Genomic DNA, 71130 nt, shown 5'->3' with positions numbered 1-71130 from the left:
CAGAAATGACCACCGCATTGCTGTGGGGCAGAAGAACACTTGAGGAAGTCCCAAGGTGATGAAACAATCTTATGTTGATGGCAAAGGGCCAGAGATATGGACATTCATCATGGTTACAAGACTTATCATGCAGATACTACTGAATACAAAGACCTAGGGACAGCAAGCCCACCCTAAGACAGGACAGCAAAATCACAGCCAGCTACTGAGCTCAAGCAACTTATCTTTGTAAACTCCTTTTTCATGGTAGAGAGAGGCCCAGAAAAAAGACCTCAATGCTTTGAAGTGAGCACTGAAATTATTGCCAAGGACTCATGGCAAAGGATCATGGGAAAAGACTTTCTATTGATTCTTTTTTTTTTTTTTTTTTTTTTTTTTTAACAAGTTACTACAGTTTCCTCATCTTGGCCAAGGAAATGTGACCATTCACTGTTGCCTACTGTTCAGAATAGCTTCTTTATCCATTTCTCATGTACTAGGAGATGTGGGATACTTGTTCTAGGATTGTAACTCTAACAAGAAAGTTTTCAGTGAAGGCCGAGGCAGCTCTTCAGTTCTAATAAGACTACATATATTTTTTAAATCCTTTAAAGTTTCTGCATTTTGGATCTCAATCTCTTATGAATAATAGGGGAATTGCATTTGGCGCCTGGGATGAGATGCTGAGAAGCAGAGATGAGATCACCTGCTGAAAGAGCTGTGGGACAAATGTTCCCCAGCACTGGGTTTCATCCCAACAAGGTCTATGAGCAGTTCTGGCTTCCTGCAGAAGATCTGAACAGATCTCAAGTTCCTATACATGTACTATGGCTCTCTGATAAAGTGTGTGCTATAATTTACCTCCAAGCACCAAATATTATCCAGTAATAGAAAATACAAATCACCCAGAAGTCTTTGTAGTGATCTGCAGCCTATAAAGGGACAGCAAGTATCAGTGGTATTGACTGTTCACTGAGGAAAGTGGAAGAAATTGTGTTCTTCTGTATGGGGGGTTATGAAGAGACTATATGGATAGCATCTCAAAATGAGACACAAATCACTCCAGGGGAAGAAACTTGTGTTATTGTGCTCCCTGAGTGAGAAAGTCTGGATCCTGTGCCTGACTCAGCCAGTGACCTTGGGGAAGTGACCTTGGCCTTATCTATACAGAGACAATCTGGAAAATGAATCTGAATTAACCTTTGCAAATTGAATTACTAAACTTCATTAAACGGTCTATGTGGACATTCCTGTTCAGAATTCAAGTAGCCTTCGCTTAACCTACCTTACCTTACATCCACAGTAAATGAGAAATCAAACTGAGCTTTCTTCCATTCTGGGTATGACCATCCATACAACTGTGTTAAGTGCAGTTTAACTAAATGACTGTAAAATCACACCTCTTCCTTCAGACCTATTTTCTGTGGTGGTCTCCCATCTATTTTTCCTCCTAACATGCTATCTGTTGGGACAAGATTCTGTAGATGGAGCAACTCCAATTATATGCACACTTGCCTACTGCAGGATCAACATTACCTGCCTCTGAGTCTTGTGTATAAGTAGTAACAGTGGTGTTGATTTAGGTAGGATAATGTCCATTAGGGAGTGGTTGAGATGAAGGCAGCTGGAGGACGCCTCATGAATGCAGGTCCTGGTACACACAGAGGACTTCAACTGGAACTGCAGTGGGGCTGGGTGGGGAGAAAAAAAAAAAAAAAAAAAAAAAAAAAAGGAGATTTCTAGAGTGTCTCGAGGACAAATTCTTCAAGGAGGAAAATGAAGTGACTAGGTGGAAATGTTCTGCTGGTACCATGACTCACAAATAAGGAATAGCTAATCAGAAACTGCAGAAACTGGAAGGCCAAGGCTTCTGACTGCTGCTGCCTGGCTGCAGCAATCCTGAAATGGTGGAGTTTCAACTACCGAAATAAGGGTGCACTTAGTAGAACCCCAACCCCAGATGCAGGAGAGCAGGCTTCAGCCACTTCAAGGATACATTTAGCAGGATCCAATGTGAGAATTTGTTTGCTTATTTTGTCCCAGAGGGCAATAAGACCATGACAGTTAATATATCTTCATGGATCACCTCTTCCAGCATTCGTAGGAAGGCAAGCATGTGGAGCAGGACCCACGTGGATGAACAAGGAATGCCTGACAGAGCTCAGATGCAAGAAGGAAGCACACAAGAAGGTGGCAGTGCATACAGACAGCCTGGGAAGATTAGAGAGGCATTGCCTGTGTCATCAGGATCAGGGGTAGTATTTGCATAGCCAAGGCTCGGCTGCAGTGGGAACCAACAAGGGATGCGAAGGGTCAGGAGGAGGCTCCGAGAGGTGCATGGGCAGCAGAAGGAAGGCTGAGGGACAGGTGGCCCTGCTGTTTACAGGGGCAGGACACCTGGTGACCACAGAGCCAGAGCAGGCGAGGTGCTCAAGGCCACCTTTGACTTTTTATTGCTGAGGTTTGCCTTCACGCCTGCCAGCAGAGTCCACAGGAGGGAGGCACCACCCATGCTAGAAGAAGATTGACTCGGGCACACCTCAGCCAGCTGAACACAGACAAGTCCACAGGACCCAGCGGGATGCACTGGAGAGTGCTGAGGGAGCTGGCCCATGCCATGTCTCTTTGAACAATAGTAGCAATTGGGGAGGTTCCTGAAGAGTGGGACAAGGCGAGCATCACACCCAGCGTGGGGCAGGGTGAGAAGGAGAGGGGAGCTACAGCCTGCCCAGCCAGCCCTCTGTCCCTGGGGAGCTGAGGGAGCAAATCGTCCTGGAATCCACTTCCAAGGACGTGAAGGACAAGAAGGCATGGGGAACAGTCAGTAGGGATTTAAAAGGGCAAATCACACCTGACCGACAAGAAACATGAATAAGGTGAGGACCAGGGGAGAAAGTAGAAGTGGTTTCTCTCTGGCAAGCCAAATGGCCCAGGGGAGCCAGCCCCAGAAAAGGGGCCCTCAGCCCCACAGCCCTCCTCCTTGTCCATGTGAGGGCATCTTCCAGGCCGCTCCCAACATAGCCGCCTTTGGCCACGCGTGGGCCATCCATCACAGAGGCTTGCTGAGGTCACAGTGGCCACCACTGCCCCGCCTTTGCTGTGGGCCCTATAAAACAGGCCCCTTGCAGCTGGCCCACCATTCGCTGAGCATCTCGGCCCTCTGCCTTCCAGTTTGTGCTGCAGGAAGGAGACTTGGAGAGCAAGGCGAGCAGCAGACCGCCTTGGTGTGCGAGGACAGCAATGCAGTCTGGTGAAGCACCAAGAAGGAATGCACCTGACCAGAAGGAGATGTGTCATGGGCGGAGGGATAGCGCCAGTGGCACAAGAGACACCAGTGCCCAAGGGACCTCTGGCGCCCAGCCCACAGACAAATACAGGTGGTACCATTGGCACTGCAACAATGCGGGGAACAGGCCGGCCCCTCAAACACCCAGCAACAGGGGGCCTGGGCCTTACGATAGGAACAATGGTGACATGAGGCAAAGGTGGGAGCATCAGTCAGACAGCCACGGGGAGCAGAGACGTGCCCATAGTCCGGGACACAGTGCAGGACCCAGTAATGGCCATAAACCAGACGGCAGTGTTGAACCCATGCATGAAAATCAAGCCAACGGTGGCATGGGACCAAGGTGTGAGACTGGACGACCCCCTGGTTCAGCACCCTGGCCAGAAAACATTCCTGATGAAAGGCATCCTGTTTGGGCAGTCCCGGGTAAGGACTGGCTTAGCTTTCCGCCCAACACCGTGGAGCCCGTGGAGCCCCTTTCTCATAGTAAAGCTTTCAAGACATACTCCCTTTATAGCCAGAAAAACAGAAAATAAGTTGTATGAAATATAGGACGGACTACTGTGCTCACAGCACAGTGATCAGCAGCTAAAATGTCCAGTTCGCAACTGACTACTAGTGGGATCCTTGAGGGGCTGATACTGAGGCCAGTACTGCTTTACAGCTTTACTGATGGCTTGAATAATTAGACAAAGTGCACTGTCAGGAAGTTTTGAAGTTATACCAAAGAAAGGAGAGGGAATGGAAGCAGTTGATGCCCAGGAAACTACAGCTGCTGTTTAGAGGGATTCAACAGACTGGAGAAACAAGATGACAATGAAAGAAAATTCACAGTCCTACATCTGGGATGGAATAACCTCATGAGGGAATAGGACAGGCTAGGGCACAGCTGGCTGGAAAGCAACTTGATAGAAAACAGCTTTGCTGTAAAGGAGCTGAGAGTCCTGGCAAACAAGATGTTGAGCAGGAATCAACATTGAGTCTACAGAAAAGAAGGGTAAATACAGCGTAGACTGTGCTAGAAAGAGTGTAGCCAGGATGCCAAGGGAAGTGTTAATTCCCCTTTGCTTGGCCCTTGAGAGGTTACTTCTGAAATACTGGGTCCAGTTTTGGACTTCCTAGTGTGAGAAAGGCACTGATAGATTGGAGCAGGTCCAGCAGACCCCACTAGTATGGTTGGGAAGCTGAGATCTGCATTTGTTCAGCCTGGAGAAGAATAGACAAAAGATCTAATTGTTTGGTGAACCAGGTCCAGGGTCCATTCAAAGAATCCAGTCAGTAGCAGCAGGTTAAAGAGACAGGACTGGAAACAAGGTTACAGCATCATTCAAGGTCCATTCAGAAGACCATACTGGAAACAGGTACACCTGAGAAAGCAGAGTCTAAAGGCCTAGGGCTGGGCTTAAATTGAGGCCCAGAACCATTGGCAGAGTGGAAGCCCCAGGTCAGGGTAATTAAGCTCTATTACAGCAGTGATGTGTCAAACACTGAGATGCTGCCCAGAAGGGCTGTGGGAATCTCCATCTGTGGAGGTAATCAACCCTCAGCTAGGCACAGCTCTAAGTAATCTGATCTAGGCTGGCACTGCTCTGAGCAGGGAGAACTCCTCAGGTCCCCTCTGTCCTGAATCACTCTATGATCAAAATCTGAGCTTTGACATCCCAGACACAGTCCCAGGCTCACCCGTTGTCCTCATAGCATAGACATATTAACATCATGATGGCAATATACTTCAGGATTTGATACTTCTCTCCATCATCTTGGGCATTTTTGGTGCATTATAAAGTATTCCCTCCGTGTCTGTACAGTCTGAATAAGTGGAATTGTAAGTATATATGGAAAGTAATAATAATAGCTGTAGTTTCTTTCTAAATTGATTAATAAAATTGGTAATCAAGGAATCAGTCTGACCCCCATTCATATATAAATATGCTTGCCAAAGGTAATCCTTTGTACTTGCTCATATCTTTCCAACAGTGGCTCCATGTACGTCTTCAAAGCTCCAGTGAAGCCTGTAAGATGTCACTCAATTCATCCTTGCTCAAAAGTGAAGAGAGTGATGTTCAGAGAAGCTGAGTAATTTGTTTGGAGACATGGATACCACTGTGTTAGGTAGATCATTAAAGCATTGACTGCACTTGCCTCGTATTTCTGCTTCAAGTACATTTCACCCTGCTTTTAGAAACAGGACATAGTCCACTCTCATAGCTCATCTGATGGTTGGTAACACATGAAGCAGCAGTAACACAAGTGAGTCTCTGAGGCCTGCAAGCAGTTCCCTAAGGATACACAGACTCCTTTGTCTTTTGCAGTTCTCCCTTGTTCACACAAGGAAACCGCTTTTATTTCCCTGGCTCTCCCTGAACACCTCTTGCTGCTCCCAGTTCAAAGTCCTTTCCTGGGGCCCTTTCAATGGATTACTATGTCTGTTAAAATCAGTCTTTTTTCATCTGACTTTTTTTTGTAGGAAATAATAATTATGGAGATCATTGTGTTGATGCTCTACTAGACAATCAGAGAGGCTCAGCCACCAAACTGTTGGCAGCAGGTGGACTCTGAGTTGCTATCTGCTCCAGTCGCCTGCCAGGAGTCCCCCACCCCCCTCAAGCAGATCCGTTGATGCGTTGTTGTGTATTTTTTGTTGTTATTGTTGATTGCTGACATAAAAGAAGCTGAAGCGACACCATTTTAAGCTGAGTATCCAAGGCGACCTCATTAACATCTCTGCAGAGGAGCCTTTTAAAAAACATCAGTCACGTTTGGTAGCGCTAAGTGGAAGAGAAACATTCTGTATTTTCTTGATCAATTGCTTAAAATTCAAGGTCGGGGTGCAGAGCAGTGAGGGCTCCCCGCCAGTCACTGCAGGGTTGGGCTGAGGGTTTTTTTGGAAAATAGTGATGCTGTCGTACTGGAGAAAATCCATGTGCTCCCTCAGAGGAGCACTATTGGGAATAAATGCTGGAAGCTGTTCCACTTGAGCAGATGGCTGAAAAACTTTGGCTGAGAAATAAATTGAGTATGACGGTCTGAGGGCCAATCACAGATGGATGAAATTCTAGTGATGTCCCAAATGTCCTGAACATAGAAGGTTCTCTTCTTTCCCCTTTTGTGCTAAAAATCATAGTAGGATTTTTAATACAGACTGAAAAAATGTTGATGGAGTGAGATGCAGAGATACCAATGAGGATGGGGCTTAATGCCTTCTGGATCAGCTTCATGTTTAAAGGAACCTTGAGATTCTGCCACCTCCAGGTCAGCAGTGGAGGAAAAGCTGATCTTGCATGGACCATGCCACAGGGGTGGAGCTGATGGTCTGCCCCCACCCCACTCCTCTAGATGCAGCCTGGCATTCACGTACGACACCTGGTGTTATGAATACTCCTACTAAAGATGAGTCTTGCAGAACCCCAAAGCAATGATCTTCAGCATCTTTCAAACCTGCTTCAGGGTAGACTGGAAAACTGTGCTCTCAATATGGAGTTAAATCAAGAGGTCACTAGGAAATCCTTTCCTTGGTGTCAGGTATCTCCATAAAACCAGGGATATCCACTGAAGCTTCTAACCTCAACAACCATTCTTCCTCCAGTGTAGCACATAAAAGGAGCTTGGAGCACAGGGTATCAAAGCTTGTGCTCAAGTGCACAAGCCAACCCAGTGCAAATCCCAGATGTCCTCAATGAAAACACCCTGAGCCCAGATCTTCTTTTCCTACTTCTTCAATTGAGACGATGCCGTAAGAGCTGGTAAGAGATCAGCTGTTTTGTTAGGTTAAAAAATCTTGTCAATCAACACTACCAGTGCCTAGTATGATTCCCCAGATACCCAGCCCTGTGTAAGGTAACAGACAACAGAGCAATGATGTGCCCTTTCTAGCAGGAAGATTAGACCACACCACAGTGACTTACAGATTTATTTCCTTAAATACCCTCCTCTCTGTCATGTCTGTGTCCACTCCCTCTCCTTCCCTCCCCACCCCCCCACCTTTCTGACACCCCATTCACTACTTCTCATGATAGGAGAAGCTCATGCAGCTGAAGGCTACTATAACCCAGCCCCAAGATGCAATCTCATGGGGCAACCTCAGCAACTTCCCCCAAGAAATAACATATATGATCAAGTGGACAACCTGACTCTTTGTGGTGGATTTAATCACTGTTTTAAAAACCCAGGATACCAAAAGTCCATGGAGCAACAGGAAGAGTCTACGTTGCTTGTGGAATCTTGGTACCAATTTGCATTAATGTGTGCCATTTACTTAGATACCCTCTTGTTCTGTGCAGTCAGGTCAATAAGAGATGTGGCACATAAGACCATACTGTGAGGATTTGTCAGGACTCATTGAAACTTCTACAAGAAGTAGACAGAATTACAATAATTCCTGGCAGCAACTCCTGAGAACACTGCCTATGGAATTGAGATAAATATTAAAGGCTGGACTGAGCCTGCATCTACATTGCCTAGCAAGAAGCTTTATCAAATGAATTTATCAACATCACTACTTATTCCTATCAGGCAGGGGCTGGTATGTGCTGTATTAGCTACCTTCAACTCTTTTTGTCAGATGCCCCTTTAAAGTAAAAGTTTCAAAACATGGTCAGGGATGTGTTTGTTTTTCAACAAGTATAATTTCTCACTCATATCATTTATGTGGGCTTTAGTCATTTTAGTCATTTAGTCATTTTAGTTTTGGGTAATTCCACAACAGGGGGAACAGAGGGTCCAGTATGTAGAAGTGAGCCTACTCTAAGTCTTCTGCCTTCCTGGGGCGGGTTAAGGATGTCACCAGGAGACTTCCCAGCTTGGTTCAACCCTCAGACTATTACCTGTTGCTGGTTCTACACCTGGGAGGTGAAGAAGTGGCAATGTGTAGACTGAGAGCAATCAAAAGAGACTTCAGGGAATTGGGACAGCTGATCAGGAACTTGGGTGCACAAGTCATCTTCTCCTCCATTCTACCAAGTATTGACAGTGACAGAAAAAAAAAAAAAAAAAAAAAAAAAAAAAAAAAAAGGATAACATCCATTAAAACATGGCTCCATGGCTGGTGTCATTACCAAAATTTTGGGTTCTTTGGTGACAGGAAGCCTTACATGGCACTAGGCTTGCTAGCATCAGACGGGATTCATCTTTCCCAGAGGGGGAAGAGGGTCCTTGGTCGTGAGCTGGTGGGGGCTCATTGATCAGGCTCTAAACTACATTCGATGGAGGAGGGGGATATCATCAGGGATGCTGGCAATAAGGTACGGGATGACATACCATCCCACTCATGCCAGCTGAACACCAGAACCGACAAAGGATGCCCAGAGCCCAGAGAGAGAATAGAGCTTAACAGGAGAGCTATCGTAGGCCCACGTGGACAAGTTATAGTTGCCCCATCCAGAAAGACACTGGGAGCCCAACTCAAATGTCTCTATGTAAATGCACGCAGCATGAGGAATAAACTAGGAGAACTGGAGATGTGTGTGAGGTTTCAGTGTTATGACCTCTTCACAATTACTGTGACATGGTGGAACAGCTTCCATGACTGGAATGTGGTCATGGATGGCTTTGTGCTTTTCAGGAAGGACAGGCCAGGAAGGTGAGGTGGTGGATTTGCTCTTCATGTGAGTGAGCAACTGGAAACTATGCAGCTCTGCATAGGTGGAGACAAAGTGAGAGTCGAGAGCCTATGGGTGAGGATTAAAGGGCAGGCCAACAGGGTTTACATTGTGGCGGGTGTTTACTAGAGGCCACCGGACCAGGAAGAGGATAAGGCCTTCTACAGGCAGCTGCAAGTTGCCTCATGTTCACAGGCCCTGGTTCTTATGGGGGTCTTTAACCACCCTGATATTTGCTGGGGAGACAACACAGCTCAGAACAAATGGTCCAGGAGGTTACTGCAGAACATTGTGGATAAATTCTTGACGCAGGAGGTAGGTGAGCCAATAAGGAGAGGGGTGCTGCTGGACCTGGTACTAACAGAGATGGTCTAGTTGGAAACGTGAAGGCTGAGCGCAGTCTCGGCTGCAGTGATCAAGAGATGTTGTTCATGTCCTACCATTCTAATGGACCACCCATCAATTTTGGGGAAAAAAGAACAAACCAAAAAACATTGGTTTGGCTGTTTGTGCAGTTTAGGACTGCTCTACTATAAAAATATACCAACCATTAAAAGAAACTATATCTTTGGGAAGAACCAAGATACCTGTCTCCCCCATGCCTTGATGCTTCAGGTTACTCTCAGAAATGAAAAGGTTGATTCTTAGGGGCAGTTCTACTGGGCTCCTGTGCGTGGCACAGCATGGCCAAGACACAGCAGATGTGACCTTGTGAGAGTTTACTTAGGTGCAGATGTTAGGGGATTTAAGTGGTGGCACTGCCTTCACTCTGCAACTCACAACAGAACATGAGCCAGAAAACAGGACATTCCATACATGAGAAAATACAAGGGGATGGATAGGAAGGTGTAGGGGAAACTGAAAAGATCAGTGCAAAGACGCACGGTTTTACTCACAAACAATTCATGACTCGAAAAGAGGAAGCAAAAATTCCCAGACTGTTATTCTCTAGCTGTTACTACCCATTTCCTTTGACTGCATTCTTATGCAGATGTGAATCCTTCTCACTGCAGTAAGTGCCAGTACTACCGGCAGCAGGAAGCATCCCACGTGCCATGTCACAATGAGATAGCAACATTACAGTGATGGTGCCATGGATGCTGGAAGAACTGACCCAACTGTGGCCTAGCACATCTGAAATGCAGGAATGGCGGGGGGGACTGGGGGTGGCAGTGTCTTCCCCAGGGGCATGTGAAAACCAAATGAAGGCTCTCAGCGTAAGAGATGAATTGTTGGCTTGGGAATGAGAATCTACCTGACACACAAAGTCCTGAGTCTCTGTTCAAGCTCTCCAAGCCATAGATACCAGTACAGAGAATGCTGCCCTTGACTTCCCATCCAAGTGGTTTATGCCTCATTTAGACTTTCATTTGAGAAGAGGGAAAAATAGGTATGTGCTGTTTCTGGAAGTTCAACCAGTTCTGAAGGCAAATTTGAAGGCAGCAAAGATTGTCTTCTAGCTCAACGCAAAGCAAGGACTTACAGGAGCAAGACTGAGCAGGCCAGAACTGCCCACTGAGCTGAACTCAGCATGGTTCAAGGAAAAGGACTACTGGGATGTCTGGGTTTTAACCACTATTAGAGGAACCACCTGGGATTTCAACAACCAGTTTGACTAAATGATACAGGAACACCTGCATGGATAGCTCCAGAGTTCTTCATGGAAACAGTTCACAAAGGGTACCAGCACTGCACGGAACCGAGAGGTATTGGTGTCAGAGGGCTGATGTGTCCACAGATCTGCAAATTTGCAATGCAATCTTGGGTCTAGTGCTGTGAATTAGATGTGGCCCAGCTGGTCAGAGCAGCAGACATGTAAGGGAGAGAAAGTACCAAAGGAAACTGTTTAAAGCTCAGTGTTGCTTTCAGTGCAAACCAGCAGAGTGATGGCTAAGGGCTCAGTCCAGTTATATGGGGTACCACGTGCCATCTAGGACAAAGCCCTTAAAGGATTCTGTGAGGCCATGAGGTGTACAAGGTCCTTGTCAGAAAATATGCACTCACTCTGTCCACACCTGAAGGTCATGAAGCTATCACTGCAACTGAATGTAAACTACCGTGTAGACATTCCAGCATGCCTGGAGAGAGGCTGAAAGAGCATATGATGTCAGGAAGCCTGAAGACTTCCCCTAGCACTTCTGAGGGAGTGGTGATGTAGAGAAGAATATCATGATAGAACACTATTTTTCCAATTCCTTTGGTAATTTTTTGTTGCCTATTTGTAAAATGATGCTCTCTAAAAACAAACAAACAAACAAAACATATTAGGAGGCATTCCCACTCCCATTCAGTACATCTGTGATTTAGCAGTGGCCATCTTCTTGCTTTACCTCTCCATTGCAGCTGATGTGGCTTCTGTGGAGCCCTGCATAGTCCTTTTGCAGGGGCCAGGACCTTCTGCCTCCAATGGACATTAGAAGCACAGGGGAGGCTCAGGTCGAGCAGAGCCTCACACAGGCTGTCAGATCTTTGGTGTTGTGTGCAGGGCTAGGAAGGGTGTTTTCTCCGTGAAAGCCAAGGGAAGGTATCTGGGTGTGACTTTTTGAGTGGCCCTTTGAAACAGAAGTCAGCAGAGGTGTAGAACAGAAAGAGAAAAGAGAGGTGCTCCTAAATGGCACATGGGGCTAGTTCCTTTAGACAAAAGCACCTACACCATAAGCCAAACAGTTAATGTTGGCCGCACTGCTGGGAGCACGCAGCCTGCAGCACTGCAGCAGAGCTCTGACAGCCCCACTCCAGCAGCAGAGCAATCAATCTTCTCCCGTTGCAGGCCTCAGCACCAGTCAATGTTTCTTAGCCATTTCTCCAATACCTGCAGGCTCAGTAACCGCTGCTGTACCTGGTGTTGCTGTGACTGATGTTTAAGGGAGAGATGCTCAATACTGCACTGCACCGATCTCACCGCTTCTGCTGCTGGGGACGATAAAACATTCCCCCTACTACTGTCAACTGTGAGAATCAAGTTAAGCACATATCAGTCTTTTGCTAATCAGGCTCCACATTACATAAATTGTCAAAAAATGGGCCTAACAGAGACCCCTCCAACACAGGAGTGGAATAAAGGGGGAATGGTCCTGCAGGCTATTGTCATGCCCAAGGGACTCGCTGCCTCCACTGTGGTCTGAAGGGGGCTCTGTGGGTGAGGTCAGGATTTGCTGATGCACAAGAGTTTGAGCTTCTGGCATCACTGAACAGACCTGTAAGCTGATGGGATGGTGCTCAAAAGAGGAGATCAAGAAGGGGTAATAGAGGATTACACCAGTTCTTGCCCTGCCGACATCATCCTGCGGAAGGAGCAAGCATGGACAGCCCACAGAAAACATAAAAACCTCCAGCTACGATCAGTTCCCACACGAGCTACAGCAACTACAGCAGCACTCCTCAAACCATGGATGGATTATGTTGTTTAAATCTGCTTGCAGATCACAAATCAACAGATTTTTTTTTTTTGGGGGGGGGGGGGGAATTTTTTTTTTCTGAGCTAAGCCGTTCAGGTTGCTCAGGAGGGCTAGTTGTTTTGTAAACAGCCATTATAAATAATAAATCAACAGCATGCTAATGAAATGAGCTCTTTTTAGGGTGCTTTAGAGAAAGCCTCCAATTTAATATAAAAGAAACTCTAATCCACACTGGCAAATTACAAAGAGGAGGAAACTATCTTCAAATAATGATGAAATACTCAGTCTCTGCCCTGAAAGCACAGAATCTGAGCGGGAAACATTCAGAGGACAGTTCAGTTCCCTAATGCTGTTGCATTTGAAGGAGAGCTGGGCACCATTTTGATGGGAAGATATGCTAACATACTGATCCTATGCTCATGAAAATCAGACACCTGCCAAGGGTTTGGTGGGTATTGCCTCCAACCTTCAATGAAGGTCAAAAAAATCTGAGTCAATGCTGCTATGAATTGGTCATGGCCAAATGCTGTCTAAATGTGTATTAAGAAACTAATTGCTCCACTGTGTTTTCAAACAGAGGAAGGAACTGAGAGAGCAATAAATTAATAGACACTGAGAGAAGGTGGGCAGAGACTAGGCAATGAGCAGGAAGAACTGTATTTCTTTGCAAGAAGGTTTGGGGCTCATAGAACAGTTAAGTTAAACTAAGAGTATGCTGAAGAGAGCATAGTTCTGAGAGCCTTGTCTTCCCTTTGTTTTTGAGACTGTCCTAAGAATCAGAAGCTAGTCTGTGAAATTGTAGCAAATACACAGGCACAGGAATATCTTCCCACATAGATAAGCAAGTCGTTAGAAGGGCAAAAATAAGTATTAAATGAACATGGAGAACTAATGAAAGCTATTGAGAGAAATCTGAATGAGAGGCCTGGGAGTTTTTTGCTCAGTGGGGCTTAGTAGTGCATGGATTTGAGAAAACTGAGAAAACTGTTCTATACTCCTGCCATTGGTCCATGGGCAGCCATGTGAAATAGCTCCTCTTTTAAAACATGGATTACCGAAAATTTCTGCCAGCACAGCACCCTCAGCATTTCCCTACAAATACAGATAGGGCCAGCCAGAAAACAGTGCATACGCACAGGTTATTAATGCTTTTTGTCAATGATCCTTCACCACAGACATTTCGAACTGCCAGCCTGACTCAGGAGCTCACACTTGGTTATAAGTTGGTGGATGGTCTGCCTCAGTCCAGAATTCTAGCCTTGCCATATATACACCGTGGGGTGCCAGGCATTTACAAGCAAGCACCCTGGGTCCTCTTGAGCTAAAGCTACCCCAGCTGCCTGTGGGATACATAATCAGGAGAGGGGCTTCAAACTCCCCTCACCAACTATGGGAATTTTTGCTGCTGTGTTTCTTAGCCAATAGTCTGACCCATTCAATCTGCTCCAGGCAGCATACAGTGTACCTGGAGCTGAACTACTTGCTGTGTAACTGCAAGAAGGCAAGGTTTGAGAGATATTCCGAAGGCCTGGGGAGTAGGGATTAAGTTAGCTCTAGCCTATGAGAAAACAAGGAAGATCTGTGCAAGTATCTCTGGACATCCAGAACTAAAATGCCCTATCTGTAGTAGCTAGAAGAAGAGTTTGAAATTAGCAAGCAGCTCTGCCAACAACTGGAGTTCTAGCACATAGCTAAAGTAATCACAAGTGCATTACAGATTACGACACCCCTCTCAGGAGAATGCAAGATGCAATAGCTGATGGTGCACAGAAAAGTGAGGGGCAGTTAGACCCAGGGCTGCTCAGCCCAACGTATGCTGTTAGATCATCTGTGCCCAGTTAAACTCGGTACCCACCACTTTGCTCTGAATAAAGCAAGCCATAAACAGGTCCAGTCAAAGCAGGGTGGGAAGGAGAAACTAGCATTCAGTGACTGATTATTTTCTTTTATTTCCTACGTGCTTCCTACTATCAAGTCATCCCACAGTGACCCACAGCTGCACTGATATACGATGCTGTACATGCACTGGCATTGTACACTGGGGAGTGCAGCTGTTGGATTTTATACTCCAGCCTTCCTAGGTGCTGCATAAAACACAAAATACATCTGGCCTCTGTCTCAACAGAGCATGCAGTATTCTGCAGAGATACCAAAAACATGCTCCATCTTCATGTAAGTTTTTAATAGATAGAATGACTCTTGTCTATTTAATAAGGAACTGTCTAAATATGCACAGAATCAGTAGAGCAAAACAGTTATCTGTCTGCCTGGGAGTTTGAAATGGCTCCAGATTACACTTTATTCCTTTATTTAAATTTTTCAAAAGCAAGGTACTCCAGTGCAGCGAAGCTTTGCTGTATTGTATTTGTACAAAGGCTATATGCTAGCCTTAGTCTATGCTGGGAACTTTTCCTGAAAAGGTAGGTCTGGACTCTGCCATGGGAACAGCACCCTGATCTGAAGGGCAAGCACCAGCAATGCTGTCCTGTGCTCTCGTGCACACTGGCTCTGAGGAGAGCCTCTACTTCACTCCATTTATGAGCTCTGCTGGCATGAGATTGAGACACTTTCCCCAGCTTGCAGAAGAAAACTGAGTCCAATGGGTTGGATGTTGCCTTACAGAGATGCTGACTGTGGTGTGCTGAACTCAGTGAAGGCTGGGAGGGCTCTTGTATCTTGGAAAGTCAGGCCAAAATTGGGACTTGACTGGGGTCTGTCACAAACCCACTGCATGACTTCGGAGTAATTCAAAGCCATCTCGCCCTCTTCTTGTCTGCTTGGACTGTGAGCTACCTGATATGGGGATAGAATCATGCAAGAGACTGCTTTACCAAAGATAACAGAGGTATATTTTGCTGTCCTTGAAAATCTACAGTCATCCATGGTGACTGAGTATCATTTCCATGGGGCTCCTACCAACATGGTGATGAGAGTGAGATGTAGATTAGACACTGGCTTTTAGCTTCACAGACAAAGTGGTACTTTTCAAAAGGTGGTGCCAGGACTGCCAATGAAAGCAGCCATCCTAGTCTCAGTGCAACCTGTGATGACCAAGATTCTTTTGAAATAATACTGTTTATCACAGTAACAACAGAGACTGTCAGTTTTGAGGAAACACTGATAAGTTTTAACCAAGTGCTTTCAGCTACAGCTCAGATAGCAGCAATGGTCATGTGCAACCTTTGGGTCAGATTTGTGATCCTCCTTTTTACACTGCTTGGTTCTCAATAATATCAAAGGCTTTGGTAGTCACCTCAGAGACCGTACAACACTCTATATCTTGATAATAAGCTGCCTTTCCCTGATGAAGCATAACTCTTGTCCTAGGAGACAGCACTACCCTCCGAGACCTCAGCCATGCTCAAGCCTGCCTCTGCGCAAAGACTAATGTACCTTGTAGCAGGTCCTAAAGATAATTTCTTTGAAATTCCTGGAGAACAAAGCAGGGTGCACTGAGGAAGTGACAGGCATCTAGAGAAAATCACATTGCTACTGCTCTGCCCCATGTCAGCCAGGAACCCTCAGCCTGCACTCCGCATCTGATGCCCCTTGGCATATAGCCACTTGGCTATATATGGCATATATGCATATGGTATATATAGGCATATATATGGCATATATAGGCATATATATATGGCATATATAGGCATATATATATGGCATATGTGCCCCTTGGCAATAGCCACAGCAGACTGAGCTGGAGGAGCCAAGACCAATGGCCAGAAGTCAGCAAGGAGCCATTGGAGCACAGTGCTTCTCAAGGACAGCTGGAGCCATCTGACAGACATGGCTCAGTTTATTTCCTACAGAGGTGTCTTCTGTTGGCTCTTTCTGGGAAGAAAGCCTCCCCAAGCACGTGTGATGAAAGCTCTCTCACACTATGTAGTGTGACAGCAAAGGCCAAGCAGTCCACTCATCAAAGAAGCTGACACAAGCCTTTCCAGCCTGGCCTTTGGTGACCACAGCCCACCAGGGAGCTCTCAGACAAGTCCAGGGAGCAGCTGCAAGACTGGAGTTATGTGCCTATGGTTAGAAAGTGGTCGATCACCAGATGGAAGCTGAGCTTTCCTGTCCTCTGGGAGGCTGAGCCGCTGCCTCCTCGGCCTGGCCACAAGTCCAAGAGGAGGCCACTCTGCCATGAAGCAGCAGCTCCCATGCCTGCAGCTGCTCAGCCTGTGCACTCAAGACTGTCTTCAAAGCTTATACAGACCCTAGGGCTTCTTTGGCTGGCTAACAGCAACACACAAGTCACTGAAATTTACTTTTCAGTGCTCAAGCCTCTGAGCTTGAGGGCTGGGAAGAGTTACATTGACACACCCACCTAAAACACTGTGCTGGTGTGACTGCCTACATCTATGAACGCATGAAGAGCCCTGTGCTGTCATCAGAACTAAAAGCTCAAATATGACATTGTCTCTCACGTTTAATCCATATTCTGCCTTCCCCTCCTTTTTACAAGCAGCATAGGGGTGTGCCACCTCCAGCCCTTTGCTGTCTCCAGATTAAGCAGAAAAGTTGTTGTGCAACTGTGTTATTTCCCTGTAAAAATAATTTATAGCTGCACTAAACTGGTTGTCTGTGCTGCCCCACTGCCTGTGTGGACCCAGTACCTCTTGCAGGAGCACTTTGATGCTCACACCATCTAACTATATGTATGTTCAAAGGAAGGGAAGTTACAATGTTAGCACTGTCATGACCTTCAGAGAAAGCGCCTAATTATTCCCAAGCAGGCAGCTTAGTGCTGGGCAGCTGCTAATAAGCATTGATAGGGAATGAAATACATCCAGATGCAAATTGCAGAACTGTCTTAGGAGTTTTATGATGAAGATGAGCTTGTTCCATGTTTTTACCATGGCTGAACCTTTCCAGATTTCTGCCTCAGATGCCCCCCTTTTCCCCCCCATCTCTACCTTCTCCCAAGCTTTTTACATACCAAGCGACTGGGGCCACTGAAGGGAATGGAGCTGTGTGCTGGAGGCCTCAGCTTTAGCTTGCAAGGACCAGGTGTTGGTCTTCAGGGAGGCCTTAGCAGAGCTAAAGCAGAATCACCATCTGCAGCATCAGCAGCCACAGCAACTGGCTTTTGTTTCAGGCTGTGTGGAAAGCAAACTACAGTGTCTCTGCAGAGCAGGGCCAAGCTAGCAGCAAATTGGCACACAATTACTGCAGAGGACACGGCTTCCCTCGGCACCCAGCTTTGCTGACTTCAATCCCCAGGAGACCTTGGCAACAGGGGCAGAACCGCAGCAAAGTAAGGAGGGCATAATCTGGGGGACAGGTAATGCTGTGAGAAACAGAGGTAGGTCAGAGCAGGCAAAACTAGCCTCTGGTCTGATCGGGTTGCAACAGGGGCGGTTGCTGGTTCCCATATAGTCAAACTGCAACCCTGGAAGCAATGTGCTCTCCTCATGGAACCCATGCCAGGGGATATGATTGCAATCACACCCAGCAATAGCAAGACCCTCTCTACACAAGGGGGGATGATAGTTAGTTGTCTGTCGTGTCAGAGTTCATTGCAGGGGTCCTCAACCTTACCCAAAGGGGTAAGTATCCTACTAGCTGTGATCTCATGGCTTGCTGTTCACTTGTGGCTTTCCTATGGGGAGTGCGGTGATGTGTGGCATCACCATGGTCAGTGTCTCACCACCCTCAGAGTAAAGAATTTCTTCACAATATCTAATATAAATCTACCATCTTTTACTTTAAAGTAGTTCCCCTTGACTTATCACAACACTCCCCAATAAAGGGTCCCTCCTTATCTTTTCTGTAGGCCTTCTTTAGGCACTGGAAGGCTGCTGTAAGGTCTCCTCAGTCTTCTCTTCTCCAGGCAGAACAACCCCAACCTCCTCAGCCTTTCTTCACAGGAGAGGTGCTCCAGCCCCTTCATCATCTTTGTGGCCTCCTCTGGACTTATCTAGAGTACATCCATGTACTTCTGGTGCTGGGGGTCCCAGAGCTGAAGGCAGGGCTCCAGGTGGGGTCTCAAAAGAGCAGAGCAGAGGGGGATAATCACCTCCCTCTCTCTTCTGGCTACACTGTTTTTGGTGAAGCACAGGATATGGTTGGCTTTCTGGGCTGCAAATACACACTGCCAGCTCGTATTCAGTTCTTCATCCACCAGTTCCTCCTTCTCCTCAGGGCTGTTCTCAATCTATTCATTGCCCAACCTGTATTTATGTCAGGGACGGACCTGACCCAAGTGCAGGACTTTGCACTTGGCCTTGTTGAACCTGATGAGGTTCATGCAGGCACACCTCTCAGGCCTCTCCAAGTCCCTCTGGATGGCATCCCTTCCCTCTTATGTGCACCACACAGCCTGGTGTCATCAGCAAACTGGGTGAGGGTGCACTCAATTCCATTGTCCATGTCACCAACTAAGATGTTGAATAATGCCATTCAGAATACAGATCCCTGAGGGACACCACTCATCACTGGTGTCCAACTGGACATCAAGCCCTTGACCACAACTCTTTGAATGTGACCATCCAACCAATTCCTTACACACCAAGTCGTTCATCCCTCAAATCCATGGATGTTGTGTATGACAGTATCAAATCAATCAGTATCAAAAGAGATGAAGCTCTCTTTTTAGTTTGGGCAAGCAAATCTTCTCAGGTTCCGAAACACATCAGCTGTTCTGCAGCTTCTGGATGGATCACTTCCATGCAGTGTGACTGGGAATCCAGCACAACCATAAACACCCATGTGCATCAGTCTCTCCCGGGGAAGAAAGAGTTAGTCAGTCTACCTCACATGGTCAAGCAGGAACATAAAGCCCTCAATTAACAGCAATTAAAGGACCCCAAAAGAAATTACCATCTGCTGGAAGTCACTGGGTTAATATGCTTAAAATATAAAGTGATCTTTGGTGTTGTTAACTATGGTCCTGGGATTCCAAGTCCAATTCAAGTTTGGTCTGAATTCAGTTTTCCCATGAATAACCAAACTTAATTCTCAGTTGCAATATCCAGAAAAAAATATATTTTTTTGCAAAATGCCATGGAACCACAGGTGAAAACTGTAACTGGCATAAAATGAGCCATTTTGTACAAATGTTCTCATAATTATTAGATGACTTGAGCAAGTGGACACTCATATAGCTGTTGAAAGTTTGCAGTTCTGACATTTTGCCAAGGCAGCCTTGCGTGACAAGCTTTAACAAATCTATCCTAATCCAGGATTTACTCACCATCACAGTCTGATTGAAAATTGAGGAGCTGATTTGAAATTCAAGATCACAATTAGACTTGCAATTTTTGAGGTTCTAATCAAATACAGCAATGGTGACCTGATGCTACAGATCAATGTCACGCTTTGCTGACCACTTTTGTCTCAACTCAACTGTTCATATTAGCCTCCAGGAATTCCTGGTGGCTCAGGATCTTACCCTACATTTAGCCATACATTTACTCTTTTTTTTCATGTACCTCCCCTGCACCAAACTTTATGAATGGTTTTAAACTAAAAGAGGGGAGATTTAGATTATGGGTTAGGAGGCAATTTTTCACTCAGAAGGTGGTGAGGCACTGGAACAGGTTGCCCAGAGAAGTTGTGGATGCCCCTGGAGGTGTTCAAGACCAGGTTAGATGAGGCCCTGGGCAACCTGATCTAGTGGATGGCATCCCTGCCTATGGCTGGGGGAGTTGGAACTAGATGATCCATGAGGTTCTTTCTAACTCGAGCCATTCCATGGTTCTATGATTCCATGATCATGAAGAAGAGACCACTCTCCTTCCTGACTTACGAAAAGGCAGCATCAACCTCCCATCTTTGTTTCTCAATATATCTGCCTTAATATTTAGTGGACCACATGATATAGCCCCATGCTCGGAGATGATAGAGATAGATGGTAAAAAATGCTACTCATCAGTGCATCTACTTCACCAGCATGGGCTTTAGAGCCTGCCCTTGATCAATTGATGTTGCAGTTGTGTGACAAGGGTTGTTTTGTAACAAAGAAGCCCCATTTTAGCAGAGAGGTGGCTGTTGGCTCACCCTTCAGTGTCCTCTCCATAATACATACTTTCCCAGAGACAGACAAAAACAGGGGTGAATCTTTCTTACTTGCTTGGTGCTAAGTTGCAGGTCTGGGGCTGGGCCGCTGGCACATACCTGTGGGCAGCCACACAGCTGCAGCACAAGCAAAGTGTCCCGAGAGGAGGCACTGGAGAGGACTGCAGTGATTGCATTGTGATACAGAAGAAGTGTTAGAGCTAATCCTTTGCCATCTGTCTTTATTTTGCTAACCCGTTCAGTTGGATGCCACATAAGTGCATTCGCAGCAGATGAGCTGGGAGAGCCGTGGCATGGCAGCTCTTGGATTACTGGCATGAAAAGAATCCTTTTGTTCATGAGCCAGGAAGATTAGCTGCTGCCACGTCTGTGTCTGGTTTGTAGGACAAGAGAAGATGCAGCTCTCTTGCTGCCTTGGCCACTGCTTTGTGGCATCCCAGCTCCAGCTCTTTTCTCACCTCCCTCTTGCTTTATCCTTCCTCTGCTCCTTCCTTCCTGCTCTCTCCTCATCTCAAGCTTTCTCTGTCTTTTCCATCTGCTTCTCTCCTCTCTTGGCATCTTCTCTGCTTCAGCTTGAGTGCACACAGTATCCCTTCTCCTCCTTCCCTGAGTTCAAGCGGGCAGCAGAAAAGTTCAGAACCAAGCAGCTCTCCTGCACCGAGGTGCTTTACCTGCAGCCCCTGCTGCGAGAAAAATTGGCTCGCACCACCTGATCCTAGGCAATTTTGTTCACAGCGGGTGCTGGGGATAAAGCGTTTCAGTGCAAGGCGGCTGTGTTGTTCTTAATAGCGGGGCTGCCAGTGCCAGTTGGGTGAGCGGCTGCTCGTTGGGATGTGCTTGGGAGCTCAGAGCTGGGAGGGAGGAGGGCTGGCGCACCCTGGCCCCGTGGCCATGTGTCACTGACGTCCTCAGAGTCGCGTGACCCATTTAGCAGCTCCCCAGCTGGCTCCAGGAGTGCCGTGACCTGCAGCTTGTGAACCGCTTCTCTCAGCAGACACAAAAGCCCTCCAACTCCTTTAATTTCAACAGTGCCACGCTGGAAGAAGATGTCCTTCCTCTGCCCTCACTGTTGTATCTGCAGGCTCACTGCAGCATCGCCACGTGGAGCCCAGGGCAACCCGACAGGGCTGCCTGCAGGCACGGTGGGGACGCCTCCTGCGTGCATCCCAGCAGAGATCAGAGCTGCCTCTCCTCCAGAAGAGGATGAAGCTCAGAGGTGAGGCAGGATAAGGGAGATGGGAAGAGCTCCTGCTCCCACATCACCCTGCCCCAGCTGCAGCGCTGGGCACCCAGCTCCAGCTGCTGGAGCTTTGCCCTTCACTGGGCTTTGTGTGCCTGCAGCCAGGTCAACCTCAGGGCTGTGCTCCCAGGCAGGTGATGGGACCCCCACCCATGAGTTACTATGGCAACACAGCATGGTACCCCCCAGGATGGCCTTCAGAAATCGTTGGGGACACTCTCACCCTGCTCAGTGACGTATTCTTATAATATCCTTAACTCTGTCCTATGCACTGCAATCACTGCGCCACAGGCAGTGTTCCGAAATGCAGCACACTGTCGCACATACAGTGACTTCTGCAGAGGGGTTAGGGTAAAGAAGGGCATTCAGATACTTCAGGTGATGCTCAAGCACTCACTAACAGAGCTGAAAACTCAACCAATTTAAAAAATAAAAATAAAATAAAAAATAAATATCCTAGAAATGGGTCTCTTAGTAATGCCTGAAAGAGGTTCTGGGGGTAAGAGTAGTGGTGTATGTCCAGGAGCCAAGCTGCTCCATGTCCCTCCAGATACTCTGTCCTCCTCTAGCATCCTTCATAGCCACATCTGACTTTGAATCTACATTTGTGAAAAAACTTCATAATCTTCCTGACTAGGGAAGGTTTGGGGTTATATACAGACGGATGGAAGGAAATTAATTTTCTGCTTGGGCACTGAATCATCCTAGGAGAAGACCTTCATCTCACACTTCAGCTCACTGGACCATGCAGGCCTGTTGAATTTATTCGTGTGACACTGCAGGGGGCTGTTTGGGCCCTTCACAATCAAATAAGAGTCAGTGATACATAAAAGATGAGAACTGAGAAGCCCTGCTCCCTTACAGCATGCAAAAGACCCCGTAGACAAGAACACAGCCAGAATTTGACCCTCATGGTTTTCAGATCTGATCAGTACCTTTGGGGTCCCAGCACCTCCAAAGCTCAGCAGGGTTATCAAGGTGAAGGTATGCAGCACCTTATGCTGGTCAGGCATTTTAGGGTGCTACAGGCCAGGTACCTGCAGTCACCAATGCCTTGTGCGATGTAGACTAGAAATGCAGGAGGTGTTCACTGATGCTTTGTGTCATCTCCTGGGAGCCAACTGGCTCTCTGGCTTCCTTGCATATCACATTCCTGCATCAGCTCACTAGTTTGGGAATTGGGAATTGCTCCTCCCAATGGCAGATCCAGCACTCGGTGCATGCTGCCGGGGGCAGGGGGCAGCTGGGGTGGCCAGGGTCCCCCAGCAGCCCGGGAGCTGCCAGTGCTGGGTTCCCACGTGCAGGAGGCGAGAGCCCTGGGATCACCTCTCCCCGCACTGCCCGGGTCTGGTGAGAGCCCACCTGCGCCCCTCGGTCAGGTGGGAGCTGAAGGGGTGCCTGGCTCTCCGTGACTCAGCAATAATGCTTTGGGTAGTTAACATTTCATTATCATTTTTAAAGGCTAAGTGGCTTTTACCACCTGAGAAGTATATTAATGGCCCCAGTAAAACACTCCCCTGAGTGCCCTAATGCTTCTGCTATATCGATTCATTTCCCCCCTCCCCCTTTCCTTCTTTCTTTTTTAAAACATTTTTTTTCTCTCTCCCTGCATGTATTCCCCCATTATGAAAAATACACACTCATTTATACGGTGCAGACAGGGGGAATAATGCCGCTCTCCAACTAATAACACTGCCGAATCCTCCCCTCCTCGCTTGCTTATTGCTCCCTGCAGCAGAGAGACACGAGGCAGATGGTGACAAATTCCTTCCCAGCCCCCGCAGATGATCAGCTGGTGTCCCGAAGCACAGGGGGGTTGCTTGGGGTTTGTTGGTGGTTTCCTTTAGCCTCTGGAAACTGTCTTTTGCTTGGCTTGCATCTTGTCCCTCAAGCAGAGCCCTTTGCCTGAGACGGGGACGTTGTGTGAAGGTATCCCTTCACGTCCATCTCAAACCCCACATAGGAGATGAAGGAGGAAGCCATTTGGTGCTGGATTTCAGGCTGATGGCCCAGGACTGTGCTGAAACAACCCAGAAGAGCATCAGACTTTTTTTTTTTTTTCTCAGCAGAAGGACATAGAAGTGGTGTGCTCTTCCCGACACCCTGCTTACTGCTCAGATGGGTGTCCTTGTCCTTGTCTCTGCCTTGCAAAGGTGCAGTTGCCCCCCAGCAGGCATCATGCCATGGGGCACCTGGTCACAGTCAATCCCAGCCAGTGGCCGGGTCTCCCTCACCCTGTGCAACACATTCCTGGTGCCAGCAGCGTGCAACTCTGCACCAGCACATTGCTCCTTCACCCCTCCTTCAGCCACAGTCCTCGTGGGAAGTTAGTGCTACCAGGCACCACCCTGATCTGTCCTCTCCTGTACATGGGTGGTGGGCCCAGGAAAATCAGCCCTGGAGCTGCCATGACTTACTGATGCCATTACCCCTGGCCTCTGTTCTGCTGGTCTTCCAAGCAAAGTTGACATTTCCTTTTCTTAAATCTTGTAAAGTTCACAGACAAATTAATCATATAATGAATACTCATTAATAATCAGTATTTCAAAGCTTTTGTAGCCAAGAAGCTCCTTAGCACTCCATATCATAAAGGTGTCCTGTTGTCAATCTCTGCAAGACACCCATGTCTCCTGCCCAGCATATCACTCATTGCCCCCTAGTTAATGAGTTTATAGAATTATTACAGCTAAGGTGGGCTTCTTGCTTCTGCCTCTGGGTGAAGCATCACAACAGAGAGCCAGAGGATTCCTCCTCCCTGGGAAATGTCCCCAGCAGCCAGGTCTGTGCCTGCTGAGCTTGCTCCTGACCCCTGGTTTTTCCAGGCAGCTGGACAAGGGGCACTGAGCTCTCCTAGATCCCTGCTTCCCACACAATTCCTGCATGGATAGTTGAGGGCAACTGACCCCCAGGATCAGCCTCCACCTACCCTCTGTGGTGTCCATCACACAGCCCTCTGGCTCAGTGGGCTCCATCTATCCCTCTCCAGCCTCCCAGCCCTGCTCCTTTCCTTGCAAGCTGGCAATCTGCTCAGGCTTGAGGGCTTCCAGGGCAGGATTTGCAGTGGCTTCTGTCCCCTTTCCGATCTTGCTTCAGCTCTTTCCCTGCCTCCTTCTTCCAGCTGTAAGGAGACAGGAGACAGCCACAGAAAAGTTACTGGCAGGGCTCTGGAGGGTACTGGGAAACCAAGACTCATGTCCAGCAGAGAGGACACAGGCTTGAGTCTTCACCCCACTGTCAGCTGCAGGAGCAGCTCCAGGCTGCAGGCAGGCACACGTGCACACACGTGGAGGAAAAGGCAGGATGTGTCTCCACCCCTAAGAAGATCCTTCCCACGAACAAATACAGGCCCAAAATTCCTGGACGCTGTCTGCTGTACAGATCCAGCAGGGGCTTCCAAAGGCAGGTTTGATAGCTGCTGTTGCCGTTTCCCATGGCGCAGGACTCATCATGTCACTAGTGGCGTACACACTGCTACCCGAGCTCCTCTGAGCTAATGGACCGGGACAGCAGAGCTGCTGAGTGAGGAGCTGTTATGCCATGGGTCCTTTGCACAGCGGCATTTCGAGCTTGATGGGAAGGAGAGTCTGTGTAAAGAACTGGTGAGAAGCTTTCCCTGTGGAAGACCCTTATTAGGCTTGAAACATTCGTTATCTGATGAACTTGGGGACAGACAGGGATATTTCTTAAAAACTCTAATATTTTGGTGGGATTTATTTTATTTTATTTTATTTTTGTCCTCACAGAAATGATTCCCCTCTGCCCTACACCAATTCAAATTGTTCCATTTCACCAAAAGGCATTTTTTGATAAATAAAATGCCAATTTTAAACAATAGGAAAACAAAGAGCATCCCTCACAGTTACACATCTCAGGCTGGCCCAGACATCAACCGATCGTATTCTTCTGTTGGTGAAAGTCACAACTGACCCCAAAAGAGGACTGAGAAGCATAGCCCTCCAGGATGGAGACACCCAAGGCCGAGGAGACATCTGCACAAAGAGGTCATGGGTGAGGAGCTCGCAGCCCCTCTGCCCACATCCTCACTCACTGTGATGGATGCCAGCCCCACAATGGACAGGAAGGAAAAGGTTCACCTCAGAAAAGGGCCTCTCTAGAAAACCTCTAGAGGTTCAGCCCCAGAAGACACCACGAGATCAGGTAGAGCAGAGTTAACTCCAGGTCCCTCCCAGCCTTCAGGGAGGAAAAGCCTTTGCCCCCCATTATACTGATGCTCATCCCTCCAGCTCTGATTCTGACCAGGAGTCACAGGAAGAACATGAGGCACCCCTTGGACAACACTGTGTTGAATCTGGCACCAGTGGCACTAAAAGCCATCATGAAAAAGAAAACATCTGTCAAGTAGCTCAGTATTTCCAGTCACAAGACAGGAGTTTTCACAGGCAGAGGGGATGGACCTTGGGACACTTTAAACCTTTTTTTTTTCCCCCTTTTTTTTTTTTTTTTTTTTTTTTTTTTTCTAACTGGGGAAGCAGTCTCCAAGCCTGATTCCAGTTAATGTACCTCGACTCACCACCCCAGCACAGCTGGGGTAATGAGAGCTTTAGACATTCATTTTTCATGAGTTTCTTGAGTTTCCTGCTATTTTTCTGTTCTCAAGGTTTCTACTAAAGATTGTCAGTTCAGTCACTTCCACTTAGTTGTTAGTCACTTCCACAGTTAGTTGTTGGGCTGTGTGAATTTGTACAGCACATAAGGAAAGATGCTTTTGTCCTCAGTTTCTCCATCCCTAACACTTGGGAAGCACGCTTCTCACAGTATTTATTCTTCAATCAGCTAATGCTATGTTTTTTGCTGCCTTTCTAAATCATCTTTCTTTATCTCAGCATGATCCTCTATCTAGCCTGTGTGGGACAGACCACTTCTTTCCATTGTTTCTAGCATTTCTTTGTATAAAACTGGTTTCTTATCTCTAACAAAATACACCTCCCCTTTTCTCATCCAGGTTTTGACTACCTCGGGCAACTGCAGAAATTAACATCAGCAGCTTCTTGCCTCATCTCTCTGTTTCTCTCCGGAGGAGCTCCAGGAAAGCTTCATGCACTGCCCAGCCCTCCAGGAGGCAAGGCTGCAGACACCCTTCAGAGACCCTGAACCTTGCTCCAGCGAGAGGGACGCAGCCCTCCCCTCCTCTCTTGCAGCCCTGACATTTTTACATACTTATCCTGACCTCAGGCCTTTCCTGCGAAGCCGCATGCCAGGCACAGGCATGCTCCCCTGAGACTCCCAGGCAGCTCTGCAGGAGGAGCAGGGACAGGTAATTACAGATCCTGGGGCAGGAGGCACAGCAGCAGTGGAAAGAAAGGAAAGAAGGAGGCTTTCACCTCGCTGCCAGTGACCTTAGAAGCTGGTTCATCCGTGCCCACCGAGCTGCCCCCAAAACAGCCCCAGCTGCAGCCACCAGCTCTCATACCTGAATGCCCTGCTCAGTTCATCCCCTGAGGTTTCAGAAGCCAGTTGTAAGCTGACAAAGGGGACATCTATTTAGGAGGATGGCATAGTAGGGGATGACTCAGCCTTTCATTCCCAAGAACTGGGCCTCCAGTGGCCTGTCTCACCCTGTGTTTCAGTGCCCGCAAGGGATTCCCTGAGCACATCGCAGCCTCACCACCTCCTCTCTTCATCTCACCTGCTCCCCACCAGCTTCCCAAAGCATTACTGCCTCTCTTCCCTCTGCATGCCCCCTTTCTCCTCCAGCTCATGCTCCTCCCATCACCCCAAGCTCAATGATGTGCTGCTGGGGTGGAGGGGACATGGCTGCTAGGTGGCTCTGCAAAATACAGCGAGATGAGGAAGCTGTCTGAAACGGGTGCCCATGTCTGCAGATTGTCACATTCAGAGCTGCTCTCCTGGAAGTGAGAAAGTTTGGTCCTGATAGTAACATTTGGATCGCTGCTTTGCACAGATGTAACTCCTTTCTCCGGCTTCTGTTTTAATACGAGCATTGCTGCCTATTCCTGGAGACGTGATTCAGCGCACGCTACTGAATGGAGAGAGCAGCCCATGAGACCCAGGCAGCCTGACGGCAACCGCAGGGCTTCCTGTTGTTCTCCCCCTTCAGAAAGCACCCAGCACTCAGGCCCCGCAGCCAGGGCATTTCTTAAGAGTGGCAGGGTTTGGGAGTTAGAGTTCAACACCATGCTCTCCTTTCTCTTGGCTTTACCAGACCATTGTATGCGTGGAAGTGGGTGCTGGGGCAAGTGATGCTTCCCAGCAGCACATCGCTGCAGCCATGTGGTGCCCGGGCAGCGGGAGGAGGCTCTGTTGGAGCAGGGTGGGCAGTGTGTAGTGGGACCAGGGAGCACTGCCACTGCAGCACTGAGCTGCCAGGCTTTAGGGTTTTCAGATTCACGGCCTTAATGCAACATTAATGGGCTTCACTGGTGTTGAATATTTATAAACCAGGAGCAAGTTCTTATCCACTGAGCAAATGGGAGCTGCTCTGGAGAGAGGAGATGCCCAGGATCTGTGAGACCACTGGGGGCTGGCCACATGCACTGCAGCAAGGTCTGCCCTGGTTGTTCACTTGAGAAGGGAAAGAAGGTGCAGACAAGGAGAACCCAGAGCTGAACTGTCTCCCACAGCCCTTCCTCCCGCTTCGATCCCATGCATCTGCTGAAATTCATAGCAAACCACATGAGCTCACGCCAACCCTCTTCCCTCCCCTGTCCTCCCTCCCCCATGTGCACCCATCCCCTCCACTGCCGGCACCAGTCGGACTCAGCCACCGGGCTCTCTCCTCCAGCCACAGCCCTGCAAAGCCCCGCAGCATGGGATGAGTGGGGCCATGGGGGTCCACCACTGGTCCTGGTCACACCTCATGGAGGCTTTCTCCCAGGCCCTGCAGGTTGCATTTCATGCTGTGGTGCACAGCTGCCTGCACTGACTCCAGATAAGCCTTTTCAGAGGGAAAAGCAAACAAAAAAACGTGTTTATTTTCCCTTTTCACCCGGTTTTGAAGGAATGCTCCATTTTTTGCTTGGTTCTTGAAATCTTTTGTGTGGAGACAGGACGAAAAAATCACTCTGCTACAGCTCTCTGGAAGTCCAGAGGGATACACAAGCCACTTTTGGGGTCACTTTTAGGGTTGCAGGCACCTTCTGTCACACCCAGCCTCCTTGGACTGCTCTGTCCACCCTCCTCTAGAGGGTAAAGCCTGTGTGGGCTCAGCAAGGGCTCTGTGCCCCTACCTGGGGCAATGCTGCAGCAGGGCTGCAGGGCCAGGCTCTGCTCTGGTCACCTCACCTTTTGCCGGGGCCCCCAAAGCCAGGCATGTCCCCCCGGGGGGCCAGGCATGTCCCCCCTCACTGCTGCCCAGGCAGCGCCCGGCGGCCCGGGCCACCTCTCGCCGGTGTTGTTTGAACCATCAGCTGCAGCAATCAAATCACCTCCCCTCCCCGGCCCTACGTTAAAAGAGCTGGACCTAAAATTAATTTAGCCCTGCTCTTTGTTGTGGACAATACAGAGGGGATATTGTGTGTGGGGAGAGAAAGGCTTTTTGTTTGGGTGAGGAGACAGCGGCGGTCTGTTCTTGCGGACATCTGAAAACAAGGCTGGGAAGAGCGGCCCTTTAAGTTCGGCTGAAGCAAAAACACACAGCCCCATCTCACAATTAAACACAGTATCAAACCGAGAAAGGATCAATTGAGCCTAAAACAGAAAGCTCCCCATGTGACAGATTCCAGAAAGTACGTGATACACCATGCCCAGGGCTAGTACATGCCTGCTGTGTTTCCCAGTACATGATTAATTTGACTCAGGGCAGGAGGCTGCAGGCAAGGGATCTGCAGCACACACTGAAAAGTTTTAACACTTTGAAGACTGGAAGCGCGGCTGAGCGCGAGAGACAAAGGCAGGGCAGCGCGGATGCAGGGCGGCTGCGAGAAGGCACGAGCTGGCTGCTGGTGCTGGGAAGGCGATGCGCTCAGCCTGGTTTTCTTTCAGTCGCCAGCAAAGGGAATGTTTCCGACTTAGGGCCAGCACCCAACTCACGTCACACCCGTCCCCTGCTGAGGCTCCCCACGGCCCGCTTGCAGGGAGGATGCTGAGGGCCAGGGGCTCCGGGTCCAGGGGCCAGTCCCTGCTGGGGACCCTTCCCTTGGGCGGGTGGCAGGGACCGAAGGGGACGGCTGCTTCCCTTGCCCGGGCTTTCAGGTGACCTTGGAGATGCACACATTACAAACAATTAATATCTCAGTCCCTTAATTGCTGGAGAGTGCAGCCGAAGCCCAGGGGCACTTTCCCCGGGAGGCAAGGGGTGGCGCTGCGACACCGGCAGAGCCGCGCGGCCCGGCGGGGCGCAGCCGGGGGACACCGGGGTGGCATCCCCACGGCCACCCCCAGCCGGCACCGCCCGGCCGCGGGGACATAGCCCTGCGGGGGCAGGACGCGGTCCCGGCCGTGGAGCACACACCGGACACCGCCGGGACACCCCTGTCACCCAACACGCGACCGTGGGGAACACGGCCAAGGTCCGTGCCATCAGCCCTGCAGAACTCGCCCTGAGCGTGGTCGCTGCCACCAGCCCCCCACAGAGCCACCCCGGATCCCTGAGGCCACCATGGGGCTGGGGTCCGTGGAGGAGGGACAGCATGAAGCCGAGGGGCTGGCATCGCCGCAGCTCAGGCAGTGCAAATCACCCAGGAAGCAAAAGTAGCTTGTGCTGCCGTGGCGTCCTTGAGGAAGACCAGGATGGAGATCCAGCGGCTTTTTCAGTTGTTCCCGGCCTTTCTCCAGTCCTGGGCTTGGCACTAGCTTCACGCTGGGCCCCTGGGAGCCCCAGGCAAGCTGCTCCCCAGTGTTACACCTGCAGGCTGATGCAGCGGAGCTGCAGCCAGCACTGTGTACGTCAGCCACGAGCTTCAGTTTGGGGCAGGAGGAGCACAGTCCTGCCTTCCCCATGGGAATGTACTGCATCGCAGGGCTGCTCTGCTCCCTGCCAGCCTGAGACCCAAATCCGCACTTCTTTTCCCAAAATAGCTTTGTTGACAGGGCAGCTCAAGCTGTCTCAGGAAGGAACCAGACCCACAAGTCATTGGGAATGAGCCCCACAGACATTTGGCTCCATCCTCCTGTGACTCTCTGGGGTCGGGACGCACTAAAGCAGGCATCCCCATGTGGGATGATGAGCAGGACAGAGCTGGCGAGCAGCGGGGTCAGCCCGTCCTTGGGCTCTGTTCCCCCTCATAAAATGCAGACGTTCCTGCCTGCCTCACAGAGGGGCTCCGTTCATTATCCGCTGCAAAGTGCTGCGAGATCCTTGGATCAAAGGTGCCGTCACAGCGTCGAGCCTGATTATTATTGATTATCCGTTTCAAGCCAGGTCCCAAACGAAGCCAGTGAGCCCTGAACGCGGAGGAGCCGAGGGAGGGCCCGGCAATCGACTGGCGATTTTTACTGCGGATGACCCGAGCCAGGGAGCAATTTCTGTTCATCCATCAAGGAAGATCCAGGCGTGAGCAAACAGTCAGGTCATGGGCATTCATTTTATTATTAAATCCTAAAGGGGCCGCGGCTCGTGCAGCTGGATGTAAGTGATCTTCGTGTTAAAAAGACGAGCTTTGAATTTAATTTTGCAGCCAGGCTGATAGACCTGGGGATGACTCAGCCAGAAGAACCAGCCAGGGCTTCTATTCAGGGTGGATGGGACATGGTCAGGGAGAGTCAGGGACCAGCTGCCAGCACAGCACAGCCCCCTGCTCCCTTCCGGAGCACCCCTTGTCCCCATGTCTCCCCCTGTCCCCACTCAGGCCTGATCCCTGCACCACACACACTGCATCGCGTACTGCACCGCGCACACTGCATTCTGCACGCTGTGCCATGCACTGTGCACCACATGCACTACACCACATGTAGGGCCCCATGCACACTAGCAGCATACACACTGCACCGTGCATCGGTGCACCACGAGCACAGCACCCTGCACAGCTGCACCCACAGTCCCCACGGTGCCTGCGAAGGGGACCGGCTCTCTGCCCCAGTCAGTGGGGCAGCTGTTGGCCCGGTGCTGGCAGCAGGATGGATGCTGTGCTGCTTGGCTGAGAAGGAATGTCACCAGAGGCGAGGCGAGCTGCGTCGCCTCTTTCCTCATCCCCAAGACACTGCTTGCAAGGGGTAGGCGCCGGCGCCGCACAGCCCCCGGGAGCACAGCGCCTGCAACGCCTGCAGTCCCTGGCGCCCTTCCTCTTCCTCCCCCTGCCCCCAAAAGACTGGCTCCACTTTCCCCAGCGGGAGTCCAAGGAAAAAAAAAAGGAAGAGAGAGAGGGAGGGAAAGAAGCTAAAAATCTGTCTTCTTTAATTAATGAGGCAAGCCAGCCTGGAGAGCACGTTTGGGATCGCAGGCCCCCAGCCAGGGGCGAGCCAGCAGCCAGGGCCAGTGACATGGAGGAAGAAAGCTGAGGGGAGCGCGGGGGGAGACAGGCCTTGCTTTTTATACTCTCCTGTTAACTGATCCACGGAGCTTTCCTGGCATCGTTTTCAAAGGTATCCCTGCACTAATCCGCCAGGCTGTTCCAGGATGGCGGTTTTGACCAGCAGGAAGGGGGAAGGGAGGGAGGAGAAGCGGTCCCAGGCAGACTGCACCTTTTCACAGCCCTCAGGAAAGGAAAGCAGGAAAAAAAAAAAAAAAAAAAAAAAAAAAAAAGGAGCCGAGGGTGGCGTGGGGCCGGGGAGGCGGGGGCAGCGCTGGCACTGCAGGCTCTGTGTCAGCCGGCACTGCAGACCGCTCGCTGCGGCGTCCGGGGAGGAAACCAAACGGCACCTTCCAAATATAGCTGCTGCCAGGAGAGCTCTGCGGGTCTCCCGAACACGTCGTCCCGCAGCTTAATATAGGGCGCAGGAGCCGGCCGCCAAGCGTGCCTGTGCCCCCTCAGCCGTGGCAGGCAGGGGGAGAAGCGGCCCCGTGGGACCTGGCTCCTGCGGGCCAGATGCTGCCCGCCACTGTGAGGGCCAGGGGACCGCTCAGGGTTTTAGTTTTAGTTATTGCCTCTCTGATGTTGATTTAATCTAAAAAGCAGGCCGTTGGCATGGCCCTGACAGCGTGCGTGCAGGATGGCGCTGCATCCCCGTGGCTGCCGAGCTGGGATGGAGGGGCTGGGAGCTGCAGGTAAGCTGCACCACGAAGCCGGGCTGTCCCCACAAAGCAGGGCTGTCCCCACAAAGCAGGGCTGTCCCCACAAAGCAGGGCAGACCCATGAATCAGAGTTGTCCCATGAAGCAGGTCTACTGCAGGATGCTGGGGTCAGAGATGTGGGCTTCCAGGTGCCCCAAACCACGGACCCAGGCTCCCCCACTCCAGCACCCGCAGGGCACCCCAGGGCCCCCAGCCCAGCCCTTTACTTCAGGTGCTAGAGAGCACCAGCTCTCCCCATCCCCGGGGGCCTGAGTCCTTCCGCATGTTTAGCCCACCATCACTTCCTGAAGTTGTTTTGCAGCTCCGGGAGCTACTCTCCACCTCTGGCAGCACCCAGCAGCACAGGGCCGCCTTGTCCCTGGGCACTGCTCTGCCCCTCCACGGGACAGGATGGAGGTGCTGAGCTCAGCTGGGGATGGCAGGGCACTGCAAGGGCAGCACAGGTGCTTGACCATTACAGTCACTGTTCTAATTACAGCCAGGCCAGGGCACAGCATTGCCACCCAGGAAAAGCCATCGGTGCTGGCCGAGAGGTAGGTGCAAGAGGAATTTGCTTCGTGTTAGTTCAAGTCAGAACAACCATTGTGCATGACAGGCAAAGCTAAGCTGCAGCAGGTCTCGTGCCACTGCTCTGATTTCTCTGGCAGGCCTGGGCCAGTTTACTAAACTTCATGTGCTAGCATCAGAATGTGAGACTTGGGTAAAGGCAGGTAAAACCTGAACACTTTCTCTGTGGTAGATGCGTTAGGTTAAAACACAGAAGTATTCTGCTCTCCAGCACATCTATCTATACCGGCATTGAAATGGCCACAGAAACTCCACATCAGTACAGGAAATATGTCAGTCCTCCATTCAATAATATTTGTACAGCTTCTTTGTTCCCAACAAACTCCGTGAAGTTTCAACACTGTTGGTTTTTGAAAGGACCCTTCCTCAGTGAAGGAACAAGTTTTTTGTGTGTAAAGACTAAAACCAAACCCTCTTGCACATCTAAAAGAATTGATATGGTGAGGTTTGGTATTTGGGGCTGCTCTTGCTTCCAGGGCACACATGAGCAAGGCTTTTTGTGTCCCTTACAGACCTGCATGCACCGGCCCAGCACCAGGCTGCAGATTTCTCTCTGGACCTCATTTCTGTGCAGCCACCCACAGCCTGGGGCCCCGTGGTGAGAGAAAAGCCCTTCTGCTGCCAGGCTTGGCCTCCTGTGCTCGGTCCCACATCCTCCTGACAGGGAGGTTGCGTGGTGGCTGTCCCTGGGTGGGAAGAGCCTGGCTTGTCCCGCAGCACTGACGAGCATGCTCTGCAGTATCCAGTGCAGATACCTGGCTAATGTTACATCAGTGCACACAACCGAGTCACATTCCTTCCTGACCTTTGTCCAATGGCTCATTAAAATAATTGATCCCAGCCATGACAGTCACACTAGATGTTTGCCGCATCACCTCCTCAGTGGCTCCTTCCTTCCCCCTGCACTGGCCAGACTCGAGCTTTTTTTTGCAAAGCCTCTCCTGGCCTGGGATGCCGGTGCCTGGAGCCATGCCTGCCCTGCAGGCTCAGGTCAGCAGGCTCTAGCAGCTCTGCTCACCCAGGGGGGCCTGGTGATGGTGACCAGCTGTGCCCAGGGGAAGATACAGCCAGTTGTTTTGCTGGCTTTATCTCCCCAGTGTTAATTATTGCAGCCCCAGGTGGTATTGTCCCTTACCATTACACGGTTGACCTGTGTCTAATCCGTCATCAACTGAAGCCCCCTGCCCCGTCCTGGCATTCCTGCTTCCTCACAGCCCCCTCAGCCTCCACATGCCCATTTCGTTATTACTCCCGCAGAGCCCAGGTGATAGTCTCAGGACAGAACCAAAGCCAAGCTCCTCCGTTTATACCCAGCAAACCTGGAGACCCCCAGGCTGGGCAGATCCCGCCCAGGAAGGTCGCGCTCAGCTCTGGCAGCGGGTCCTGGCTCTGCGCAGGCCGCTCCCCACGGCGAGAGCAGCACAAAGGAGCCCTCCCCGCGGTGTCCAGCCCCGCATCTCCGGCGCATGACTTGTAACCCACCGAGCCGCCTGGTCCTTCACACACCATGAATGATAACGCGGAGCCGCAGCCCATTGTCTGCCAGCCGTTTCGCCGGTTTGTCAAGTTTGGGGTTGCATTTTAATCCTGACGCCTTTTCAAAGCCCAGCTGCACATTGTGTGGGCACAGGAATTCTTGACTTGCAAATCCCCCCAGCATTAAATTCAACCTTCTGGGGCTATTCCATGGCGTTCGTCCACACGCTGAATGGGGGGTGGGGGGGGGGGGGGGACTTTCTTACCCCCTGCCATGAATAACAAGCAGATGAGAAGCAACACAGGACAGCGGAGGGGCTGGAGGAGCCTGGCGCAGCCAAGGTGACAGCAGCGGTAACTGTGAGGCTAGGTGCAGCACACAGCTGTGGGGTTTGTACCCAGGCATAGTGCTGCTGGGATGAGGTGCCAGCCTGCCAGCTCCCTCACCTCTTGCCCCCACACTCGCTTCAGTGCCTGAAGCTGTTAAAAAACACGAGAAGCCTCCAGCAAACAGGGCCCAAGCACCCCTTGCCGAGCCAGGGAGAAGAAGGTGGGGTGGGCAGGTACTGGGTAGCAAAATCCTGCCCGTGCTACGTTGCCAACCGAGGGCTGGGCTGTGTGACATGGGTGGCTTTCAGCCTGCTCCTGCCTGACTCAGTCTGCTCCTGGGTTTGGGAAGCGGCCGGTGGTCCGCGCAGCCTGGAGCATGGATGCTGCCCAGACCCACCCAAAGCAGGAGTCTGTTGTGTGGGTGCGGGTCTAGACTTGATGACCCAGGCGGTCCTGTCCAGTCCTCTGGCTTAATGCAAGCCATCCTCCTGTTGGGAGCGGAGAACAATAGGCAGCCTGTATGTGCGGAGATGGGCCTGCTGCCCCAGCTCTCCTGCAGACTGCCTGAACCATCCTCAGACCAGCTGGGCAAGTTTTCAGCGCAACTGGGTTGTTTTTTTCATTAAAAACCACACATTTGTCAAAGCTGAAATGTTTCATAGAGCTGTATCATTTAGACAGACTTTTGCCAAAAGCTGGGCAGGCTTTTGATGGCAGCCTGCCCAATTTCCTAACCCTTTGCCTAGCAGACAGCCTCAAAACCCAGGTTCCCAGGACACCTCCAGGATGCCAGCTCCAGGCAGTGGCTCAACATGTCCCAGCTCCGTGAGTCGCAGGAGTCAGAAGAAGCCAAATTTCCCTGCTCTGGTGGGAGAACACCAGCTCCAGGCACCACCTCGCACGGAACCCCACGCTGCAGGACCCCCCCCATCTCTCCCCACCTCTCTTCTCCCTTCCGTGACATCTCTTGTCTGCTGGAAGCGGCTGCAGCATCCCGCCAGAGCTAGGGCAGTGCAGGAAGTGTCAACTGACAGCTCTGCTTTGTTTCAGGGGAAAAAAGAGAAACACAATCCCTTCTCATCTTCTTTGGTGGCCTCACTTAACTTCTCAGTGCCTCGGTTTGCCAGGTTCTGGGATCGTAAAGCCCTGTAAAATACTTGGGGATCCTGGCATGATGGTAGGAACGTAAGAATTAAAACAATGACAACTGGCTCCAAGGCCCCTCTAGCACCTCCTGGCCCAGCACTGTCCTCTCCCCTCCTTCTTGCTCACTGCCATGTGCATGTGATAACTGCATGTCCTCACCTCCCTCACACTCTCCCTGATGTACTGCAGCTATCCCTGCTTTGGCCGGGCTTCCTTCCTCCAGACCCCTGCCTGGTCTGCTCTGTGCAAGGCTCTTGTGTGGCAGGGCTCGTACAGGCAGGGTGGTTGTCCCTGGCTGTTTGTATCTGTGAGCTTTTTCCACCCAGGGAGAACCCTTTGCTCTGGGCACAGACCATTGTCAGGCTCAGCAGAGCTTCCATGCTGACTGGGAGTCTGCAAAATGCAGGAGTATAAATTCTGCACAAGGAGAAAACACTTTTATGTTCCCCAGGACGTCAGCCAGGAGCAAGGCACCGGCCCCAGCAAGAAGCTGGGCACTGTCCATCGGGTGTGCAGGACCCAGGGGCTTGCAGCAGGGGCTGTCCCCAGAGCATCACTCCTGGCTCAGCAGAACTCCCGGCACCAATTGGAGAGTGAGGATTATCTCTGTTTGCTTGCCCTGATTTGTTTTTAACAAAACTGTGCTGCTGGCTGTTTATCACTTCATTTTCCTCCAGGAGATGAGGCAAGCGAAGGAGATCAGCCAGAATAAAACATGACCTTTATGGGCTGTGCTGTGGGCTTGGACTTTCCACCTACCGCCTCTGTGTACCAATGGGGTCTGAGATGAGCAGATGCCAGGTGCCGTGTTTGGTGCGGGCAGAGGAGCAGCATATGCAGCTCTGAGCTCAGGCCCACGGGATACTCCCCAGCGTGTGCTCATGACACCCACCCGGAGAGTTTCTGTGCCGCAGCACAAGTCACTTCCTCACGCCCAGCAGATGCCTTCTCCTGTCCCACCCCCAGGGAATCTCAGCTGGGGAGAGCTGGGAACTTGAGGGGGAATGTCGCACCCAAGACACCGCTTTTTGGGTCACTGTGAGGACAGCCTGCCTGGTCTTGCCCCATCCCCAGCCTGGCTGGTGCTGACAATATTCCTTCCCCAAGGCGTCCGAGGGACTTTGCTTCCAGAAGGGCCTGGTGGGTGAAGGCCAGGTCTGCGATGGCACACAGCAAAGCACAGCCAAGAAGGAGCACAATGTATCAGCATGTGCTGAGCACCCGGGCTGCCCCTGCTTCCACACAGGTGCTCGCCAGCCTGGGCTGTAAGCACAGCTTGGGGCTGTGGCATGGGGAGTGACCTGGGGCCGGCTGGCTGCCTCCGCCTCCTCCCCAGACGTGCGCCCACAGAGTACCACTCACAGGCCAGCTCCCTGGGCTCCTCCTGGGTCACACGTGTGCACAGCCAGTCCTTTCCCCACAGGGATGGGTCTGGCTTGGGGGCAGAAGTGATGTCTTAAAGGGAGGCTGAAGAGAACAGGGCTCTCATCACGCCACTTCTCTGCCCGCCCAGCAGACAGCATTGCATGCCAGGGTGCAGGCCACTGAACGGGGGCATTGGTTCCTATGGGGTGCTGTTGAGTCTCCTGCATGTCCAGCCCCTCCTGCTTGGGCATTTATGTCCAGTGCTTCTGTAACAACCTCCCCAGCCTTGTCTGGACCCAATCTGTCTCTCCGCCCCTTTTTTCAGAGAGGGAGTGTGGCTTGAGTGTATATTTGCTGGGGGCTGAGGGGTGTCTCTCTCCTGGATGTGTGGCACTCGGATAGGAACTGAACATTCATTTACCATAGACTCTGCCAATGAAAAGACCTTCTCTAATCTGTCTTGGGAAGAACCCAAATTTTCCACCCATATCCTAGGTTTAGAAGGCATTTACTGAGTAACAGTAGACCATAGACCTTCTATGGACCAGAAAAAGGATGTTCTGGTGGGAGAATCTGTAAGGGAAGATGGGAAGAGGACTGACACCTCCCAGTGTCTGAGGATGCCATCCTTCACTTCTTGTCCAAGGGCCAGCCTGGAGAGAGGCCTCTGACCTGAGGTGAGCACTGCCTGTGTGCGGACACGGCCTGTTGAGCTCAAGAGGATGCTTCAACATTGCCTGCACTCAACTCGGGCAGCCTCAGCAGGCTTCCTGCCAGCTGCCTGCATTCAAAGCACCCCAGTTCAGCAGAAATCTCACTGCCACGTGTCCTTGCAGCTTCCAGGGAGCTAAAGGGCACTAAGCCTCAGACCAAAAGGGTCACTTTGGGGACTTTCCCATATCCTGTGTGAATGGGGTCAGTAGAGGTGATGGTTTTGAGATTTTGTACAAAGAACTCCACATATGTGTTATCTCCTCAGTGTTTGGGTAAAGGTCTGCAGCTTTTAAGTACCCCAGCTGAAGTACCAGGAAGGGTGTCCTCCTCCATCAACACCCCTTACGCATGGCAAGTTCAAGTGATCTGGGGACAGATCTAAAGAATACTGCTTCAAGACAGAGGATGGATCTGGGGCATGCTCAGGGGAGTGTGAGGGTGTACAGATGTGCCTTGGCAACTCAGGAAGGCAACCAGCTTCCTGAAGGCATTTAAGGACATCCTAGGAAAGCAGTGCAAAGACAGCTATCCTGGAAGACTGCACCACAGCCTTTGTTCCTACTTCTTTTGCTGAGTCTCCAGCAGGTAGTGACATAACCAAGCAGGTTTGTTCCCAGTGACATTTTGGAGGATGCCTCCTCTGAGTCAGGCAGTGCCTGCTGCAGGAAAACATTGATGCAGAATCTTGTAGGACAGTTTTAGTGTCTCTGGAGGAGGAAGACTCCAGAGAAGGGCTACTAAGATGGTGAAGGGCCTTGAGGGGAAAATGTATGAGGGGCAGCTGAGGACACTTGACCTGTTCAGCCTGGAAAAGAGGAGGCTGAGGGGAGACCTCATCGCAGTCTACAGCTTCCTCACGAGGGGGAGTAGAAGGGCAGGCGCCAATCTGTTCTCTTTAGTGACCAGTGATAGGACCTGCGGGAATGGTGTCAAGCTGAGGCAGGGGAGGTTTAGGCTAGACATCAGGAAGAGGTTCTTCACCGAGAGGGTGGTCGCACACTGGAACAGGCTCCCCAGGGACGCAGTCACTGCACCAAGCCTGTCGGAGTTTAAGAAGTGTTTGGACTGTGCACTTAGTGACATGGTCTGAATTTTTGGGTAGACCTGTGTGGTGCCAGGAGTTGGACTCGATGATCCTTGTGGGTCCCTTCCAACTCAGAGTATTCTGTGATTCTGTGATTCTATGATTCTAAGACTCACCTGAGTCAGCCTCATTCGTCCAGTCCTTGGGTACTGTCCACCACCAACAGCCACTGGGTCCTGAAAGGTCTAACACCCTTCCCTCTCTTTAACAAAGTCATTAAGGCTCCTAGAAACTCCTGCCATGACTAGAACTGAGGTTTCCTTTCAGTGAGGTGCCCATCCAGAGGTATCTCATATACCTCTGCCTACGGTATTCCCATCCCATCTTTGCCCTGTTGCTAAGGTGCTCAGCCTTGCAACGACTGTTGCTGACATGAGACCCTAGATACTGCCTATCAGATTTCCCGTGAGCAGCAGAGAGCAATGAAAACAGAGATCAGAGAGAGGAGAGGAGCCTAACCTGCTAATTGCAGTGGTAAGGCAATATTCAGCACCTGCTGGTACTTCTGCCAGGGGCTACATGGCAAAACAGGCTTGGCTGGTGGCAAGACAGACAGCCAAACAGGATTCAGTAGGGCCAGGAGTGGTCCAGTGACTAGGAAGGAAGGCAAACTGGTGGGGTTAGAAGCTGGAAGAATGCACCCATGATGAATTCATTATCTTGCTCGTCTAGATATACCCCCTTCAGACTAACTGGGGTGGCAGAGCAGCTTGTTGTCTCGATCATCACCCTTCTGTCACCTCTGTGCCCATCTCTGTGCAAATTGCGATGTTTTCTTCCTCCCACCATACTGCCAGGGTGATTTGTGTCAGCAGGGTCTCTGGCCAAGGTGATTGCAGCAGCCTATTTTTGGGCCTGCCCTTGAGAGCTGCAAGCCAGGAAGGTGGAGCCCAGCTGTTCGATGTCCATGGCCTGGAGAGGCACTAACACCTGCAGTTCGTACTTGCTGCTCTGCAGTGCCTTGCTAATTGCATCAGGGTCATTAAATAATACAGCGGCCATGTGCAGAAGGGGCTGCCTGCTGGCTCTCGTGGTGCTCGGGAGGCACACAGGGGCTCAGCTGTGCTCAGGCTGCAGGAGATGGGAACATCTCTGTTCAGGTCCTGGGATTTTGGATAAAAAGGTGCTCTTTGACTCAGCTTAGCTTCTTGTCATCTGCTGCTTCCCTGGGATATTTATTTGGCTCTGAAAGTCAGCAAGGGGCTCTCAGATGCTGAGCAGCTTGCTGGGCCCTCTTGTGTTACAATCCACTCCTTCCCTTGAGGCCATTTTAGGTACAGGTCTGCGCCCAAATGTATGTGCATCCCACACTGTCCATGGAGCTTGATGCCATCATCCCACAACTCCAGGTAGCATCCTACTGAAGAGTTGTCTGCCCCCAAAGCTGCCTCACTTCCCCAGCACATGGCAGAGACCCTTCTGAGTGGCTCGTTCCTGGGCCTCCCTTGATCTTCACATCCTGTTGCCTGCAACGCCATAAACTGCAGGCAGAGCCCTGGCTGGAAGTACAATTCACACCTCGCAGCTTTGCCTTCCAGACCCGCCCATGCTGTGAATGCTAGCAGTCCTTCTGTGAGCAGCCGTCACCCTGCAGGGCCCAGCATGACACGTGAACTCCTCCATCTTCCTATGTTGTGTTGCACCCTTTCCGGCCTTATCAGGGTCTGCTCAAGCCTCAGGGTCTGATAGCTGCTGGAAGGCTTTTTGCCTTGCATGAGAATGGCAGTACTGCCAGCTCAAAGGCCCTTCTTGCCTAGGTCCTGCCTCCAACCTCAGTTGGATGGGGTAGGATGTAAGAAGACAAACACAGTGCTTCACCCTGTATTTTCCTGCATCTAAATGGTTTTTCTGAGCAAGATAATTCTGCAGAGTGTGTATTTTCAGTCAGTTTCTCATCCAGTGTCTTGTGTCAACCTGCCACGATGTCCTTTCTCAAGGAGTTCCACAGCACCACAACACAGTGTGAAAAATTGCTTCCTTCTGTCTGCTTGAATATGACTTTTATTGACTTTGATTCATACCACTGTGTCTCAACTGGGAGAGAGAATGAACTATTCCATTCACCTTCCCTGTGCTGCTCATCTTTTCCTGGATCTCTCTCAACTATCCCTCAAGCATCTCTTCCTGCTCTGACTGTCCATGAGAGGTAGCTGCAGTTCACTTATGTGTGTGAGAAATGCTGTGGCCTGCAGAGCTGCCTGAGTAAAGCTGTAGCCTTGCGATACCCTCCAAATGTTGCTGAATTTATCTTCTCAGCACACCTGCCAAGCTAAGAAATCCCGTTACCCCTGTGCTAATGAGGCCAAGTATCAAACACTCCTGATGGGTGAAATGAGAGTTTGAGAACCAGGGACTGCACCCACACCTCCTAGTTCTAATCTGAGAGATGCCTTGCTAAGATCACCCAACCAGTTAACTAAAACCTATCTTGTGCTACAACTACCAACCCAAAAATGCTGCAATTTTCATAGCACCTGTGAGCATCACCTGGGATTGTCATCTGGTTGGATGTCTGAAAAAAAGCTATCTTGAGAGAAGTTACATTTTACAAACAAAGGGAAGGAGAAGGGAAGGAAGGTCTGCAGCTGAGCCAATGGGACTGTTTGTGCAGCCATGACCATGCCATAAGGACAAGCAAAAGTCCCTGGAAGACAGCCCTTGTGCTAGCCTGGCCAAGAGGCCCTGGTGATCAGAACTGCTCCAAGCAAAGACGCTGTGCTGGCAGGGGGAATCGCTCCCCGGAGCAGTGCGTGCTTGCACACCGGCTGTCCACAGGGGCAACGCCGTGCTCCTTCTTGCCTGTGGAAGAACTGTTCCCTCCAGGTTTTAATCTTCACGGTGATAGTTTTTCTTAAATATTTTAAAAAGAGAGGGTGGCCAGTTGGCTTTGGCAGTTTGAAATGGTCCCACCCAGTGGAAACAAAAGGGAGCACAGGATGGAGGTACAGCAGGAGGGAAGGTGTCACAGCCCCACCTGAATGCCAGGAAGGAAGGTGTCACAGCCCCACGTGCGGCATCCGCTGCTCCCAGTTGCACCTCTGGTCTGTGCGCCCTCCACCTCAAGCACCATCGGTTGGCTACAAAGATGGACATGGTGCTTGGCTCTGGGGCACTGGCAGGAACCAGGACAGGAGAGGAAGAATGTTGGGCCAGAGCCAGTAACCCACCTGGTTACAATTCCCCTTTGTGTGTGGCCAGAAGGACACTGGGGTGTATTAGGGTGCTCATCTACATCACCAAGAGACAACTGACAGTCCCTAGTGTTCAACGATGCTTGAGTTCCATTCTGGGACGCACAAGCAGGGACTGGGAAGAAAACATGAACCTGGCACCCCCCCAGCATCTGAAACAGGTGGGAAATGCAAGCCAGACTTTCCCTCTTGCTCAGCCCTGTCCCACACACACTTCAAATGAGAGCTGCAAAGACCTCTGTTCCCTGGGCTGGCTCCCCCCTCCCTCAATACTGCTTCTCTCACTTGCTCAGCAGCTCAGCCCCACGTCCAGGTTTACATATAAATAAAGAACGAGTGTGAAATCCACCCTGGGGTCTCTCCTGACTCCCACTTGGCTCCCTAATTGGAAAGTCTGCCAGCAGGAGATATTGCAGTGAGCTAAAGCTGAAACAAGCTCCCTTTATCCCAGGCAGAGATGGCAGGGTGGGGTCAGTTCCCCAGCCCAAACCGTGCTGCCTGGGAGGACGCAGAGCAGGTTTGCACAGCCACAGCCAGGCTCTGGATTTCCATCAGGCTCCTGGGGCTTCACCGCTCTGCTGCACCTGGAGGGAAGGAACAGGCACGTATCAGACAGGAGCATCCCTTGGGGTAAGGCTAGGCTAGCGCTTTGCAAGCCATGACCAGTTGATGCCAGCAGGGAGGGACCGCAGGACAGAGCTGTGATCATTCTTCAGCAGTGGGGAGGTGTGTAGCTCAAACATCCGCATCTTCAGAAACATAATCCTGATTTTGGGGCTCCCCCCTTTGTTCTGTGCTCAGGAGAGAATCTTCCCCAGTGCACGGACAGCTCCCACTGGATCACTGCTGACCTACAGGGACAGCCCTTCCTTTTGGTCATTCATGCTAAAGGAACCAGGAGTCAGAATCTCACCTGCATCACCTCCTGAAGGGAAAAGCTACCCCTTGAATCTTGTCTCCCCTGTTTCCACCAGCCCAGCCCTGTATCACAGCTGGTACACCACCAAGTGACGGCAGCACCACCTTTTTGATGCCTCCTTCAGTTTTTGGAGGCCCTGAAGGCAAAAATATTGCCTCCAGTAGAACTGCTTCAAAAGCAACAATGATCTCAGTACAAGCAGATCAATGTCCCAGAGCTTAGAAAATGCTGCTGCTCTTCTGTTCCCTGTGTCAGGGAGGTTTGTTATCTGCATTATGATGCCAGGTTCACCCCAAGATGAAGGGCTATGGCCCTCATCTCGTGCTGTTGGTCTGTCATCACCCAGCCCTGATGATCTTGCCAGATGAGCAGCTGGGGAAGAAGCCTGGGGAGGCAAGGGGAATGGGGTATGTTAAATTCTTGCCAGCCCAAGAATGGAGTCAGACCAAGTTCCCTGAGCTGTTGACCACAGCCCTTGTGAGCAGAACTGATCTGTTCCCATGAAAGGCAGGGGAGAGGCAGGTGTCCTATCCACCTGTGAATACCGGGCCACGGACTGAGCGAGGTGTGATCCAGCACAGCTCGTATGCAGTGTACCCAGCGGTTCAGCTTTTGCTTCCAGCAGACCAGGCCCACTTGAGGACCTATGCAGAGAAAAGCCCTCCCACAGCATGGGTAAAATGCCACACAAGCATGTCAGTTTTTACAAAGTTAATAATAAAAAAAAAAAAAATCCCCCCCCCAAAAAAAAGCCTGTTGTCACTTGCTGACTTTGATAGTACCAAAAAAATAATAATAATAAAAAAAAAAATTAAAGCATGCTATTGCATTCCATCCCACCTTCACATTACAGAAGCATTGCTAATCACATCCAGGTACATAACAGTGAATATACTCTTTTAAGCTATGTAGCTATGTGTACTTAATCAGGCTAATTGTATGATTCACTGTTCAGAAGGATTTGATGTTTTCTCACAGAAAGTTCATCAAAATTTCCAGTGGCTGTAGGCCCTGGATAACTGGGAAGTTGGACTTCTTCAGATAGAAATTTCCTCTTCTGACCAGTTCTCCAAAGGGAAAACCATTCTGACTTATGAAATGCAATATTATTGCTTTTGTTGTCTGTGTGAATTAAAATATCAACTGACCTAGCAAATGGTTTACATCAAAACACCAGTAAGCTTGCAAATTCGATCATGACATTTAGAGCAAGAGGCAAGGCGATGCACTAGACTCATGTATGTCTCCTGTAAAACGCAAATGTTGCTTCTGGCCTTTGGAGAGTTTCTTGTAATCATGTGCTGGGTCTGTCTGGGATGGAGTCACCTTTCCCTGCAGCAGCCCACACAGTGCTGTGCTCTGGACTCGTAGCTGGAACAGCACTGGTATCACTCCAGTGTTGTGTCTATTGCTGCATAGTGCTGGCACAGCATCAGAACTCCTTCCAGGCCCCCAGGAGCCAGCAGGCTGGGGGTGGGCAATTGATGGGGAGGGGACATCACCAGGGCAGCTGACCTAAACCAACCAAAGGGATATTCCATAACACCTGATGTCACACTCAGCAATAAAAGGGGGGCTCTCGTGGGGGAGGGTCTCTCCTGAACAACCGGTACGCGTTTTGAGGCCCTGCTTCCCGGGACGTGGCTGAACATCGCTCGTTGATGGGAAGTAGAGAATAACTTTTTTTTCTTTCTCTCTGTGCTTCCGCGCGGCCTTGTTGTTTCTTTTGTTTCTCTTTCTCCCCATTCCCCTTTCCTTTAATTAAATCATTCTCATCTCAAACCTCGAGCTCTTTGTGTTGTCTTTTCTCCCCCTTCCTCTTTGAGGAGGGGAGGAGTGAGAGAGCGGTTGTGGTGGAGCTCGGCTGCCCACTCGAGTAAAACCATCACAAATCATTCCCATGATTTTACCCTCCAAGACTAGGCAGGAGCTTGCAAATGTGGCTATACTTTTTTCCTGGTGAGATACTGCCAGCTGAGTATTGCAGACTCTTCTTTTTACTAATCCTACCTCCTGGAGGCACTCAGCAACTAATCTGGATTACCTATTTCTACCATTCTATGGGGGGAAAAAATCTCAGTTTCAAATCCTGTGGGCTCACTCCAAGGCAGTGCCCCTTGGGAACATCCCTTTGTCTTCCTAATTTGATTTAGGTTGCTCTTTTGCCAAGACCTCTCAAGACTCACGTGTATTTAAGTGGGCCATGGAATGGGCTCCAAGAACACACATTCTAGCTAGGAACATTATCCTGTTGTAGCAAACCCCCCTCAGACCCAGGCTTGCAGCTGGAGGATTACAGCTATTTAGCAGTGGCTTGTTAACAGATGCCTTACGGAAATACAGACAACACAATGCTGACCCACATCATGGAGCTGGAAACACCTTACTGGTCTGATCTAGACAGGAGTTCTCTACTTCAGAGCATCCCTTGTCAAGTTTTAGCCAGCCAGTGTTACTGTGGGTCAGAGGATTCAAACAGAAAATGTCCAGTTGACTTCACCAGACACTGGAGCAATGGAGACATCGCCCAAACAGGCCAAAAATGAATACATTTCCCAAGTCATCCAGAGAACAGCGATGGACTGATTGGTGACAAGGCCACACAGAGCTCCATGGGGCTGTACCCTAACCCCAAGGGTGAACCTGGGGTTAGAGGATGGCTCTGGGAGGATGGCCTTGACAAACAGTCATGGCTCCAGCTCTAGTGAAGAGGCTTTTTTTTCACTAAAATGTTTTCATTTTGAGTCCTCCCAGGAGCATCTCTGGGCTTCCACACTTGTGTTGCCAACGAGGAGTCTGCATAGCTCTAATATTCAGGGCCTTGCCCAGCCTGACTCTCACAAGTTTAGAGCAAATTAACAGGATATGGTCTTGTTGCAGACTCCTCTCCATGCCCTACAAGAAAAAGGCATCATCTTGGTCCACATGAGACTTCTCACAGATGCCACAGTGTTTCATGTAGGGGGATTATTCCCAGGGAATCCTGTTTCACATTTCTACTCATACATCTTGGTGACCCTTTACTAAGGACAGCAAAAGGCCCAGGCCCCAATCCAAGAGCCTCTCCAAAGAGCAAGGATCAGTGTGATAGATTATTTAGCCCAATTACAGATGGATGGTGTAAGAATTTATTCCACAAACTGCTCTTGGGAAGAAGCAGCTTGGTTTTGTGACCTGCTCCAGAAGGAAGGATGCTGGTGGGTGTACCTAAAGCCTTCAGCTTGTTCGCTAAACCTGGAAAGACAAAAGCACCAGCTTGTCCCCAAAAGCAGCATCATGCTGGTCGTGATGCCAGGCTGCTGCACTGCAGTTTGGCATTTCCTAGGAAAAGCAATTCAGGTGGGGCCAGCGATGGCTGTAAGAGCTCTAAGCCAGTTGTCACAAAAGCTTTTCCGCCTGCCTGCCAAACCGCTCCTCCCTCCCCAGGCACAGCTGCCTCTCCAGCCACCACCATTCCTCGCACAGCTCCAGGGATGGCACCCAAGGGCTGCCTCTTCCCTCCCTCCTCTACACGAGGTGATGCACGCAAAGTGGGCTTCTGGCACGCTGTGCAAGCTCCTCGCCTGCCCTGCTGAGACAGGATCACAGGTGAGGTGAGGCTGGATTGCTCCAACTCTTCCAGACACCATGCTGAGCTCTGGCCATCAATTCTGGGCTCTGCACTGGCTTTTTCACAGAACCACAGACCAGCTGAGGCTGGCAGGCACCTCTGGACATCATCTGGTCCAACCCCCTCCTCGAGCAGGGACACACAAAGCAAGGTGACCAGGGCCATGGCTTTTGAAGATCTCCAAGGAGGGAGATGCCACAACCTGTGACAGAGGTTGATGCCACAGCCCTGAGATGGGCAACCTGTGCCAGTGCCTGGTCACCCACACGTCCCCTTCATTAACAGAGAAGGCAGCAGTCCTCCTTTCAAATATGCCATTGGCAAGAAGCAGTGCAGTCAGGCAGCTGGAAAGCAATTCCCTCTGCTCTGTGGGGGTGAGTGAATTCCTCGGGTGTGGGTGTATCTGTGGTGACCATCGCTCCTGCTGAGTACATAGCCTGCTTTTGAAGTCCCAGCCATACACCCCAGCCAGACTGCACTCAAGCTGGCCCTGGGTACCCCATCCTCTCTTTCATCTTTCAGCCCTAGCTTCAGGCCTGGGTATCTCTGCTGTCTCTGGGATCTCTGTCAGTGCACCTTCAAAACTAGGGAGGAAATGCTCTTCCAAGCACTGCCCCCAGGGTGCTCCCAGGGGCTGGAGGTCAGTCTCCTTCCCTCAAGCACAGAATTCAGCTCCTCCAGATGGGACTTTGGAGCAGCTGAAACAGCTTCTTCCTCCCAGTCACCCTAGAGAAGAGCTGACCTTCTTCACCGATTGCCGAGTGGAAGTGCCCCTCCAAGCTATAATTAGACTTTCTAAATATCCTGTCCTTGCCCTGTGGCCCTAGAAGCATTTCCAAGCCCCAAAGCTTGTGAAGGCAGCCAGCACGCTGTCCCACAGAGGGGGAAAGCCCATGTTGTTCCTCGCCACCGCAGCACTTCCCACCCCAACCTTCACACTGCCCAGCTTGCTGGGGCACTTCCCAGCACTCCCATCCAAGCTACAGCCCCAGGCAGATCCTTACTCGATAACTTGCATGCAGCTCCCTGCTCCATATACTCAGCTGTTCTTCTGATATAGTGCCAGTCGCAACACATGGGAACCAGGCCTTCTAAATCTTCCATAAGCTCAAGCAACTTTACATTAGCACATTGTCTACAATTTCGAAGCCTACAGGCTGAGACCAGCAAGTCTTCTGTAAAATATCTAGTAAGGTAAATGGTAGTTTTACATGAGACAGAATGAAACGATGGAGCCGTCCATCTTTCCAGCTACATTTTTCTTGGCTGAATAAAAATCTTATTTAACAGTAGCATTAAATTCAGTGCCACCTGTTTTATTCCTGTGTCACCAAGACCTGGAAAGAATGCTTTTCTCACAGCTTTCAGTGTTATTTGCAAGGATATGGTTCCTAATTGCAGCTCTGCAATGTTAACATTTCCAGGAATTTTCATCAGACTATTCAACATGAACCCTTGGTTTCTGGGAGTTTCCCTTCTCTTAAGAAACTTTTGCTAGTCTCCTCCCAGCACCCATGAAAAATCAGTGAGGAGAGAGGTGATAAGGGTGTTCAACATCTTAATGAATCATCTTCTGCAACACATTGCTTTGGGGGGCTATTCCCTTCTTCCTGGTGACTAATTCCTTCTCTCTGTTCCATATGAAGCCACATTTGTTCCCTTCAAGACCACTTTCCATCCCACCCTTTCACCAGCTACCAGGCATGCGGTCCAGAAGCCAGTCTGGAATACCACCCCTGCTGTCCTTCAGGACAAAGACCTGGCTCCACATCTGGCATTACTCGGCTCCCACTGAGCCGCCGAGTGGCGACATTTCTCACCCTGCACCTGGGTGGTGTCCCTGCCACGTCCCCATGAATTGCCAGCAGGGTGTCGAGGATGTCCCTCACTATCTCCCAGGAGAGTCATTGTCCTTCACCCTTCACCTCAGCCCTTCCTGTTGCAATAAGCCTCCATGAGCACTGGTGGGGTTCCTTGAGGTGCTCGGCACCATGGCAGAGCAGTAGGGCTTGGAGGCATCTCCTACCCTCAGGAAGCCCCACAGATGGAGTTTCCTATCACAAGGCCCATAGAAAATCATCAACACCATCTGCTATGGCCTGACCACAGACGGTTGCAGCCCCCACTGCCTCCTCTCCTGGTGGGACTGCACTGCACGCCCCATCCCACTGGTGGGGAATGTTTGCAGATTGCTCATCCCACCCCTGCCCTTCCTGGCCCAGCTGTCGTCCTGCTTCTCCTGCAGCCCTGTAGCCCTCAAGGGCCAGCCTTGAATGCACTACAGCACCTGCTGCCCTGCAGCGGCTCCTCCGCAAAACCCAATCCCCATGGGCAAGGCAGGTTCTCCGGCGTCTTCTGCTGCAAATCTCTGTTGGCATGGCCTGCCCCAACATGCAGGTTTTCCCGGGGTGGGGGGGGGGGGGGGGAAGAAGGAGACATTTGTCTGTGCCTTCCTCATATCAGTACACAGCCGCACGTCCCTGGGGAACGCCTTGTCCCCATCACCAGTGCTCCCACTGCTTCATCCCCGGAGGCACGCACAGCACTGCCTCCGCAGCTCCCGGGGCCTCGCGCGCTGCCTCCAGAGCATGGAGGGGAGGTCACCCTGCTGGGGGGCTCGGGCTGGAGCCAGCTGGGTTGCCCTCACCAGAAACCCCTTCCAGGCCACCAGCCAGCCTGCCCTGCCTAGTTCTGTGTGTCGGTGGGGGCTCGCATGTCACCCCACCTGTCCCTGGCAGCCTGTGCAGCAGGGGCAGGAGGAGCAGGGACGTGCCTGCCCAGGGCGGCTCATCCACTGACGCAGGAGGTGGGGTGAGATGCTCTCTGCCAAGGGACCCCGATGTTCTTCTCCAAGGCTGGCTGTGATTTGGGCCAGAGTGGATTTCTAAGCGTTTCCCAAGCCGGTAGCTTTTGTTTCAAAAGGAGAGCTGATTTTCTCCTGTTCCTTCACCCTCCCATCCTCCACCCTGTGACGTTTGGCCTGGCCTGAAGATGGTGAATGAGCAGCGGTGCTTTGGAGCCCTGCTGGCACCCAGTGCCCACCGGTGTCCTGGCAAAGCTGCTGGGGGTCTGAGGTAGCTGGGGGGCACAGTGTCACCATGGATCCCCTGCAATATCTGCCCTGGCCCCCCAGGGGATGTGGCTGTGCCCCAGCCAGGCGTGCAGCGGGAGCCACCCCACACCTCAGCTGCCAACTGCAGAAAGAGCTGGCAGCCCCTTCCCGGGGTGCTGCGGGCATGAGCACAGCAGATAGCGTGAGGTTCCCAGAGCAGGTAACGTCCCTCTAATTAAGATAAATACTAATTAAGTCTGGGACTTTCAAAGAAGCCCTGGGAGCAGAGACTCCAACTCCTGCTGAATTTCAATGGGAATGAGACACCTGACTCCAGAAAAACCCAGCCTCTGATATTAAGCTTAAATGGGCCCTTCTCTAACATTGATATATTGCCGGTCTGTAGCTCGCGAGTGCCTTCCCGTATACCCAAGCACAACATCGACGTCCTGGAAATGCTAATAAGGAGCTTTAGGAGGGCAGCAGTGAACTGAGTGGCTCAGAGTCAGACGCCCACGACCATCCTGTGCCATTAAACATTATGGACTAGCTTCGAGCAGAGCGTGCATGAGGCTCTGGCAGAGCCCTGGGTGCTTTGTGCATCCCCACTACTGACAAAGCTGCCTCCTCCTCCTCCTCTTCCTCCTTTCCCCCGGATGTGGAGAGCTCCTGCCGGCGGGTCCCAATCCTGCACTGCCTGGCAGGGCTTTACAGGAGTGAGCCAGGCGAAGAGAACACACGTGCCCCATCGCAGCGCTGTGCACAGAGGGCTGTGCAGGGAGCAGTCTCCAAGGGGAGCGAGCCCTTCCCATGTGAGCGGGCTCCAGGCAAGCACAGATGGCTGGGGGGCTGCAGCACGTTGCTGGCCCCGACACGCTGCGCTCCCGTGTCCCTCACCCAGCCCCATGGCCCAGCACGAGGTGCGGGGTCAGCCAGCAAGGAGCGCGCTGTGGGGGTGCCGCGCACCCCAGCCCTGCGGGAGCTGCTGGGGCAGGCAGGGAACACGTGTGGTGAGGTGATGGAAAGCACCTGGGGTTCTCCAGGACCGTGATGCAGGAGTGTGGCCCACACCACCGAGATGGGGCCACGGAGCCGTTTGGGAAGCCCAGACCGTGAGACCCCGCAGCAAACGCCACATGTCCAGCTGGCTCAGACCCAGCATTGTGACGAGCTGCACTCGCAGGCCTACTGCCAGCCCCGAGGTCTGAAAAACACAACCTCTCTGTCCTCCTGTCCTGCTACCCCACGCCTGTTTCAAATTAAGCCTCCCCTGCCCCCACCGCGGCCATTTGGGCAGAGCCGTTCAGCTGCCGCCCCTGCCTCCGCGAGGTGCGACCCACCCGGGTGCCCTTCGGTTTGCGGGGACTTTCCCAAGTCCCCCGTACACTTTAGCAATTAGAGGGTTAAGTTTCCTCCCGGCCTCGCTGCATTAACTGGAAAGGAATGAAGTGTCAGGCATGTTCTCACCACAGCAGGCTGTTGGAAAGCAACTCCCTTCTCCACGCACACACACCTCCCACTGCTGCGACCAAATTATTTTCTATCCTCCAGAGACCCAGTATGCCAGACAAAATCTGCAGCATGACTCTGATTCATTGCAAAAGGATGCAGATGTAATATTCCCTTTTTTGCCGGGCTTCTTGCACGCTAATTCACATGGCGTCTCAGCGTTGCGAGTTTTACAGCTCTCCTTCGCTCTTTATTATTTTTTTCGGAGGGCTCTGACGCCCCTCGCTGACCCTTGGCCTCGCATCCTTTCTCCCAGCACCGCCAAAATAAAGAGGCTAAGCCTCCCATCTCCAGCGTGCAAATAGGCAGCTCTCCCCAATGTGCTAATTAGCCGAGTGTTTGGAAGTAAATAGGTATGATTGGTGGTAATTTCCTGGCTGAAGGGGTAATTATTTGTTTCAAACAGGCTGCAAAATAACCCCTGTAAGGTGAGATAGGAAACTAAATTCAAAAGAGGTTTCCTATTCCCACTAAGCAGGATTGAAAACTGGTTTGAAATTCCTTTTTTTATTTATAGTACATGGTATCCATGGAAACCTACAGAGGAGGTCATGGTAGCTAGGCCTCCGCTTCACCCTGCTCAGGGGATTACCGTTGCACAGTGGTACGCAGCCGTGTAAGAGAGCAGATTCACAATTCCCCGCAAACAGCCCCCCCCAGCCCCAGCCTGTGCCTTCCTGGAGGGCTGCGGGAGAGCTTCGTGGAGGCTCATAAATCCGCGCCGTGCTCTCCCGAGCGATGGGAGCGCTGCCTGCGGCGTCCGCGGGAGCCAGCAGCCGCCCGCCGTGCGGCCCCACTGCAGCGGTGCTCCCAGAGCCCGCGGCCACAGGGCAAGGGGCGGAGGAGCGCCGCGGGGAGCCCTCCGCTTGGCTTGCCTCAGTGAGGGCAGCCTGGGCGTGGACTGGATCCCGAATTCATCCCCTCGCCATTTCCGAGCCGCAATTTACAGGCAGGGCTGCTTCTGCCGCTACCTTTCCCTGCCATCCGCACGGCAGGCGTCGCTTTAGAGGAGGAGTCAGGGAAGCGTGGGGAAAAGGGATGCTGCAGAAAGGGCCACTGTGGGGGGCTGATCCTGGGGTGCCGTGCTCCCCCACTTGTCTCAGGGGGAAGAAGGTTGTTTCCTGACCCCAGGAGCTATTGAGGATCCCCCAGGAAGGAACCCTTTACTGCTGCAGATGGGGTGACTCCGCATTGCAGCGTGACTACACCTGATTTAGCAGGAGAGCATGATCAGTACTTTTCATGCCGTAGGTAAACCCAGCTACAGCCCCTGTCATGGCTGAGCAGACAGAAGCAGCGAGCAGCACAGCAACGGGGGTGTGGGGCCAGCTTACTCCCCATGCCACGGGGGCTGGATCTTCCCCATAAGCCACGGTGGAGCAGAGGCTGCTCCATGGTCATTTCCAACCCGCAGCAAGCTGCCACCAGCCCCACACCATCTCTGCAGCGCTTCTCGCAGTGCACCATGCCGCATCAGGCCCATGACCTTCACCGATTCCCTTTTCCCCTCCTTCCTGCTGTCCCTTCTCTGGCAGGACACACTGCATCGCCCAGCATCCAACCAGCCTGCACAAGGGGGAGTCTGCGGGGCCAGCAAGAAGCAGGCTGGCGTGGGGACCGACCGCTACACTCCCGTGGGGAGCTCCCACCTCTTCCAGAGCAGCCTCCAACCACCCCAGTGCCCTCAGCCACCGTTACATCTCCACCTCTCCCTGTCGCTGCCTCATCCACCTCGCTACGGGCTCAGACTCAGCGTGGTGACATCAAGCCTTTGAGGACAGCAGCTTTTGTGTTCACCTACCCGCGAAATGCTGCCTTATCCAAGTTGTTGCCAGTAGACAATTTTTTTCCCCTCTGTTTTGGAAAACTGGAGGCTGAGAGCATCAAAATTATGTGAGTTTTGAGCCTTTATAAACAAATAAATGTCCTTTATAGAAATGAATCTGTTTTGAGCATCTGCCACAGTGGGAAATGGTACCGAAGCCACTACCATCATGGCAAAACTGAACTGCTCTTATCAAACCAACCATATGTCACCACAGGCACTGTCCTGACAAAACACCCTGAGCTGCTCTTCTCTCCAGAGGTCCTTCTCTCCAGAGGATCCCAACCCCTTCTCTTCCACCCCTCCAGCTGCTGTGCAGGCACCGTCAGTCCCTCGGGCTTCAGGGAAGTGCCTTGGTGTTTCCTCACCTCCATCAGCTCCCACAAGCACTGCCAGCTGCCCCCTGTTCCTCAGGGCCTTTCCAAAGCCTGCCCTTTGCCAGTGTGAGCCCCAGGCCTTCTCCTCTGCTGGGCAGGGCTTCAGCTGACAAGTGGGGAAGCCACCACCTGTGTGCGAACCTCTGGGCACCACTCATGGGTGATCTGAGGAGGTAAATTACATCTTACAGGTGTTCAATTTTCTCTAACAGTGCCTATACACACTGGAGACATCAAAACATAGACTGAATGAGTCCAACCAGTGTCATCTCATGCATCTGTCCATGTCCAACTCACCTCCTCTGCCCTACCTGCCCCACACAGCTCCCCAGTGCTCACAAACGCAAACCTTGCACCTACTCCATGTGTCTTTGTTCACAGTAAGTTCATCCACGCAGACGGTGGTTTTCTAGTGCTAGCCACAATTTTGTGCCTACCTCAATGAATTCTCCACTACAGCAAATATAGTCAATCAATCTTGCCTCCGCCAATAAGCAGGAGAGAAGTAATGTTTTTCATACTCCCCCAGCTCTCTTCTCCTCGCGTTCTCCATCAGGCACTCGGCAAGTTCACAAGGGCAGCCAGCTCTCGGTTTCCTTGGTCACGCACAGCAGCTTGCCCTCCTAGAGTAATAAAAACAAATGACACGTTGCTGTTTGTTGTTGGAGACGTTACTGGGCCCTCCTTGGAGAGAAGGTTTTGGGGTGAAGGAAACGTTTGTGGTTTTAGGTTCCTCCTTGAACAGGTGGAGGAAAAATTGTCAGCAGCCAGTAGTTGTCAATAGGTGTAATGCCAAAGTCAACTGAAAAGGATAAGCAAAGATTTAGAAGTATTGAGGGATGCAAAGCTGAGAGGGAGGAGCATGCTTGCTTATAGATGTTGGAGCTGGGAAAACTCTGTGTCCGATCATCTGGGAGCAAGCAAGACCAAGAGGTGTCTGTGCTAGGCTCTGACTCTGCCGCCTGACGGAGGTGGCTGAGTCACGGCCTGAAATGTGGACCTTACTCATGGCTCTGAATGCAATGACCTGAACATGTGGGCACAAGGCGTAGTAAGACACTTCTTACAGTGTAATTAACCCACCATTATGGCTGTAGCCTGATCTGTCCTGCTTCCACTTTCCTCCTAACTCAGCACCCCCTCCACATGGGCGCACGCCCAAGCGCTCACCTCTGCCCACGTGCATGCCCACGTAGCTGCGTGCACACGCACGTCTGCAGGCACACGCACAAAGCCCTGCACCAGCTCACGAGTTATGTGTGCATCTCCGAGCAAAGCTCTGCCTGCCGGGCAGCAGGGCTGGGAGCCCCGGGAGTCTGAGCAGATCTCAAGCTTTGTTGTTGAGAAACTGCCTGGGCCAGCAGGGAGATCTTCTCCAACCCTGCACACGGTCCGGGGTGATCGAGACCCTGCATGCTCTGCATCCCAGCCCACAGAGGGGCTGCCAGCCGGGCTGCCCCAGGCCGCTGGTCCCAGACCTCCTTGAGCAGCCTGCTGCAGGCTCTGACCACTGCCTGGGCGCCGGCGGGCAGCCAGCAGCGAGCAGCGCCGTGCCTGAAGGACTTCGCCATCTGGCTGCTGATTCAGATGCCAGCCCCCACTCCGTGATGTTCCAAGGGCTGCAGGAGGGTAGGGCTTGCAACACCTTTACCTGCGCTTCTCCCATTTTTCCTGTTTTCCTATCCCATCCTTTTTACAGCTCTGAACTCAAGGGTGATCAGACAAAAGTGCAGGGGGGCTCCTGCACAGGCAGATGAGACACCATAAGGTCAAGGCACCTAAAGGAAAAGTTTCTAGTTTTCACAGCCCTGAAGATTGTCACATAAAATTACTCATAAAATTAATGTGGGTTTTGGGTTTCAAAGTCCCTTGAAACTTGAAAATAGTCATCAGTCAGTTCGGGTATATGGGAAGTCTCAAACCTCTGCTTATTGAAGCAGAGGTTAAGGCTGTGCTATAACATCTGCTGGGGACAGGGAAACGCGTCTGAGATGGCAGCATCCAAATCAGCTTGGAGGTTATGGCTCAGGCAGTGGGTGATAAGTTGTTTTCACTATTAAAGCATTTAGCTGGCTCCACGCTATGGATCTGAATTGCTTTGGTCAAATTCTTTCCAATAAAACGCAGAGCCACCTTCTCAGACCCTTCTGCAGGATTTATGAGGACTGGGTCCGCTCCAGTTCTCTTTCTGTATCAAAGTGATGATTTAACTAATTGATGATCTAATTTCAGGCTGGAACAGTAACCTGACGATTTGTGAATTTGACCTTGGTACAGATTAACAGCAGTGGCAGTTAGTGTTAGTTTAACAGCATTCATAATAGCTTTTGCTTTGGTGATGCCTTCTCTGGACTTTGCTTTTTGCTTTTTTAAAAATATCGATAGCGTGGTAAATGGCAAGCATGAGGGATAGGGATGCAGTCAGCTCCGAGCATCTCTGGGGGGTGCCCCCGGCTGCAGATGTCACTGTCATAACCTTTGGCAGCAAATGCCAGCTTTGAACCAGGCAGGGGAGCTGATCTCACTGAAAAATACCCCAGGCAAAACAAGGGAAGGTTCCGCTCTGCGGCAACGACAAGGTCACGCAAATGCGTGGATCAGCAGGAGACAGAGGGAGACGAGGAGAGGCAACAGCCTCAGGGATCCCAGCCTCCCCCCGCACCGTACCTCGCCCCCGTCCCCCGCAGCACCACGCCAGGATCTTCACCCAGTGAGATGTCTGTGCTCATGTGCTCGGGCAGCCTAAAAGCACGCCTTGCACCTCCACACAGACACTTGGGTACCTGCCTGTAGCCTGCACGTTGATGCACAAGCTGTCCCCACACACAGGCTGTGCACGCCCTCAAACCCACGCGCTGCGTGTGACCCAGGGTGCATGCATGTCCCTGCACACCTTGCACACAGGTGGGCGCACACCCTCTGCCCCTCACACGCTTACACGTGTGCACATTTCCACTCATGCACACGCTTACACTATGCTCACACACCCAAGCACACTACTTGTGTAAGCACCCATGGGTGCTGCCCACCCGTGCTCCCACAGCTGACAGCAGGAGCCGTGCCCCCAGGCCGCCCAGCGGCTGCAGAAGTGCCGTGCTCTCCCAGCACGCTGCACATCGCTGTGCTGCTTGGCCACATCTGACTCAACCCAGACCCAAAGCAGGGCTTTTCCCAAGCCCCCCACTAAGCGCAGGGCCCTGCTACCTGGGATTCGCCCATTGACGTGCCAACCCTGCCACAGAGCCGCCTCCTGCCATTGCCCTTTCCATCTCGGAGCAACCGACGCCCTGGGCCATTGCTGTCGAAACTGGAAGGAACTGAGCGGTGCAGTGGGCCCTGCACAAGCGGGGGCTGCAGGAGCCTGCTGGGCTGGGCTGGAGGAGCACAGGCTGCAGGAGGGGAGAGCTCAGCACCGGTGTGAGTCTGTGCACACGTGGCCGGACCCTGCCTGTAGGCACAGCATCCTGGCTTATTCCTCTTCATGAAGAGCCAGCCCTGCTTCCCCACGCCAGGCTTGTGTGACCCTGTGCAAAAGGAAGAAACTGGCTCTCAGTCCCTGGTGCTGCTTTGGTTCCTCGTGCAGCAGCACTATAAGCTGAAGAGCACAGGCTGCTACGAGAGCTGGGTCCTGCATGGGCACCGGGCGCGCATCTCCCAAGAGGGCTCTTGTAGCAAAGCACCGAGAAGGTGAAAGCAGCTCAGGCTGCAGAGATCGCCGCTGGGGTGGGGGGATGGCTGCAGGCTAATAATATTCTGTGTCTCATTATGCCGCGTATTAAGCTGAAATTTGCAGATGCTCTAATCACCGCAAGGCATTCTGCGCACACAGCCTCTCTCCAGCCCGGCAGCTCTGTGCAAACACCGGAGGAGAAGCCCTGCTAACTGTCCTGCCACATGGTGTCCTGGAATCTTTACAGACCATTTCACCTTCACAAATAGCCTTGGAAATGTCTGTGCATCGACAGCCCCTGCGGTAGCCAGATAGCGCAGCCGCCTCCTCTGCAGCTCCCCGGGCCCCTCTTAAGCTTTTTCCCATCACACCATGCAAATGCGAGGCTCCGGAATTTGCACCACAGCTGGGTAAAGCACCTCACATCAAATGTGCTCTGCGCCCTAGGCTCGCAGCAAACGTGAACTGTGTTTTACAGAGGTTGAGGGAAGCTCCTGCCTGAATTGCTTTTTTTTTTTTTTTTTTTTTTTTTTATTCCCCTCTCTGTCTCTCTCTCTCTTTTTAAAATGATTTTCTTTTCTTTTCCCAGATCTCTGCCCTTTGCCCTCTTGTGATCAAAGGGGGCACGCATTCAAGTGCCGTGGGAATACTCAGTCCTTGGGTATTCTGGGCAATCTCACGAGAAAAGCTGCTTTTCCCCGGAGGTGCAGAAGCATATCAGCTGGGGTGTGGGAAGGAGGGGTGTGAAGCCCGCTAGCTCGCCATGCGTGGGAAGGAGCAGAGGGGAGCCATGTGGGCAGGCAGGGAAGGGTTAATCACAGGCTGTCCTTGCTGTTTTTTCCAGGCCTGGCTGCACCAGATTCTTCCATTTCTCTTGGCAGGGATTTAAGCTGTGGGGCTGAGCTAAGCACGTGAACCTGGAGAGCCCCTGTGCTCCAACAGCGAGCAGGACCCAGAGCAAGGCACCGCAGCTCATTAGCAAAGCAGCAGCCTGGTCCAGGGCATGCAGGTGCCAAGCAAGCAGCAGCAGCACAACAGAGATAGTCGCACTACAAAGAGGCAGAAATGCATTTGGATGAGGGGCTCCTTCCCTCCGCAACAGCGTTTGCTGCTCAGGGCATGCACACGCGCGTGCACGCTTATTGCAATTAATAACAGAGAGGGAAACGTCACCCTCCCTCTGTGCAGGTGAAGGTATGGTGTGGGGACAGCCCCGCCATGTGATCAGTGCTGCTTTGAGCCCCCCTGTTGGTTTCCATCCATTTGCATTTGGCGGCTTTTCCTCTGGGGCCTGTGGTCTCCCTCCCCCACCGTCCCCCCCTGCCGTGGGGCATGGCACCACAGGGGGCGTGGGGCTCTGAGGCACCCCCCCGGCACGCCAGGAAGCCCCAGCCAGGGCCAGCAAAACGGGGTGACCTACAGAGCACCCTGACGGGTGAAAGGGCTGGGAACGATTCCCCGAGCGAGCACAATGGCTCCTCTCCCTGACAGCTTGTCTCGCTCCGCGCTCAGTTGCCCAGGCGACTGCTGATGGAAAAGCGCGCATGGCCGGAGCGGCTGCTCGCCCCGCGGGCCCTCAGCCCCTGCTCCGCCCTGCAGCAAAACCCTGCACGCACCCGGCCAAGTGTGACCGCTGCCAGCACCTCTCACTGCCTGCACCAGCCCAGGTCCTGTCCTTGCAGGTCTCCAGCATCCACATCCAGAGCTGCTGCTTGCGAAAGAAGTCAGCTCCCCTTGTGTAAGCCTCCGTGCCGTGCTCCGTGTTAACGCGTGCTGCTGCTGGCATCGCCGCTGTGCTTGGTGCTGCTCGGGGTGTCCCTGTGCTCCTGCCCCAGCACAGCAGCAGGAATCACAATACAATGGCAGCAACAGCAGCAGCGTTGAAGGTTGGTTCCTGATTGCTTCTGGTGTTGGCCTCTCCTTCGCCTAAGACATGTTTCCAGGTGGACTCGGAGCTGGATGGTCAGATGTTCCCAGCTGGCTGTGCCACAGGCTGCTGCTCTGCTACCCAGGGAAGCAGGAAAAGTCTCGAGCAAAGAGCTCAGGTGAGCAGCAGAGGTAGAAGGAAGACTCAGGGTCTGCTGGTGCCATGTGAAAATCCAACCAGGCCTCCTCCACAGCGGTGTGTCAGGTTCGGCTGAACCCCAAAGATACCTCCAGTGGGCAAGGGAAGAGAAGTCACGCTCCCCCCCACTCCTACACCTTCAAAGCAGACCATGTCCCATGGAGCAGGTCAGGGAAACGCTGGCCAAGATGTGCCCCCTGCTCTTGCTGAGGCTCGCAGGGCTCTCACTGCCCTGTCCCATGGCTGATGCTGACATTGCTACGTGTATAAGGCCAGGAGCCCCTGACCTCTTGATCTGGAACCCACCTGGTGCTGCTGCCATAATTAAATGACAGAATTTATTTATGTCATTTATTAAATGACAGCTTTTTGCATTCCAGCTTGGACACCGTTGGTCCAACATTCACTTTGCACAAACGCAGTCCTCGGGAGAAGGAAAAAAGGAAAAGAAAGGCAGGGATGGTGTAAAAGGATAATAAACCTCTCCTTCCGTGGGGCTTTGTCCTTTTCCAGAGGAGGAATTGTCTTTCACGGGAGGTTACCTGGGGTAAGCAATAGACCACATAAGCTGAGATACCATCTCTTACGAACACAACATTCAGCAGTGGATTGTCCATACACAGAAATAAACAGGGACCCAGGGCACACTGGCAGTGCTTTAAAAGATTGTTAATAACGTGCTGCTCGCGTTCCTCGGAGGCTGCTGCCATGGTCTGCAGTAACTGGCTCTGACAGTGCTGATGGGGGGCAGCTCCTGCCATGACAGAGCCTTTACCTGGCACCAGGCACGAGCCCCAGCTGCTCGTCCCCTGGCCTTGTCCCATTGTTGCCATCAGCACTGGGGAGGGGTCAGGGTCCCTCAGCTGTCACTGAGACCTGGATGTGCACCAGGACGTGGGACAACCGTGGGCTGAGGGAGCCTTGCGGGGTTCCTAGGATGGACCTCAACATTGAAAGCAGGGGAAGACTTTTGGGGACAGTGAAGAGGTGCTGCTGCAGAGCTGGCATGGGAAGGGTTGGCACGGAGCAGGATTGGACCTGCCGCTAATGGGGCTGAGGGGACAGCACCCCCAGAGCAGGAGGACATCAGTAGGACAGCCTGGGTGGACAAGCATCCATCGCTGCCAGACTTTTCTTATACTGAAGCTTGTGAGACAGCTTCTCCTTGGTTGTCCTAGAGCCTGAGCAAATAACGTCTAGGTCAGAGTGGTACAAGGGAGACTGAAATGGAAAATCATTCAAACTGCCACGTTTCTACGCAATCCACCTCTCCTGCCTCAAGTCAGACTGAATCTGGTCCATTGGCTCCCAACCCCGGGCACAGGAACAAGAGAAAGAGCACGGAGCTTTCCCCCTTTGCCGCAGGCAGAGACCAAAATGTGTCAGGCTGGAAACCTCCCAAGAGCAGCTCCCTCCTGAGCTTCGCTGCTGCTTCCTGTTCTCGGGGGCAGGAAATACCAAGCAAACAGCTCCATGCATGACTTCAAAACTTCCACTTCCAGCGCCGACTGCAAGGCGAGGATGGAGGAGCCTGCTCGTCGGGAACAGCCCGCCAGAGAGTGTGCTGGTGCTGAGCAGACCCCCACCACCTCCCTGATCCTCCCGTGCCCCTCGGGAAGTCGAGGGAACAGCTTCTCCTAGCCATTAATGTCAAACTCGAGGGGTGGTTGCACTCCCAGGCTGCCAGCCTTGGCGTTCTTAATTTGCTTTTGCTCTCTGCCTCCGCTGAAAACCAGGCAAATGGGTGTATTAATAACTGCGCAGAAAAAGAGGCAGCGCACCACGCGGGGCGAGAGTGCTGCGCTTCCTTCTTGAGAGCAAGGCTGGCCAGAGCCATCAGAGCGCAGTCGCCCTCACCGTTCCCATGCTGCTGCCATCACAGCCTGCACACTGCAAGCTTTGCATGGGAAAAATAACACCTGCAACTCCCCAGGAGAGTAACAGCCTCCCCCCAACCCCGCCTGGCCACTCCGGGGGTGCCCCATCTCCTTGTCTCCCTTCTGGTTTTTCAGGGTTTTTTGGGGGGTTTTCAGGGTTTGCTGGGGCTGCACAACAGCACGGAGTGACTGCTGGAGGGCGAAGGTCCGCTTCCCCCCGCCCTGGCTGGAAATAACACCGTGGCCGTGGCCTGGCTGGGGCTTCCAGCTGGTCCGTGGGCAGCAGGGAGCAGAGCCAGGGCAGGAGCTGATGGCTTTGAGCAGGAATCACACCACATGTCCTCATTGCTGTGCCCCAGGGTGCACAACGGGTGCACGACGGGCACTTAGAGCTCGATGGAGCAACTTTGCCCCGGAGGTACCAGCAGCAGCACGGGGGGCTTGAGGCTGTCCCTGAGTCACCTGTGCGAGAACCCAGAGGTGCCCAGCACAACCTCAGCCTGGCGGGGGGGTCACTGCCTGATTTGCCTGCCATGAGCTCCCCATGCTGCTCAGCATCTCTGCTCTTGGCCCGGGTAGGGATGGAGCCAGCTGCTCCTGGCACCGGCGCTCATCTCTGCCAGGCGCTGAGCCATCTGCCTGGCAGGGCCAGCCACACCTGCTGGGAAGGAGACAGAAGCTGGGCAACCTCCCCGCCTTTGCAGCTTTCCGGCTGGCGGCATCACCCGGTGGCTCCGAGAGGGCTCATGTGTGTGCACAAAGAGGAGAGATAAGGGGATGCTTCTCCCGCACCGCCCCCGGCAGCCGGCACAGCCGGGACCAGGGATCTGCTGCGGCACCCAGTGCAGGACCTGCCCTGCACGGGGCTCCTTGCTCCTCGGGGCCTCAGAGGTGCAGTCCCACAGCTCTCTGGTGGCTTGGAACTGCCATGCCAGGGCTGTGACCACCCTGGGATGGCTGCAGAAACCACCTGCTGGCTTCACCACATCCTCTGCGCCAGGAACCCCGGGATGTGCCCAGGCTGCGGGATGCTTCTCCTGCTCCTGCTGCACCGGGTCCAGGTGACGCCACCAGCCCTGGTGCTGGGGCAGGACATCCCTCCTGACCCAGGCTGGACGGAGCAATTGGTCTCCTGGCCTCTGGGGTGGCAGAAATGACAGAGAACATCTCTGGATGTTCGCCACCGCTGAGCACCCCGGAGGCCTCACACAGGCAGCTCCTCCACGCTGCCCTGCCCCTTGCCGATGGGTGCAGGGGGCTGGTGGCCATTGTGCAGCAGAGCTTCCCACAGCCTGGCTGGCTCCTCTGCCTTCACAGGAGCCACGGTGCCCTGTGGCTGGACCCAAAGCCAGTCTGAAAAGCTTTTCCCATCCCACCCCAGGACCAGATCACACAGGACCTTTGTCTGCAGATCCAGGGAGACAGGAAAGCAAGTTCTGCCTTGGTGTGGGGATGGCAGTACAGGAAAGCTATCCCAATGCCCTAAGAAGGCCTCCTTATCCCAACTCCATCCCCAGCAGCTCTTCTGGGTACCTGTGTCCAAGAGTCATCTGCAGGGAGCTCAGCTCCTCCTGGGCATCATGCAAGGGACGATGATCCCAGCTCCTCTGTCCCCTGGGATGCTGGCTCAGTGAAGACAGAATTCTGGCTGATGGGGTGGCACATGGAGGCACAAAAGATTTTCCTGAGCAGTTTGGTCAAGGTTTGTCTAGGTATTGACACCCTGCCTGTTCCCAGTTCCCAATCTGCTTTCACCTTCTTCAGGCGCAGAGGTAGGCTGCTGACGTGGCTGTGGCTTTGCTCTACACAGGAAAGCCTGAGCCAGGCTGGGGAGAGGAGAAGGGTGAACACGAGCACCATGAAGCATGAGCACTACATCCATGTGGGTGTCTCAGACCAGTATCCTGCATGATCCTGGAAGCAGGGGCCATTGCCATCCTCTGCAAGCACCTCCAGCCAAGCCAGTGCTTAGGCTCTGACAGGGAGACAAAGGCACTCTCAGGGCATGGTGAATTTGGCCCATTTCCTCTGGTGACCTCAGGGAGGGTGAAATGCCTCCTGGCATCCACTGACGACGTCTCCGCTGGGCAGCACAGGAGCTGGGGGTGACGCCAGCACAGCTCCCAGGCTGCAGACACCACAAATATGCTGGGCATGAGCAGGCAAGTCCCGTGACACCCCATGTGCCCAGGGTCCCCTGGCCAGCTGACACCCCAGTGCATGCCCTCAGAGCCCAGTGCTGGTCACGGGGCTGCTCAGGCATGTGGCTGTCCCAGCTGCATGGCTGCAGCACAGGACTGGGAGAAACACTGAGGGTGAGCGGAGAGTCCAGCTGCTCTGCATACCACCTGTGACAGCCCAACCTGGCCTTGATGTGGCACGGAAAGTGTTCCAGCAGCCTTGCTGCAGCTCTTTGTGTGAGATGCTGGCCAGGGCTGTGGGCTGGCTGAGACCCGTGGGTCCCACTGCGTCCCACCCAGGAGCCCCAGCTCTGCCATCCCAGCCACTCCAGCACCAGGTGGATGGGGAGGGTTTTGTCTGCCTGCTGCCTGCCCCTAATACCTCCTTGCCCCGTGGGGTTGTCCAGCCCCACAGGGTTGTCCTGGCCCCATAGGGTGGACGCTGCCAGCTGTTGCCACCCATGGGTCCTGCTGATGTCTGCCCCAGCTCAACTGCCCTGGCTGTTCCTGCAGCATTTTGCAATCCTCATCCTGCAGCAGCGTAGGGAAAGTGTGCTCCAGGAGGGCTGCTTCGACCTTGACCCGGAGTAATGCTGGGGCGGTGGCTGCAGCAGGGGACATGAGCTCAGCAGCCTGTCTGATGGGAAAAAAACACACAGAGCAGCCGCTCTCCTTCCTTTCTTCTCTCTGCCATCCATTTGGTGGGCAATGCGGCCTCGCTGCAGCTTTATCTTGGTTCTTTAAAAGGCTCCCTGGCTGACATGCACACCGTATGGGAGCAGTCAGCCGAGGAGAGCTGTAAATCTCTGAAGGCCTCATCTTGCGGGGCACATTAGCTGTTTTAAACTTGTCAGCTTTCAGCGATGGAAATTGACTGTTCAAAGCCATCCTGCCCTCCGCATCCTGCTCCATTTTACGTGGTGGAGAACGTGCCGCATCCTCGTTAGGTGGGAGCAGGGGGCTGCGCATGCCCCACACACGTCCTCGGGGACTTTGCTTGCTTAGGTCTGATTCTTGAGGTCCTGTGGGGGCTATGAATGTCTCTGAGGCATCTCCTCCCTGCCTCTCCTCTACAATCCTGTAGAGCCCTCAGCTTGAATGGGGATTTGTAACCCTGCGGAGCATGCCAGTCCATGCGAGCTGGCTTTCCCGTGCCGATCCTTTCGGGACGACACCAGATCCCACCAATTCATAATTTATGAAAATCAGCCCCAGCTTCAAGGCATCCTGGTGGGATTCAAATGTGAGGGATGGGGAGGAGGGGGGGGGGATGGGGGTTGAGCTCCAGTGCCCAGCACAGCATTGCAAGGAATGCCCAGGGACACACCCTGGCTGCTGGCTGAGCCCTTCCTGCCCTCCTGGGGAGATGCTTCCATCTGGGGGGATGCTCCCACCCGGGGGGATGCTCCCATTTGGGGGGATGCTTTCACCCCAGGGGATGCTCCCACTGCCCCAGGACAGCAAGGGCTGCCCACACCCCCAACAGCTCACAAGCTCAGTTGGGAGTGCAGCGTGGGGGTTGCAGGGAGAAAAAGCTCTGCATGAACAGCTCTCCCTTAGGCAAACTCCTACGTGGGCAACTTCTCCAAAGGGCACATGACCCTGTCATGTCTCCAGCCTGGACATCCCACAGACCTGTCACTTGGTAGGTGCACACCTCACCCCTTGCACATGCAGATCAGCTCAGCCATCCTGCCTAGCACGTAAATCATCTCCGCAGACGCTCTGTGTGCTTTGGAGGGATGCAGAGAGGAGATCAGTCCCAGGCACAGCCCCTCATCCCCCTCCCCTGGGAAAGGTCCCAGCGCTGGGCTTTGCAGCCATCACCCCACGGAGCCACCTGAGTCGATGTCTCGGGAGCAGCTCCAGCCCCAGGTGACTGCAGCGCCCCGCGGCAGCCCCTTGCTGAGCCTGGTGAGCAGCAGCTGCACCACGGCGGCACCGGGCACCTGACGGCTGCGCTTGGCCCCGGATCAGCCCCAGGCCCCTGCGGTCCCCGCTCACGGGGTCGGGCAGCGGTGACACCGAGCTGGCGCAGAGGCGAGGGGGCCTGGAGCAGCTCCTAGCACCGGGCACTCAGAGGTGCGAGCTCTGCGTCAGAAAGCACCGGTTCCACGCGCTGCTAATTTTTCTCCTTGGTTACAGGAAGCGGGGGGGGGAGCAGGCCAGGCAGGAGGGGGGCAGCTGGGCAGCCAAGCACAGCGTGACCCATCGCAGGCGCTCCAGAGTTGTCCCTGAACCTGCCGAGCACCAGGGACACACCATGCGCAGCCAGGGGCAGCAGCACCCACCAACCTGCCTGCCCACAGCCCACCCCGTGCCCCCCTTGTGCCCCCCAGCCCGCGTGCAGTCTGCGGTGTCCGTCTGCGGTGATGCCCAGGAAGAATCTGGCAGCACAGCCCAGCCAGAGGCGCTTCCACCCACTGCTCCGCGTGAGCGATGGGGAGAGGAGAGGCTGAGCGCAGCCAGCTGGGCCTGTCCCTGCCGCTGCGGCCCTCTGATAACGCCGGATTTGCGTCCTGTAAACCTGTGACAAGAGGGGTGCCAGCGCGCAGGGAGCCGCTAAGCTTCCTATCACCTGCGGGGCAGCGCTTCCCCAGGGACCCTGCCAGCCCAGCTCCCTGCGGGCAGGAGACTGGCTCTGGAAGTGGGGAGAGGGCCAGGAAGGTGCCGGTAGCACCACACACATCCCTGCGCCTGCGCTGGCATGTCCCTGGTCCCTGGTCCCTGGTCCCTGCCCCAGCACAAAGCACGTCCCGCCTCGGGTGCTCCCAGCTGTGGGGACAGCAGCACCCACATTAAGAGCCTGATTTGCAGATTGCTGTTCATGACACGGTGCTCCAGCCCGGCTAAGGCTGGCAGATCGGTTATTATATCGACAGCATAAACGTGTCACAAATTGCCTGAATTAGCCGAGTGCCATGAACAGGTTTATGGATAATGGGATGCAGAGCCCTTTCAGGAGCAGGCAGCTCACAATCCTGTTAGACAGCTCCAGCCCCAGCCTTTCCCCGCTGGAAGATGAAAGCTTTTGGATACGCTGGGCAAAATGTGATGTGTGAGAGGGATAAGTGCCCCATGGGCAGGACCCGGCCTGGCTAAGGCAGCCTGTTGTCCCCTCTGCCCTCACCTCTTCTGTGCTCTCCTGGTCTCTCTCCTCCTTGGGGCCTGTTCTCAGCAGGCGCTGTCCTGGAGGTCCCAGGAGGGGGGCAGCGACATGCTACCACCCTCCACTTCTGTGCCCAAATCGCATGGCAAGGCCCTGGCACCGCAGAGACAGGCAAGAATTAATTCCTGTCACACGCCCAGGGCTACCCTGGGTTTGGATTTTTGAGTTACATTTTTCCAGCTGTACTGTCTCAGCCCGAAGGGAGACCTGCTCCAAGATCACAGCTTGCAGCACCTCTCCCATGGTGCAAGGGAGGATCTAAGTGCTAAATTAGCTCTTGCAGGTTTTGCCGTGCGTGGGTCGACCCGATCACTTTTTACGTCACATTTAGCTTTTGGGTTCCCTGGGGCTGGGTCACTGTGGTCAAAGAACAGCCTCAGCCAGTCCGAAGTCTTTGTCTGAGCTCTCTCCTCCCCCCTCCCCACCCCACCCCAATATAGGACTCCGTGATGTGGTTTCATCCCACAGGCTGCTGAGCATCACCATGGGGCAGCCAAAGCTCTGGGCAGCCCCCCCAGTCCCGTCCCCACGCTGCACCCACACGCAAGCCCCAGCTCTAAAAGGGGTTCTGCACATCGAGCAGAATCTCCGCGGAGCCGGCAGCAGGAGGGAGCAAGACAAAGACAAAGCCAGCAGCAGTGGGGAAAGGCCAGGCTCGCCTCCCTGCACAAGCACTGTTCCTCAGCTGAGCAGCGAGAAAGCAAAACTGTGAAGTGCCTAAAATTAGAGCTGCCAAACCCCAGCTGGGGAAGCCTGGAAAGATCCCCAGGCCCTGGAGCCTTGGGCGAGCAGCATAAAAGGCAGCGAAGGGGAAGGGAAGGGAGCTTGGGGACTGCGGCAAGTAGAGCGAGGCGCAGCGGGAGCCAGGAGCGGCTGTCTGTCCCCCTCCCTGCTCCCTCGCATCCCGCCTCCTGCACCCGGCAGACATCCCGGTGCACGCACAGGGGCAGACAGACGCCCCGCACCGCACCCAGCAAGGGCTCAGGGGACTTGCTGTCCCTCCGAGGTTGGGTTTTTGGGGATACGTCTGTGCTGGGGTGGCGGGGACAGGGCACACGCTGTCCTGGCAATGGGAGTGTGCCCCTGTCAGGCCTCCAGCTCGTGTCCTGCCCCAGGAGACACACGGGCCCCTCACCAGGACCCTGTCACGCACCCTGCCATGAACCTGTCTGAGGTTCTGGAGAAGCAGGGACAACCAAAGAGGCCAGAAGGTGGGTGACTGGGGCCACCGATGTCCTCACAGAGACTCAGGTGCTCACCTCAGCCCAGCGAAGTGGGATGGCAACTCCACAACCCTCAGCTGCCTCCCTGAAGTGCCCTCCAGCCCTCAGCACCAACTCAGGAAGACGTGATCGGTGAGCCAAAAGCACAAGCTGTGACTTCAGCCAAGGCTGCTGGTGCAGCGGGGTCCCTCAGCACCTCTGGCAGCTCCTGCTGCAGAGGTGAGAGCAGATGCTGGTCCCACCATCAGCCCAAGGCTCCTCCAGATTCCCAGAGCAGGAGCTCAGGCAAGACCACCCAGCCCACCCTGTCTGTCCCCAGCATTACACGCAGCAGTCACCGAACCTCACGGCGGTATCGGGCACCGGATGGATAACCAAAACCTGGAAAAGCAGCAGTTTCACAGGCAGCCAGTGACTTTGCACTAAATTTGGCTTCCTGGATCCTATTTGTCATGATCAAAGTGAACAAGGTTTAGCGCCAGCTCCACTGAGCTCAAGAGATGCTATGAAATGGCTGAGTCAAGGGCACATCTATATCATTTCCCTCTGTAATGGCAAAATCACAAAGGCAGCTGCACCCTGACACTTGGTGAAAGTGGCACCGAGCCGTGTTGTGCTGCACCCTGACACTTGGTGAAAGTGGCACCGATCCGTGTTGTCACTGCATCCCCCGGTGTTGGCACACCTGCCAAGCCTCTCCTCCCTTCTTGCTGCAGAATCAGAGCACCGTTGCTTCATTTGGAGTAAATCAGGCCCTACGTGACATTTGCCCATGACTCCATGCTGGATGAGAATTGCCCAGGGAAGATGTAGAGACTTCAGGTGGTGGAGGTCCAAGAAAGGGTGCTGGGGAGAAGTTGTCACCAGAGGGGTGCCCTGGGATGCTCCCAGCTCCCTGCCTCTGTCCTGCTGGCAGCCTCTGCGACGGGCATGGATGAGGCTGTGTGCTGTGAACACCCAGCTCCATGTGCCACCACCAGCAGGTCAGAGGGACACGTGTATGCAGGGGCAAATGCACACACAAGCGTTTTCATCCAAGGGACAATGCCCTGAACCGGCCAGCTCTGCCCTGTCACCCTGCCGCCTGCCTCCAGGGTGACGGGAGAACAACCAGCACTGCAGGACCTGCACCCAGGCAGGAATGGGACTGAAACAGAGAGGTAACAGTGTGGGGTCTGTAAGGAGTAGATGCTTCCACCAGACTGGTCACCAGGAGATGCAGAGACACAGCTGTTACTGGAGTGAGGACAGGACAGGACAGGACACGATAGGACAGGACAGGACAGGATAGGATAGGATAGGATAGGATAGGATAGGATAGGATAGGATAGGATAGGATAGGATAGGATAGGATAGGATAGGATGGAATGTGACAGTATAGGATGGCATGGAAGAGGACAGGACAGGATGAGACAGGCAGGGAAGAATGTGATGCTCAGAGGGAGACGAGGAGGATGGGATGGGATGGGATGGGATGGGATGGGATGGGATGGGATGGGATGGGATGGGATGGGACAAAACAGAAAGGAGGCATGGGGAGGGGATAAAACAAAGGAGAGGGATGAGGGAAGATCAGGTGGACAGAAGAGGATGTGGCAGTGATGGGATGGGCGGGAGAGAGGGGCAAGAAGCCCAGCCAGGATCCTGGTCCCCATGGCCACGCTGGGGTGGCCCAGGCAGCACCTCCTGGCTTGGGGCAGAGTCCCCGTTGCGTACTTGCCCAGTGGTCACGTCAGTGCCCTCTGGCCCCACTGCTTTGCCCCACGCCCCGCAGGGCCCCATGCCAGAGGCAGGGAGCCACATGCATGGCCAGCACAAGGATCTCACGCTTTCCCATGGGGAAGAAAATTGCTCCCCAGAGCGTGAGATCTGATTAGGTTTGTGACACACCGCAGCGCGGCAAGGACGTGACGGCCAGCCCTGCGTGCGTGTCCAGCGCCCGGCCCCCATCCTCCCGGCACTGGGGGCTGCTGCACAGCAGGGGAAGCGAGCTGCCCTGCAGGACACCCTCCTCCTCCTCCTCCCCTGCCCTCCGTCACTGCCCGCGGGTGCTGTGCCTGTCAGACACACAGCGGCACAGCTCCCCGCCGAGAGCCCCCCACCGTGCATGGCTGGGGACGGCTGTGCAGACACCTCCAGCTCTGCCCTGGCTACACGCAAGGCTGCAGAGGTGAGGACGGCGCTCTTGCACTCCCCCACGGGGCACGAAGGCCAGCAAGGTGGCCACCATGCTTTGGGCCACTGGCCGGCAAGGGTGGCTTGCCCAGCCTTGCAGGGCAGCAGCTTGCTGAGCCCTGGAGCTCCCAGGGAGCCAGAGGTTACCCAGCCAGGAGAGGAGGTAGCTCCAGAGGCCATTCAAGGTGGCGAACACCTTGCAATTTACCCCTCGCTCTTGCTGTTTCTTACAGTTTGCCTGCCTCTTCACTGGAGATCTTTCAACAACTGTCTGATAGAGAAGACCTTTCTCCTGCCTCTATCAGGCTCCCATCCAGCACTGTTCTCCCAAGGTAGGGAAGAAGGGAAAAAAATAATAAAATAAAATAAAATAAAATAAAATAGAATTCACTCCTGACCAAGCGTCTCACCTCATCTACCACATGTGGAAAATTACCGCCACCAGACAGGGCCCAGCACTGGCCCCTTCCACCCTCACAAGCCAGCACTGCTCCTACAGATTTTGTCTGATTTTTGTTTTGTTTGTTTGTTTGTTTGTTTAGTTTTTTGTGTTTTTTTTTCTCCTCTTCCTGCTGGGAGAATGGGAACTTCAGCTTTTGGACAAACTCTTGAGGAAGCAGCTTTGCACGTGCCTGGGGCATGGGGTTGTTTTTTACCTAAAGGCAGAAGCTGCCAGGCCCCCAGTCCACCAGCCAGGATCGGCCCTCCAAGGGCCACCTGAGCCTGCTGGTGCTGTGGGACGGGGTGTCCCCTCTCCAGGCACAGGTCCACCTCCAGGTGACGTGGCAGCATCCACTCTTCCACCCCAGAGGGGATGGGGTGAGAAAGATCTTCAGGGTGACGTGAGGCTTCAGGGCAGGCGAGCTCCCTCCCTCCTCTGCCCAGCGCAGGCACAAAGCCAGGAGACTCCCCCGCCACCTCGACACAGCTGCAAGTAGACGCGT

General features: G+C 52.8%; 1 long non-coding RNA gene across 1 annotated transcript; it reads right to left on the bottom strand.

Moving 5' to 3' along the window:
* Window positions 1–42476: 42476 nt before the first annotated feature.
* LOC118173551 lies at window positions 42477–66880 on the bottom strand. The gene is made up of 4 exons (XR_004754279.1): window positions 66750–66880; window positions 54265–54450; window positions 43449–43839; window positions 42477–43119 (listed from the first exon to the last, which is right to left on the bottom strand). It is a non-coding gene; the product is annotated as an uncharacterized LOC118173551 (long non-coding RNA).
* Window positions 66881–71130: the final 4250 nt, after the last annotated feature.

The sequence above is a fragment of the Oxyura jamaicensis genome, chromosome 13 (assembly GCF_011077185.1).
Source record: "Oxyura jamaicensis isolate SHBP4307 breed ruddy duck chromosome 13, BPBGC_Ojam_1.0, whole genome shotgun sequence".
NCBI lineage: Eukaryota > Metazoa > Chordata > Aves > Anseriformes > Anatidae > Oxyura > Oxyura jamaicensis.
This window is presented reverse-complemented; position numbering and strand designations above follow the sequence as displayed.